The 72,089-nt window shown below is 42.2% G+C and overlaps 1 protein-coding gene across 1 annotated transcript; it reads left to right on the forward strand.

The window, feature by feature from the left end:
• Nucleotides 1–19,717: 19,717 nt before the first annotated feature.
• macc1 (MET transcriptional regulator MACC1) lies at nt 19,718–30,069 on the forward strand. Its single transcript, XM_078428729.1, has 4 exons — nt 19,718–19,820; nt 20,425–22,472; nt 29,568–29,756; nt 29,857–30,069. The coding sequence occupies exons 1-4, from the start codon at nt 19,718–19,720 to the stop codon at nt 30,067–30,069; spliced, it is 2,553 nt and encodes an 850-aa protein (XP_078284855.1).
• The last annotated feature ends 42,020 nt before the right edge of the window (nt 30,070–72,089 follow it).

The following is a 72,089-nucleotide window of genomic DNA, read 5'->3' on the forward strand; positions in this document are numbered from 1 at the left end:
GTTGGTCTTAAAAATATTCAAAGACTCTGCTTCATTTTAGTGTCATGTGGATAGTCCCTTGGTGACCCCCAGTTTTAGATTCTCCCACAACAACAAATATCCTCCCCAGTCACCTGTCTGGTTCCTTCATAAGCTTTTATATTTCAATGAAAATGTACCTCATTTTAAAAAAAAATCTAAAAATCCAACAGATTCAAAGATGCTGCTTGAATGGCTAAATATTTCTTACACTTTCCATTTTCTGTTTTTATCTCGTATTGTCTCTGTTTCTCAAATCCTGTGCTTATGTAAATCTGGCCTGCCATACAGGTCCCACAAGCTTAGTATTAACAACTCATTATACAGACCAAGAAGCTTACTTTACTGGAAACAATTGCCATGAAGCCATTTCCACTCGCTGTTTCTTGCACTCACATTCCTTTTGTTCTGCATATCCTTCCTCTGCCTTCTCTCCAACTGGAAACTAGCTTGTATCTCTCTCATTTCCCATTCATTTGAAGGGGTGCAGACCCATATGTTGTCTATTTCTCTTTCCGCAGATCCCGCCTGACTTGCTGAATATTACAGCATCTCTTTTACTTCAGCAGATCCAAGCTCTCCTGTCCGATCTTTTCTCTTCAGAAGACTAATCAGTTATTAGTGCAATAAATCTATTTCCAATATATTACTTTCCTTAAATAAGGAGACCATTTGGGCATAGTACTCCAGATGCAGAATCATCAATGCCTAAGCTCTTGCCTTCTATATTCAATTCCCATAACAATAAATAATATATTCTGTTAGCTTTCCCAGTTAGGCATACGCAAAATTGGGATCTATGCTTGAGCAGATTAGCCAATGATTGGCACGCCTGGTGCCATCTGTGTACAAAATTCCAAGCAAACAGGAAAATATGAGCAGGCATAGATTACTTGACTTTTTGATCCAGCCCCACCCTGCATATGATTATCAGGCCGAACATCGAAAATGTCTTGATTTTAACTTTCATGACCCATCTCTGGTATCTACTTGAAATTTGGCACAGATTTAGATAAAAAATCATTGAGAAGGAATTCATAACTCGTCAGTGCAAAAAGTTATTTTCTAATGAATTAAGCTAATTAGAAAAAGTCAGCCGCAAGGTCTGTCGATTCGCGAGACCCCGCTCTGGCCTGCTCCGATCCCGGCTTCTCCGCGGCTTTCTTGGAGCTCAGAGACAGAATTCTGAACACGCACTGCAGGGTTTCGCCAGGAATAATTGCAGAGACATTCTGTTTGTGTTGATATGAAAACTAAATTGGACGGAGAACTTCTTAATCTGTGAATTTGCGTTCTTAAATTGGTATCGGTGAATGCACTCCTTATTTAAAACATTCATTCAAGGGATGTGAGCATCACAGGCTGTGCCAGCATTGAATTACTCATCTCCAGATGCTCTTGAGAAGGTGCAGGCGAGCTGCCTTCTTGAATCGCTGCAATCCTTGTGTTGTTCGTGAGTGAGTGAGTTCCAGGACTTTGACCCATCAACAGTGAAGGAACAGCGACGCATTTCCAAGTGGGGATGGTGTCTGGCGAGCAGGGCAACTTCCAGGCGGTGGTGTCCCCATGCTTTGGCTGCCCTAGTCAATTATTTGGTTCAGAGCATCCTGTAAATGGTGCAAACTGCTGCCACTCTGTGTCAGGGTTGGGGTGAGTAGATGAATGTCAATGGGTGTCAATTAAGAGAACCACTGTGTCCTGTTTGGTATCAAGGTTCTTGAGTATTGTTGAAGATTTGCTCATCTGGACAAATGGAGAATATTCCATCACGCTCCTGACGAGCTTTGTCGATGGGGGACATTTTTTGGGGAGTTAAGAGGGGAGTTGCTTGCCTTAGTTTAGTTTACTTTAGAGATACAGTGCGGAAACAGGCTCTTCGGCCCACCAAGTCCATACCGACCAGCGATCGCCGCTCGTCAACATCATCCTACACACACGAGGGACAATTTACCTTTATACCAAGCCAATTAACCTTCAAACCTGTACGTCCTTGTAGTGTGGAAAGGAACCAAAGATCTCGGAGAAAACCTAAGTAGCCACGGGGAGAACGTTCAAGCCCCGTACAGACAGTACCCATAGTCAATAGACAATAGACAATTGACAATAGACAATAGACAATAGGTGCAGGAGTAGGCCATTCGGCCCTTCGAGCCAGCACCGCCATTCAATGTGATCATGGCTGATCACTCTCAATCAGTACCCCGTTCCTGCCTTCTCCCCATACCCCCTGACTCCGCTATCCTTAAGAGCTCTATCTAGCGCTCTCTTGAATGTATTCAGAGAATTGGCCTCCACTGCCTTCTGAGGCAGAGAATTCCACAGATTCACAACTCTCTGACTAAAAAAGTTTTTCCTCATCTCTGTTCTAAATGACCTACCCCTTATTCTTAAACTGTGGCCCCTGGTTCTGGACTCCCCCAACATTGGGAACATGTTTCCTGCCTCTAACATGTCCAACCCCTTAATAATCTTATACGTTTCGATAAGATCCCCTCTCATCCTTCTAAATTCCAGTGTATACAAACCTAGTCGCTCCAGTCTTTCAACATATGACAGTCCTGCCATTCCGGGAATTAACCTAGTAAACCTACGCTGCACGCCCTCAATAGCAAGAATATCCTTCCTCAAATTTGGAGACCAAAACTGCACACAGTACTCCAGGTGCGGTCTCACTAGGGCCCTGTACAACTGCAGAAGGACCTCTTTGCTCCTATACTCAACTCCTCTTGTTATGAAGGCCAACATTCCATTGGCTGTTTTCACTGCCTGCTGTACCTGCCTGCTTCCTTTCAGTGACTGATGCACTAAGACACCCAGATCACGCTGTACGTCCCCTTTTCCTAACTTGACACCATTCAAATAATAACCTGCCTTCCTATTCTTACCACCAAAGTGGATCACCTCACACTTATCCACATTAAACTGCATCTGCCATGCATCCGCCCACTCACACAACCTGTCCAAGTCACCCTGCAACCTCATAGCATCTTCCTCACAGTTCACACTGCCACCTAGCTTTGTATCATCGGCAAATTTGCTAATGGTACTTTTAATCCCTTCATCCAAGTCATTGATGTATATTGTAAATAGCTGCGGTCCCAACACTGAGCCTTGCGGTACCCCACTAGTCACTGCCTGCCATTCTGAAAGGGACCCATTTATCCCCACTCTTTGCTTTCTGTCTGTCAACCAACTTTCTATCCATGTCAGTACCCTACCTCCAATACCATGTGCTCTAATTTTGCCCACCAATCTCCTATGTGGGACCTTGTCGAAGGCTTTCTGAAAGTCGAGGTACACCACATCCACCGGCTTCCCCCTGTCAATTTTCCTAGTTACATCCTGGAAAAAATTCCAGTAGGTTAGTCAAGCACGATTTCCCCTTCGTAAATCCATGCTGACTCGGAACAATCCTGTTACTGCGTTCCAAATGCTCCGCAATTTCGTCTTTTATAATTGACTCCAGCATCTTCCCCACCACTGATGTCAGACTAACTGGTCTATAATTTCCCGTTTTTTCTCTCCCTCCTTTCTTGCAAAGTGGGATAACATTAGCTACCCTCCAATCCACAGGAACTGACACGGAATCTATAGAACATTTGAAAATAATCACTAATGCGTCCACAATTTCTAGAGCCACCTCCTTAAGCACCCTGGGATGCAGACCATCAGGCCCTGGGGATTTATCAGCCTTGAGTCCCATTAGTCTACCCAAAACTTTTTCCTGCCTAATGTGGATTTCCTCCAGTTCCTCTGTCACCCTAGGATCTCTGGCCACCAGAACATCTGGGAGATTGTTTGTATCCTCCTCAGTGAAGACAGATCCAAAGTACCGGTTCAACACATCTGCCATTTCCTTGTTCCCCATAATAAGTTCCCCAGCTTCTGTCTTCAATTTGCCTTGACTATTTTTTTCCTCTTCACATACCTAAAAAAGCTTTTACTATCCTCCTTTATATTATTGGCTAATTTACCCCCATACCTCATCTTTTCTCCTTGTATTGCCTTTTTAGTTATCTTCTGTTGCTCTTTAAAAGAGTCCCAATCCTCTGACTTCCCACTCTTCTTTGCTATGTTATACTTTTTCCCTTTTATTTTTATGCTGTCCTTGACTGCCCTTGTCAGCCACGGGTGCCTCTTATCCCCCTTAGAATCTTTCCTCGTCTTTGGGATAAATTGATCCTGCAACTTCTGCATTATTCCCAGGAATACCTGCCATTGCTGTTCCACAGTCTTCCCTGCTAGGGCCTCCTTCCAGTCAATTTTGGCCAACTCCTGCCTCATGCCTCTGTAATCCCCTTTGCTATACTGTAATACTGACACCTCCGATTTTCCCTTCTCCTTCTCAATTTGTAGAGTAAAACTTATCATATTGTGATCACTGCCTCCTAATGGCTCATTTACCTCGAGTCCCCTTATCAGGTCAGGTTAATTACATAACACTAAATCCAGAATTGCCTTCTCCCTGGTAGGCTCCAGTACAAGCTGTTCTAAGAATCCATCTCGGAGGCACTCCACAAACTCTCTTTCCTGGGGTCCATTACCAACCTGATTTTCCCAGTCTACCTGCATGTTGAAATCTCCCATGACCACCGTAGCATTACATTTGTGACATGCCAATTTTAGCTCCTGATTCAACTTGCACCCTATGTCGAGGCTACTGTTTGGGGGCCTGTAGATTACTCCCATTAGGGTCTTTTTACCCTTACAATTCCTCATCTCTATCCGTACTGATTCTACATCTCCTGATTCTATGTCACTCCTTGCAAGGGAGTGAATATCATTCCTTACCAACAGAGCGACCCCGCCCCCTCTCCCCACCTGCCTGTTTTTCCTGTACGTTGTGTACCCCTGAATATTCAGCTCCCAGTCCTGGTCCTCTTGTAGCCATGTCTCAGTGATTCCCACAACATCATACTTGCCAATGTCTAACTGAGCCTCAAGCTCATCCACTTTATTTCTTATCTTCGCGCATTTAAATACAACACTTTAACTTCGGTATTTACCTCCCCTCTCACACCGGTCACAATTGGCCCTGACCTTACTCTCATATCCCTTCTAGAACTTCCCTTCCCATTCATACGAGAGTCATTTACAGTTTCTCCTGTATTCGCTTCCCCTTTAACTCCATCTCCATATTCCCAATTTGTCAACCCCTCCCCCCCACTACTTAGTTTAAAGCCACGCTTGTAGCACTAGCAAACCTGCCTGCCAGAATGTTGGTCCTCCTGCTGTTAAGGTGTAACCCGTCCCTTTTGTACAGGTCACCCCTACCCCAGAAGAGATCCCAGTGGTCCAGAAATCTAATTCCCTGCTCCCTGCACCAGCCCCTCAGCCATACATTCATATCCCCGATCTCTCTGTTCCTGCCCTCACCAGCACGAGGTACAGGCAGCAGTCCAGAGATAACCACCCTCGACGTCCTACCTCTCAGTCTTCTTCCTAACTCCCTAAACTCACGCTGCAGTATCTCCTTCCTCTTCCTCCCGACGTCGTTTGTGCCCACATGCACAACTACTTCCGGTTGATCACCTTCCCTCGCTAGGATGTTCTGAAGCCGCTCCGTGATGTCTTGAACCCTGGCACCAGGGAGGCAACAAACCATCCTCGACTCCCGCCTGTCGCCACAGAATCTTCTGTCTGTACCTCGGACAATGGATTCACCGACTACTATGGCTCTTCCTGACTGCGGTCTCGCCGGTCGAGTTTCCTTGCCTGGGATAGAACCGCCAACGCGACTGCCGCTCGGACTGGAAGCGTCTTCTGCCCCAACAGTTCCCAATAGGGTGTCGGGATCTCTTGCTGTGCAAGTGCTGTAAGGCAGCAACTCTACTGCTGCGTCACCATGCCACCCTGCTTGCTGCAAGATTACTAGCCCCTAACCTTCTCTTTTGGCCACTGTGTAAATAGCTAATCTAGTTCAGTTTCTGGTTAATGATATTCCCCAGATATCTATATTGCGGATTTGGTTAAGTAAATACCAATGAATGTCAGGAGATGATATTTGGATTTTCTCGTTTGTCATTGTCACAGCCTGGCACTTATGCGGGTGAATCTTACTTGCCGCCTATCAGCCTATTGTTAGACATGGTTCAGGTCTTTCGGCATTTGGATGTAGAATGGCTTCAGTATCTGTGGAGACATAAATGGTGCTGAACATTGTGCAATCATCAGCGCACATCCCTCCTTCTGACCTTACGACTGAAGAAAGGTAATTGATGAAACAGCTGAATGTGGCTGAGCCCTGGACACGAAGCTGAGGAACTCCTGCAGAGATATTCTGTGGCTGAGATAACCTCCAGTCACCACAACCATCTTCCTTTGTGCAATTGTGTAAGAAGGAACTGCAGATGCTGGTTTAAACCAGAGATAGACAAAATACTCTCCGCCATGATCCTAGTGGGCTCCCTGCCTAGGTAGCCTGAAACAAAGTGTGTGATTGGTCAATTGGTGTCTGATTCAATGACAAACGTGCTTTGATTGGACAATTACTACTCGGAAAATTGACAAGATTTTGGAGGTTTTTGTAATCACGTGTTTTTTTGTTTACTGGTTAGCACGCAACAAAAGCTTTTCACTGCACCTCGGTACATGTGACGATAAACTAAACTAAAACTAATTCTTGCTAACCTGTAACGTAGCATTGCCCTGCATTAAACATCATATGTCATGTGCCTGCCACTTCACCTGTAGCCCTTAATGTTCATTACTATACTTCTCACCCTGATTCCATGTTTTATGTGATCTGCATATTTTAGAGAGTCTCATTAGATATGTGACTTCAAACATTGGAAAACAAAGTTTTCATCTTTTCAGGTGCCGACTACATTTTATTGAAATTGGGCCTCTGACTCCTTTAAGCTAAATGGTTTAAATGATATAGAATATTTTGCATACTTCACATTGTCCAGTCTGGGAAATAAAGGGGAAAGCTAAGCAACCGGCTTAAAACACATTGTTATTGATTTAGTTGGCCTTTATTCAGAAACCTGCATTTTTCAAATTCCTGTAATTGTGTGCAGCAGACGTAGTTAATATGTCATTGTGATAAATTCCAACAGAACAAAGGAACTGGGAACCAGATTACTCATGGCACATCTATTCCTGTAATAAGACACAGTATACTTCATACAGAATATACTTTACATGTAATCCAGTCGACCATTTGATTTGTCCTTGCTTACAAGCTATTAACCTTTCTTTGTGTACTGCAAAATCACGTTTGTACATCCACGTATTGAATGGTACTATCTTATCTTTGCAAAAGACAGCCACTAATTTCAATTCTGAGTTGTGTTATGCGAATGGAATGTATAGGATCAACCGAATATGTTTTCAGAAATACTTCTCTGCCAAAGAGAAGACCAATTTGCTTACACAAACAATGGCGAAGATGTAAAACTATGCCGGGAACTGAAAGTCGTTCCATGTGTTAACCATCAAAGGAAGTCAAGGCAAATAACGGATACTGATAAGAACATTGTGCCCAAGGCCATCATGGTGTACAGGTTGGGTTGCACACTTAAGAAATAGACCAAGCAATAATTTTAAGCTGAATTGGGGTGTCATTCGTTCCTTGGTAGAATTTATACTTCAATTAAATGTTGGTGTGGAGAGCAACAACTTAACACAAACAAGCTCTTGTTGGAATGGAAACAAGTATTGTTAAAACGTTGAACATTATAACAGATCCGCTGTTTGAGCAAAGGCATCTATCAATCATCTTTATAGTAATTGCAAGATTATAGACCAGAGGTTACGGTTTTTCTTGAGAATAAATGCCAAATAACATCAGCATAGTTCAGTTATCTCTATGCTGGGCCAGAATAATATTGATAAACTAGACCAAGTGGACCCATTGGGTCCCAACCTCTCCTGCATTGGTGCAGCACACCCTCCTCCCCTTCACTCCTCCCCCTCACCTGTCCCCCTCCCCGCTCCCCTCCCCTCCCCCTCCACCCCTCCTCTCCCCCCCCCCTTCGGCCCAACCGTGGAGCCGTTGCCAGGCGGAAGTGCCCCCGTGGCCATGTGCGGGCAGGGGGGGCAGGGAAAAAGCACTGACCTCTGCCCCATTTCTCCTGCGGGCCTTTCTTTCGTGAAGCCGAAGCGTCACCAACAGCTCGGCTGCAATCTGCGTTGGGGAACGGTGGCGACGGGTTGCCGGGTGGGGAGCGTCTCCTGGGGCCGTGGGTGGGCGAGAGTGGACAGGGAAAAGGCACTGACCTCTGCCCCATTTCTCCTGCTGTGAGCGGCGGGTGATGGCCATCTTGTTAGACACTCTACCGCCGCCTCTGCGGCGCGCTGCACCAGGGGAGGAAGGTCAGGTGCGGGGCAAGCTGGGACGGCGCCCGTCCTCCCGCTGGTCCTCTGCGGGAGGAGGGGGACGCATTTATTAAAGTTTATAAGGTAAATTGTTTTTTAAAAATAACAAAAGTGGGTTTATTCACACCACAGGGGAATGGTGAGTACGGTGGGCCTAAAATGGTGGCGCTATCGTGTACCGTTTTGGCTGTGTAGAGAGCATGGTACACATATAAATACAAACAAGCCGAGAGTTTTAGTAGTATAATATATAGATAGATACTGCTGTTATGTCTCTCCTTGAGTTTTAATGAGAGCAACTTCAATTCTTAATCTTTCACCTGAATGGAAGACCCTACAAATCCACAGTAAATAAGAATTTACTGAGACAATACTAATTCCAAGTTCACTTTCACCTCCTTCCTAAAATGTGCTGTCAGGAATGGTACTGCATGCTTCCACTGAGGACAAAACATTATTGATTTAAACATTTAGCACAGTAACTTTGCCCTTTTTATGTAGTTCCTCATACCTAAGTCAAAAATTAATAATTAAGTGCTTTATCATCTTGCCCCAACAACTTCAAAGATATTTGAATATGCACTGCTGTTCTTCATCTTGCTCAAAATAGTGCCAGGAAAAAATTGAAAATGCTTGAAGCACTCAGGAGGTCAAACAGCATCTGTGGAAAGAGAAATGAGAGTTAGGTTCAAGTTGAAGAATCTTCGTCAGAATTATTATCTGACAAAGTGACTTTGACCTGAAAAGTTAACTCTCTTTCCACAGATATTGCCTCACCTGCTCAGTGTCTCCAGATTTATTGGATTTATTTAATCTTTCCAGCATTTGCAGTTAATTTAACTTTATTTCCAATGCCATGCAATTTCTATTTGCCTTTCCATGTTATTCCTCCCAAACTGCATTTGTAGCACTTTCATCTGCAGTACATTGTGTGTCCCGTGTTCCATTATATATCAAAAAGTGATTAATTTAAACATTAGTTTAAGTCTGAAATATTCAACAATTCTGCACTATATTTATGAAGTCAAAATTTACTGTGAAATACAGGCACTGTGCCAAACTCTCATTATTTCTCTGCACAGCTACACCCAAAGAAATTATTTTCACGCAAATGTGCAAATTCTAAAATTGCGGTCGACTTTTTGCTGAGGTTTGCTGACTGTTCCATTGGATTCCTTATGAAGTATAATCACAGCATACACGCTTGTTGCAAGAGCTTGATATTTATGTCTACTGAACATGTGCTGATTTATATCTGGCACTAGCAGTATTGGAAATATATATAATTTGAATTAATGGTTTATATTTTTGAATGTCAGGGAATGGGGATATGGTTTGGATATTCTGTCAGAGACTTCAGAGATTTTGTGGGCAAGACGTACATGAGACACGTGTTTGATGCCAATGGAAAATTTGAGTCCCCCCACCACTCAGGACTTTGTCACTGGGGATATGGAAGGCATCTGACAGTAAATGAGCCACATTAGTAATTATTCAGTTGTTATTGGTAATTATTAGTATTATTATATTATTATTCGTAGTAATTATTAGTTTGTGGCTTGTCAATGCAGAAAGCTGTGGCCTATAATGTGGTAAAATCCTGTATAGTCTGCAAACTGAATTAATTCTTATGTTCATCTCTGGTTCCCATATGTGATCATTGCAGTGGCAATCTGGCTGCACACTTTTCCCCTGTCAAAACATCATTTGTTTACTTCGACTCTCTATCAATTATCGAGCCACCTTGTACTTTAATGCAAAGTACAATTTTAAGATTCCATAGTGTATGCAGCCAACCACTTGCGAAACCCCTGATGTAGAATGGGAGATTATGATCATGAGAAGAGTTTAGTGAGATAGTGAGAAGACAGTGAAACAGATTGTAGACTTTAGGAGAGCACCCCCACTCACCATTAACAATACCACAGTCACAATACCAGAGTCATTTAATCTTCCTTGGAATCATCACCTCCAAGGACCTCAAATGGGGGGCCACCATCGACTCCACAGTCAAAAAAGCCCAACAGAGGATGTACTGCCTGCGGCAGCTGAGGAAACACAATCTGCCACAGGCAATGATGGTCCAATTCTACGCTGCCATCGTAGAGTCCGTCCTCACCTTCTCCATTGCAAGTGGGGCATCAAGGCATATTCCTTGTGTGTGTACATATTTGGCCCATAAACATTCATTCATTCATTCAAAGCCTGAAAGTGATGGTATTTGTGTATGCTAAAAATGTTCCCATTTATCATCCCAAAGGATGAATTTATAGAAAATTATGATATTTTAATAAGCGAGGTGTTACACTGTTTTTATTATGGCTTCTGAAATTCATGACAAAGTGAAAATGTTAGTAGTTGAGTTTCTTGCAATTTTTCCAACATAAGTATTTTTCGGTATATTGGCACAGATACGATACGATAAAACTTTATCCCAGGAGGGAAATTGTTCTGCCAACAGTTGTAAAAACACAAAATACATGAAACATTAAATTAAAGTGACAAGTGGATAGGATTGGGAATGTGCAAAGATTGGGGGGGGGGGGGGGGGGGGGGAAGAGAGTCAGTCTCAGTCTACCTCATGACAGAAAAGGGAGGAGTTGTACAGTTTGATAGCCACAGGGAAGAAGGATCTCCTGTGGTGTTCTGTCCTGCATCTTGGTGGAACCAGTCTGTTGCTGAAGGTAATCCTCAGGTGGACCAGTGTGTCATGAAGGGGGTGAGCTGTATTGGCCAGGATGCTCTGCAGTTTGAGTAGCATCCTCCCCTTCAAGATCACCTCCCATGAATCCAACTCCACCCCCTGGAATGGAGCCAGCTTTCGTGATGAGTTTATTAATTCTATTGACATCCGCGGCCTTTGCCCTGCTGCTCCAGCACACGCTAGCGAAGAAGATGGCATTGGCTACCACCGATTGGTAGAACATCTGCAGTATCTTACTGCAGATATTGAAGGAGCAGAGCCTTCTCAAAAAGTACAACAGGGCCTCAGCGTTCCTGGACCAGACCAGTTTACTGTCCAGGTATTTGGACTCCCTAGTAAACTGCACATCCACACCATTGATGTAGACAGGGGACAAGGGAGTTCCTCTCCTCCTAAAGTCCACCATTAACCCCTTAGTCTTGTCGGTGTTGAGCTGCAGATGATTCAGCCCACACAACTCAACAAAGTCGTTGACTACACCTCAGTATTCTACACTGGAGATGTATATATTCAGTGAAAATAATCATAGATGTATATAAAATTATGAGAGGCTTAGATAGGGTAGACAGTCAGAATGTTTTTCCTAACCCTAGAAGGTGAAAGAGGAAAAAAGTTTAATGGAGATGTGCAGGACCAGCTGGGACTGCTGGGGTCCCTGGTTGGATGTGAAGGAGGAGGTTATAGGGACAGTTGTTGCATTTCATGCGGTTACAGGGGAAAGTACCTGGAGAGGGTGGTGTTTGGGTGGGAAGAGATAATTGAACCAAGGAGTTGCAGTGGGAGCGGCCTCTGTGTAAGGCAGAAAAGGGTGCACATTGGAAGTGGTGACTGGTGGGATCATGTTGAAGGTGGTGGAAATGTTGGAGAATGATGTGTTGGATGTGGAGGCCGGAGGGATGAAAGGTGAGGACCAAGGGAACTACTCTTGTTCCATTAGACAATAGACAATAGACAATAGGTGCAGGAGTAGGCCATTCAGCCCTTCGAGCCAGCACCGCCATTCAATGCGATCATGGCTGATCACTATCAATCAGTACCCCGTTCCTGCCTTCTCCCCATACCCCCTCACTCCGCTATCCTTAAGAGCTCTATCCAGCTCTCTCTTGAAAGCATCCAACGAACTGGCCTCCACTGCCTTCTGAGGCAGAGAATTCCACACCTTCACCACCCTCTGACTGAAAAAGTTCTTCCTCATCTCCGTTCTAAATGGCCTACCTCTTATTCTCAAACTGTGGCCCCTTGTTCTGGACTCCCCCAACATTGGGAACATGTTATCTGCCTCTAATGTGTCCAATCCCCTAATTATCTTATATGTTTCAATAAGATCCCCCCTCATCCTTCTAAATTCCAGTGTATACAAGCCCAATCGCTCCAGCCTTTCAACATACGACAGTCCCGCCATTCCGGGAATTAATCTAGTGAACCTACGCTGCACGCCCTCCATAGCAAGAATATCCTTCCTCAAATTTGGAGACCAAAACTGCACACAGTACTCCAGGTGCGGTCTCACCAGGGCCCGGTACAACTGTAGAAGGACCTCTTTGCTCCTATACTCAACTCCTCTTGTTACGAAGGCCAACATTCCATTGGCTTTCTTCACTGCCTGCTGAACCTGCATGCTTCCTTTCATTGACTGATGCACTAGGACACCCAGATCTCGTTGAACTCCCCCTCCTCCTAACTTGACACCATTCAGATAATAATCTGCCTTTCTATTCTTACTTCCAAAGTGAATAACCTCACACTTATCTACATTAAACTGCATCTGCCATGTATCCGCCCACTCACACAACCTGTCCAGGTCACCCTGCAGCCTTATTGCATCTTCCTCACAATTCACACTACCCCCCAACTTAGTATCATCTGCAAATTTGCTAATGGTACTTTTAATCCCTTCGTCTAAGTCATTAATGTATATCGTAAATAGCTGGGGTCCCAGCACCGAACCTTGCGGTACCCCACTGGTCACTGCCTGCCATTCCGAAAGAGACCCATTTATCCCCACTCTTTGCTTTCTGTCTGTTAACCAATTTTCTATCCATGTCAGTACCCTACCCCCAATACCATGTGCCCTAATTTTGCCCACTAATCTCCTATGTGGGACCTTGTCGAAGGCTTTCTGAAAGTCGAGGTACACCACATCCACTGACTCTCCCTTGTCAATTTTCCTAGTTACATCCTCAAAAAATTCCAGTAGATTTGTCAAGCATGATTTCCCCTTCGTAAATCCATGCTGACTCGGAACGATCCCGTTACTGCTATCCAAATGTTCAGCAATTTCGTCTTTTATAATTGACTCCAGCATTTTCCCCACCACTGATGTCAGACTAACTGGTCTATAATTACCCGTTTTCTCTCTCCCTCCTTTCTTAAAAAGTGGGATAACATTTGCTATTCTCCAATCCACAGGAACTGATCCTGAATCTATAGAACATTGAAAAATGATCTCCAATGCTTCCACTATTTCTAGAGCCACCTCCTTAAGTACTCTGGGATGCAGACCATCAGGCCCTGGGGATTTATCAGCCTTCAGTCCCATCAGTCTACCCAAAACCATTTCCTGCCTAATGTGGATTTCCTTCAGTTCCTCCATCACCCTAGGTTCTCCAGCCCCTAGAACATTTGGGAGATTGTGTGTATCTTCCTCAGTGAAGACAGATCCAAAGTAACGGTTTAACTCGTCTGCCATTTCTTTGTTCCCCATAATAAATTCCCCTGCTTCTGTCTTCAAGGGACCCACATTTGCCTTGACTATTTTTTTCCTCTTCACGTACCTAAAAAAACTTTTGCTATCCTCCTTTATATTATTGGCTAGTTTACCCTCGTACCTCATCTTTTCTCCTCGTATTGCCTTTTTAGTTAACTTTTGTTGCTCTTTAAAAGAGTCCCAATCCTCTGTCTTCCCACTCTTCTTTGCTATGTTATACTTCCTCTCCTTAATTTTTATGCTGTCCCTGACTTCCCTTGTCAGCCACAGGTGTCTCTTACTCCCCTTAGAGTCTTTCCACCTCTTTGGAATAAATTGATCCTGCAACCTCTGCATTATTCCCAGGAATACCTGCCATTGCTGTTCTACCGTCTTCCCTGCTAGGGCCTCCTTCCAATCAATTTTGGCCAGCTCCCGCCTCATGCCTCTGTAATCCCCTTTGCTATACTGTAATACCGACACTTCCGATTTTCCCTTCTGCCTTTCCATTTGCAGAGTAAAACTTATCATGTTGTGATCACTGCCTCCTAATGGCTCTTTTACCTCTAGTCCCCTTATCAGATCAGGATCATTACACAACACTAAATCCAGAATTGCCTTCTCCCTGGTAGGCTCCAGTACAAGCTGTTCTAAGAATCCATCTCGAAGGCACTCTACAAACTCTCTTTCCTGGGGTCCGTTTCCAACCTGATTTTCCCAGTCTACCTGCATGTTGAAATCTCCCATAACCACCGTAGCATTACATTTTTGACACGCCAATTTTATCTCCTGATTTAACTTGCACCCTAAGTCGAGGCTACTGTTTGGGGGCCTATAGATAACTCCCATTAGGGTCTTTTTACCCTTACAATTTCTCATTTCTATCCATACTGATTCAACATCTCCTGATTCTATGTCACCCCTTGCAAGGGAATGAATATCATTCCTTACCATCAGAGCAACCCCACCCCCTCTGCCCACCTGTCTGTCTTTTCTATACGTTGTGTACCCCTGAATATTCAGTTCCCAGCCCTGGTCCTCTTGTAGCCATGTCTCAGTGATCCCTACAACATCATACTTGCCCATGACTAACTGAGCCTCAAGCTCATCCACTTTATTTTTTATACTACGCGCATTTAAGTACAACACTTTAACTTCTGTATTTACCTCCCCTCTCACATCGTTCACAATTGGCCCTGCCCTTAATTTCTTTTCCGCTCTAGAACTTCTGTTCCCATTCTTCCGAGAGTCTTTTGCAATATCTCCTGTATTCCCTTTTACCTCATCTTCATATTCACAATTTGTTAACCCCTCCCCCCCACTACTTAGTTTAAAGCCACAGGTGTCACACTAGCAAACCTGCCTGCCAGAATGTTTGTCCCCCTGCTGTTAAGATGCAACCCGTCCCTTTTGTACAAGTCACCCCTAGCCCAGAAGAGATCCCAGTGGTCCAGAAATCTAAATCCCTGCTCTCTGCACCAGTCCCTCAGCCATAAATTCATACCCTCTATCTCTCTGTTCCTGGCCTCACCAGCACGAGGTACCGGTAGCAGTCCAGAGATAACTACCTTCGACGTCCTACTTCTCAGCGTTTTTCCCAACTCTCTAAACTCCCGCTGTAGCACCTCCTTCCTCTTCCGCCCGACGTCATTCGTGCCCACGTGCACAACGACTTCAGGTTGATCGCCTTCCCTCGCTAGGATTTTCTGAAGCCGGTCTGTGATGTGTTGAACCCTGGCACCAGGGAGGCAACAGACCATCCTCAAGGGCAAGAGAGAGTGAGAGCAGAACAGATGTATCCCTCACCCATGTCTCCTCTATGGCAATAGGGATAAACCTTGTTAAATACTATCAGTTGTTTCTTTGGATTTTATCTCGGAGTGCCTATTTACAGCAACCTAGTTTTTAAATGTTTTAATGTCTTGCATGCTTGGAGCTTAGAATGTGTTGTAGGACCTGGAAAAGAGAAAAATGTACAGTGAGCGTGAAAACAAGATGGGGACATGCTGAGCATACTATGAGCATTGATTTTTAGATTTAGAGATACAGCGCAGAAACAGGACCTTCGGCCCACCGGGTCCGCGCCGCCCAGCGATCCCCGCACATTAACACGATCCTACTAGGGACAATTTTACATTTTGCCCAGCCAATTAACCTACAAACCTGTACGTCTTTGGAGTGTGGGAGGAAACCGAAGACCTCGGAAAAAACCCACGCAGGTCACGGGGAGAACGTACAAACTCCGTACAGTACAGCACCCATAGTCAGGATCGAACCTGAGTCGACGGCGCTGCATTCGCTGTAAAGCAGCAACTTTACCGCTGCGCCACCGTGCCACCCTGAGGATTGAGGAACATGAATGTTTTAAAATCCTGGGTACAATGTGTAAGACAAGTGGAGTTTGAAACAATTGTTATGATGGATAGACCAGAACATTTACAGAGAATAGGAGTGCTGGAGATTTAATTTGAAATGGTGGAATTCAGAAGGCAGATCAGAATCGGAAATGAATATGAACAGGATGGTAGGAAGATACAGTGGCAGACTGGGAGATTCTGAATAAAGGCTTCAGAGATAGTAAACCAAAGGATGTTAAGAAGTCATCATTGTAACATTTAAAAGGAAAATGTGCTGGCACGTCTCAGTGAGAAGCACAAAGTGGGCTTAGGTGCTTGGCAATAAATCTTGCTTTTCTGATCTAAAAAATTAGTAATCTGATTTTAATTTCTCAAATACCACCGTTCTCTAATGTGGGGTGCTTCTTGTCCTCATCCCCTTTGCAATAAATATTGATTTTGTTTATCTCATCGTTCATCTGTGTTATTGTGCCCTGACTAGAACCAAACATAGCAAATAAATGCAATATGGGCAATCATTGTAAACCTGCACCATACATTTGCATTATGTTGAAATGGTTTCTGTGTATTTATTTTTGTGAGCAGCAAGTTGTGCAGGAAAATAACTGCAGATGCTGGTACAAATCGAAGGTACCACAAAATGCTGGCGAAACTCAGCAGGTCAGGCAGCATCTTGGAGAGAAGGAATGGGTGACGTTTCGGGTCGAGACCCTTCTTCAGACTGATGTGAGCAGCATACCTGTTACTTGTGAGGTTCCTGTGACCACTTGTAAAATTTTAATCTACATGTTTATTGAGACTTTGTCTTCCACATTGAGATTTATTAATGTCAAGTTAAATTCAATATTTTCATTCAAATTGACTGGACCACAAAGCTCAAGGCAAGTCAGCAGGTACCAGAGTAAAATATTGTAATGCAGGAAATCTAAAATAAAATATAAATGCTAGAAATACTCAGAAATCACCTGTAAAAACCCCCCCAGAGAACCTAGTTAGTTCCACTTTGTCTGCTATTTGTCAGAAATAACAAGTTTAAGTAAGCATGTTACTTCAGCTTTCAAATATTATTGGAGGTGGTAGATAATATTATCCATTCCTTTATTAATCTGGCTGCAAATTAAGGGGTCACCTATGACATTAATGCTTTGAACATAGCACAAGACCTTTTTTCGATGTTCAGCATACACACCAATATTGCAAGTTTCCTCACAGATCACAGAATTTTTATGGTATTCAATTCCATGCAATAATTTGGACTTCCTGCTGGAGTGACCGCAGGCAGTGAGAATGGGCCTGCACCTGTCCTCCACTATACCCTGAGTACCGGCACACCACAGCGCTGTGTTCTGAGCCCCATGTTCTACTCCCTATTCACACACGACTGTGTTCCTGCATTCGACACCAACACCATTGTCAAGTTTGAAGACGACACAACGGTGATCGGGCTGATCACCAACAGTGATGAAACAAAATACAGAGCGGAGGTGCTCTGATAACAACCTGTCCCTAAATACCACCAAGACCAAGGAGCTGATCATCAACTTCCGTCGGTCACACAACGGGGAATACGCCCCGATCTTTATCAACGGGGACAGTGTGGAGAGAGTGTCCAGCTTCAAGTTTCTGGGCACTCACATTTCGGAGGACCTAACATGGTCCAATAATACTGCTGCACTGGTCAAGAAGGCACAGCAGCGACTGAAAAAGTCTGGTCTACCCCAACAGCTGCTGACGACCTTCTACCGCTGCACCATAGAGAGCATCCTAACACATGGCATCCCTGTGTGGTACCCCAGCTGCACGGAGGCAGAGAGGAAAGCTCTTCAGCGGGTTGTCCATAGAGCTCAGAGGACCATCGGAACACAGCTACCAGCTTTGGAGACAACACACGATGCCTCAGAAAAGCCACCAGCATCCACAAAGACCCACCTTACTCACCGTCATCCCTTTGGTGCTAATGGAAGATTTTTAAAGTTATTCACATTTTAAAGTTTAAATCTATCTCCTAGTGAGGGGGGTGGAGGGAGGGAGGGGGTAGGAGGGAGGATAAGGGGGGGTTGAGGGGGATGGAGTGGGGGGGAAGGGAGAGGGGGAGGGAGGAGGTGAGAGGGGGGGGGGGGTAGGAGAGGGTTCTGCACCAATGCAGGAGAGGTTTGGGCCCAACGGGTCCACTTGGTCTAGTGCTTTACTAAAGTCCATGCAGCCAACATCCACAGGCCTCACCAATAATCTTTGTCATTTCCTCGCAAAACTCAATCAAGTCTGTGAAACAGGACTCCCCTCCCCCTCCCCAACCAGAAAGTAATGCTGACTATCCCTAAAATGTCAATGTTTTTCCGAATGTCAGTAAACCCTAATCCTAAGAATTTTTTCCAATAATTTCCCAATAAATGATGTAAGGATCCCTGGTATAGAATTTTGCTGGACTCTTCCTGTTGCCTTTTTTAAACAAAGGAACACCATTGGTTATTCTCCAGTCTTCAGGGAACTAGTCTGTGGTGAGAGAGGATGCAAAGATCTTCGTTAAGCCCCCAGCAATCTCCTCGCTTGTCTCCCTTTGTCTCCTGGGAGAGATCCCATCAGGACTGAAGACTGGCCGAGCTTAATGTTTTTCCAAGAGACCCAAGGGATACTTTCAGGCAATGAATTCCTTGCTTTTCATATGAATAGGATTTTTTTGGATGCCAGTAAATACAATTGAGTTCAGTCATTGGCAAAAGTGCTCACATAATCATAGATCCAGGGCCTGAAGTTCAGTCTGCTGCATGTACATTTAGTTTTTTATATACTATGTGAAATACACTATCCTTACTAGGGTTCTTCATTGTTTCTAAATCCAAGATTCAGCATTACTTTATTTTATGGATACTTACAAGGAACAAGTGAATCAGATGCAATACTTGCTTTATTAAGGAATTACTAATTTGGAATAAACATAAACAAAGGATTATATATATTAAAATATTTTTAATTTTTCCTTTTATATTTTTCCTCTGACACGCTTTTATTAAATGATCAAACGGGTAAGCCCCAAATTTAATTTCAGTCCAAGCCTACGATGAGTGTAAAGGCCAGAAAACTGATGCCTAATCTTTTTTTTGTTCATTCATTCACAATTATCTTGGTTTGCTCAACAACAGATGGGTTGGGTCAGGTCATGTGATGTTTTAGCTTCTAGTAAAAATACTGGTCTTGATTGTAGAATACTGAAGCTATGCCATATTATTCCAGCTTCTGTTTGCTTAAGTAATTCAGTACCTACTCAACTGATAATGAATATTTGGATGAACTGCAGCATGCAGTTTAACTGAACCAGTTTAACTGATCTCAAACTGCAGTCCTTGCATTGCATAAGTATGGGTTTTGCAATCGTGGTTGTGCGATGGAATTTCACTACACTGCATAAGTGACAATAAAGAACCATTGAACCATTGAATTTCTAACAGTTTTCTTGGAAAGTGGCAACAGAATTTATCTTTGTAAGTTGTATGTTTGTATATCAGATTGCTCCTTCTAATAGATGGGAAATGCTTGTGAGGAATATGTAATATTTGGCTACGTGTCCATTTTTGCCCATTACAATGAAAAATAATGTTTACCATTTTAACTTTGTTTGCAGAACCAATCAAAATGGCTGTCAAAACACATTCTCCCAGACATGCACGCAGCAGGTCAGAAGGAACACTGATTGACCTGGATGAAAACCCATCAAATACTCACGTATTTTTAAAAGGTACTGAAAATGATACACTGTAGAAAACCCATCAAATACTCACGTATTTTTAAAAGGTACTGAAAATGATACATTGTAAAATAATTTCTTGAGCCTATTCTGGTTTATTAGGTAGATTCATTTACTGTTGCTAGAATGTTTAGCTGCAGAAATTTAAATTCCTGCTTTTTTTTCCAAGGTGCAATATGTACCAATCTTGGATTGGGTAGACTAGGTGTTTTTATGTCTCTTTTTCACTACACCCACAAATTTGGCAAAATGCTGATATTTTCTCCCCCACCAGTTGAAAGCTGTTGTCAGCAAACCTGCAGTCAGCATCTGCAACTCTTATCTGTGTCTTTGTTAATCTATTTGAAGACCAGGGCTCTATTTTGATTGGCACAAAACAATTTGTGATCTATTCACCCTGTTAGGCCAGGACTGTGAAAGCTTCAACATCCTGGATATAAATCATTGTAAACAGTCATTAGTGTTCATAATTATTAGTGTTCAGTATTATTACTCTTGATTGTCTTGTTTGTGTTCCACTTTTTCTTTTGGCATTTAAGTACCCATTCATATTTTTCACTCTTCTGCATTTTATTTCTGTCCTTATCCTCTATAGATAACAACAGTTATGGACTAGAGCCTGATCTACTGCAAGAATGGGATAAGCTAATATTTGACCCTCCTAACCATGCTGTTTCTCAGAGCACAAACCCATTTTGGAATGGTCTGTCAGGATCTAACCCATTTTTGGATGACATTACCAAAGAAAGTGAATGTAAAATAGTAAACCCGTCGCCTACATTAAATGAGAATCCACTATTACTGTTTGAAAATCAGTATGCAGAGTCCATTGGCTCCTCAGCTGATGGATTGGACATTGACCACCTAATCTATATTGGAAGACCATTTGCAAAGCAGCATGGAAGGTGGAAAAGTGCATCGGATATTTTGGATTTTTCAAACAAAGAAGTTGTTCCTCAGAATAATCGTCCAGTGAGCCAATTTATGGCTCCAAACTTGGAATCTTTTCAAAATGACAGAGAAGCTTACAAAACGGCATGGTTAAACCACAGACAATTAACTAGATCGTGCCTTGATTTGGATAATGTAAGTCAAAATCCTGGATGGGGGCAGACCCAGGCTGTTGAAACGCATATCGTCTGTAAGATGGACCATAAAGGGGGATCGCTTCATTTGCCTGAATCGGACGTAAGTGTCCATATACCTGAAGGTCATGTTCAACCTGGTGAAATCCAGGAGGTGGCTATTAAGTCATTGATTGAACCACCTCAGGTGCTTAATAATGATCTTTGTACTACTATTGGTCCACTTCTGGAGCTAAAACTGAGCAATTTCAACACCAAAGATTTTATCTCTTTGGAGATGAAAGTCACAGCTGAGGTGAAAACTGATCCTATGAGTCAAGTTATGACTGAAACTCTATGCTTCTGTAGTGATGCTAAAGAGGGCCCTTTTGAGAAGGTGCATAATATCTATATATACAAAAATGTTATGCAAGTAAAACTGGAAAATCTGAGTCCTTGTATGTATGTTGTTCCAGCAATTGAAGCAAAAGCTCTTCAGCCTCCAGCAATGACAGTCTGGGATTATCTGAACAAGTCGATTACTATTGGAATTTACGGCCCCAAACACATTCATCCAGTTTTTACCGCAGTTTGCGCAATCTTTTGTCACAATGAAATCCCGCAGAGATTTACAGATGTGAAGAAAAACAATAGAAATTTGCCACCGGTTGTTCTTCAACTTTGGGGAAAGCATCAATTTATTTTAGAGAGGCCACAAGATCTTCAATTTTTAATTGTTCCCGCTGACACAAAGTATGAAATACAGGAAAGTGATCAGAACAAGCAAATTAACAAATCCTTGTTAACAATGGGTAGGACATTTCGACAACCGTTTTCATTGACTATGTCTAAATCTGGAGAAATTCATTCATTTCAACTTGGGATTCAGGTTAAAGGTGCCAACCAGGATGTAATAACACAATTCAGTGTCCAGACACCCATGCCAACAGCTAAGTCAAATGTGAAAAGACGATATCAAAAACGCAAGGAATCGCTAACACCTATCTCTTCGAATGAAACATCATCTGTGAAGTATCGCATATTTAAGGAGAGAGAGATTAATATTATCAAGTATGGAGTGGCACTGAAACCTGTGCTCAGACAACCAAAGATTGAATACTTATTAGAATATTTTAAAGGGGACACTATTGCACTTCTAGGATTGGACAAAGTCAAAGTAATAGGTCAAACAAGGACTAAAGAATGGTATGTTGGTTTCTTGCGTGGAAAGGTTGGTTTGGTGCATTGCAAAAATGTGAAGGTGATTTCTAAGGAGCAAGTCATGGACTTTACAGATGTGAAAGTTACAACCAAGATGCTACTTGATCAAGTTACCATTCCTATTAAGAAATTGACGTACATGTATTCATCTGTCCGTGCAATCGTGACAGATAATATTTCCAGTTGGAAGCCATTTGCTGAAGTGGTTGGATACAGTGATCTCCCACTGGATAAAATCACCAGATCTCCAGCTGAGAGTGAATCGGAAAGAGTTGCATGTATACTGGAGAAACTAAAAGAAGATTGCCATGCTACCGGTAACAAGATAAAGAGAAAATTTCTTCATGAAATTATTGTGGTAAGTAGTTTTAATAAGGCTGTCATATCATTGCAGCGCACGGTATGTTTGATGCAATTTTAAGAAGTTAGTTTTCAGGCTCCTGTACCTTCTTCCCGATGGCAGGGATGAAATGAGTGTGGCCAGGGTGGTGTGGGTCTCTGATAATGATGGCTGCCTTCTTGAGGCAACGACTCCTGTAAATCCTTCAATGGTGGGGAGGTCAGAACCCATGATGGATGGGTGGTGTTAACCATGTTCAGGGCAGACATGGGCTGCAGGGCCTGTTCTGTGTTTTACTGTTCTATGAGGGACTTGGGAGAGGATGAGCAAGTTGGGCTATTTGTTTTTACGGACATTGAGTCAAATGAACTCCCCCAATGCTGCGAGGTTTCAGGAGTTCTGTGAATAGTCACCCAATGATCGAGGTCTCTAATCTTTATTGTCATTTGCATTCTTGCACATTGTGTTCTTTGCATTCTTGCCCTTTATGTTCATGCTATTCAGAACTACCAGTTCACAATGTCGTAAAATTACTTAGTGACAACAATCGTTGAAATGAATAACCTTGGAACATGAGATTGCAGATGCAAATGAATAACCTTGTTCAGTTATTTATCATGTCACCAGGTTTTCGCTAGACTTTGTTTTATCAACAAGATTCTTCCAGTTCCGCATCCTTGCACTATTGATAACTGTTTACAAAATATATTCATAAGGTTTGCTTATGACAGTCATAAAGTGCTAGGAATGAAAATTGTTCATTCATAGACCCATAGAAACATGCTTTCAGTTCAACTTGTCCATGTCTACCATTATGCCCCATCTAAGCCGGTCCCAATTGCCTGTGTTTGGTGCACATCAGCCTGAACCTTTCCCAACCATATCCCTGTTCAATTGAATTTAAAATGTTGTTATTGTACCTGCTTCAATTACTTCCTCTGGCAGCTCCTTCCATACATTCACTACCTTCTGTGAGGAAAAAAGGTGCCCTCAGATTCTTTTTACATCTTTCCCCTCTCACCTACCTATGTCCTCTAGTTCTTGATTCCCCTACTTTGGGGGAAAAGACTGCATTCATCCTATTTATTTCCGTCATTATTTTATACATCTCTATAAGATCATCCCTCAGTCTCTTGCACTCCAAGGAATAAAGTCCCAGCCTACCCAACTTCCCTATAGCTCAGAATCACAGATTCTGGCAACAAACCTGTAAATCTCCTCTGCATATCTTTTCTATAGCAGGGCGACCAAAACTGAACACAATACTCCAAATGTAGCCTTGCCAACATCCTGTACAACTGTAACATAACATCCCAATTTGTATACTCATTTCCCTGGTGAAGGCCATTGTGCCAAAAGGCTTCTTCGCCACCCCATTTACCCGTGACACCACTTTCAGGGAACTATGTGCTTGTTCTCCTAGGTCCCTCTGCTCCACAACACTCCCCAGGCCCGACCATTCACCGTGAAGTTCCTGCCCCAATTTGATTTTCAAAATTCCAACACCTTTCACTTAACTGAATTTAATTTCATTTGCCATTCATTGGTCCACTTGCTCAGCTGATGAAGGCCCAACTATAATTTTTGATTTTCACTGAGTACAATACCATTTATTTTAGTGTCATCTGCAGGCTTGCTAATTATGCCTTGTGCATTCTCATCCGAATTGTTGATATAGATGATTAACAACATTGCCCCCAGCACTAACACTTGAGGAACACCACTAATCACAGGCCTCCAGACCATTAAAAAAAAAAAAACCTCCCACCACTGTTGTCTGCTTCCTACCTCAAAGCCGACTCTGTTTGCATTTAGCTCGCTCGCGATCCCATGCAATCTAACCTTTCAGAGCAGCTTCCCAAGCAGAACTTTATCAGAGTATACAAGTAGTGCTTTCTAATTTTGCCCAGTGTTGGAAGCAGAAAAGGGCAGAACTCTATTTGGCTTAGGACATGGCCTTTGCATAATCTGAATAAATCTTTTTTGCATTTTAAACAAACATCTTTTTAGCTGTTGTGAAAATACCATCTGACGATAAATAAGGGACAATATTATGCTGTGGGCTTAAAATTGAGTGAAGAATTTGTCTTGGTTCTGGATGATGTGATTAATTTGCTATGCCCTTATTAATGTTTTGGGCAAAGCATTTTGATTCACATGTCTTTTATAGGTGTTCATCAAGCAGTAGAAATTTTCATACCACTTTGGAAACTTCAGAATGGAAGCTAAGTTCCAAATTGCATTCCTTTTAATGGAATACTTGTCACAGTGATTTTCCAAGTTTTAGGAATTCAACAGCATCTGAGCATAATGATTTTACCTGTAGTAACAAAACTTGTTAGTTTGGGTTTCAACATGTTTGTATAAAGAGAGAATTTCTTGAAGGTATTTCAAGAGCAGCAATAAGATAATGGATGCATTCCAATGAAATCCTACTGCACTTTCCAAAGACTGAGTTGACTTGTACTTCTCAACTACACTAAAAACAATTTGGAAATTCTTGAATGCTCTTGAAGTGTTCCAAACCATTGCATCAGAACAAAAGTAATTTAAAAAAATAAAAAATAAAGGCAACTTTATAAACACTGGTTATATCACACTTTCAATATTGTATACAGTTCTGGTCACCACATTATAGGAAGGATATGTGTCGGAATGAACTGCAGATGCTGGTTTACACCGAAGGTAGACATGAAATTCTGGAGAAGCTCAGCGGGTCAGACAGCATCTCTGGAGAAAAGGAATATGTGACGTTTTGGCTCGAGGCCCTACTTCAGACTGAAGTTGGGTCTCGACCCAAAACGTCACCTATGTCTTTTCTCCAGAGATGCTGCCTGACCTGCTGAATTACTCCAGCATTTTGTGTCTGTGTATAGGAAGGATATGATTGTGTTGGAGAGAGTACTGAGGAGATTTACTGGCATGTTGCCTAGTTTTGATAACTTTGAGGAGAGATTGACTAGGCTGTGTTTGTTGTTCCTGGAACAACAGAGGCTGATGGGTGACCTGATATATTGGTATAAATTATGAGGCATGAATTAGATCTCAAAAACAAGTGGTCATAGTTTTAAGGTGAGATGGGAGAGATTTAGAGGGATTTTGGGGAGGGCAGTTTTTACAGTGGTCGATATCTAGGACTTGTTTCCAGAGGAGGTGATGGGTTCATATACTATCACTGCATTTAAGAACAGACTTAGTGTGGTCAAAAAGGTTGCCATGGATGTGGCGGGTTGAAGGGCACATTTCCACGCTGTACAATTCTAGGACTGTTAAGAATAACTTTCCAAGAACAATATTTTTATTTGCAGTTTTTCGCACATGTAACATAAAACAATTACCCCCTTAAGCTTTGTGCCACAAGGGCCATGGTAGATTTCTTTTTTTTAAAGTTGAGGTGAAGTGTGGAAGAACATTTATGGATTAGTCATACAGTGCCCTCCATAATGTTTGTGACAAAGACCCATCATTTATTTATTTTTCCTCTGTACTCCACAATTTGAGATTTGTAATAGAAAAAATCACATGTGGTTAAAGTGCACATTGTCAGATTTTATTAAAACGGTATTTTTATACATTTTGGTTTCACCGTGTAGAAATTACAGCTGTGTTTATACATAGTCCCCCCATTTCAGCATACCATAATGTTTGAGACACATGGATTCACAGATGTTTGTAATTACTCAGGCTTTCAGCACCTAGTCTTTCCATCACCTTTGGAAACTTTTATTACTGTTTATCAACATGAGGACCAAAGTTATGTCAATGAAAGTCAAAGATGCCATTATGAGACTGAGAAACAAGAATAAAACTGTTAGAGACATCATCCAAACCTTAGGCTCACCAAAATCAACTGTTTGGAACATCATTAAGAAAGAGAGCACTGGTGAGCTTACTAATCGCAAAGGGACTGGCAGGCCAAGGAAGACCTCCACAGCTGATGACAAAAGAATTCTCTCTATAATAAAGAAAAATCCCTAAACACCTGTCCAACAGACCAGAAACACGCTTCAGGAGTCAGGTGTGGATTTGTCAATGACCCCTGTCCGCAGAAGACTTCATGAACAGAAATACAGAAGCTACACTGTAAGATGCAAACCACTGGTTAGCTGCAAAAATAGGATGGCCAGATTACAGTTTGCCACTTAAAAGAGCAACCATAGTTCTGTAAAACGGTCTTGTGGACAGATGAGACGAAGATTAACTTATATCAGAGTGATGGCAAGAGCAAGGTATGGAGGAGAGAAGGAACTGCCCAAGACCCAAAGCATACCACCTCATCTGTGAAACACAGTGATGGGGGGTGTTATGGCCTGGGCATGTATAGCTGATGAAGGTACTAGCTCACTTATCTTTATTGATGATACAACTGCTGATGGTGGTAGCATAATGAATTCTGATGTGTATAGACACATCTTATCTGCTCAAATTCAAACAAATGCCTCAAAACTCATTGGCCTGCTCATACTCTTAATCTGATCCCCACCATCCATCCAAATCACCATCCATCTTTAAGACCCTGCAATTAATCTGGCCCTCAAAATAATTCCATCCCTCTGGTTCCTTCCCAAACATCCAAATATTCTCCCTCTCCTGGGGCAGCAGCACCTCTGGACTGATATCTGCCCAAGAAGAGGTCAGGTCCATTTCCCCGACTATCAGTTTGAAGAAGGGGCTCGGCCCAAAACATCACCTATTCCTTTTCTCCAGAGATGCTGTCTGAACAGCTGAGTTACTCCAGATTTTTGTGTTTATCCGTTTACCCGTATTTCTCCGTTTATTTGGCAAAGTGAAAAATGCGGAAACCTTGCAAAGAGTGCAGAAAATGGACTTTAAAAACACGGAAATCCACAGAAAGCAGAAAATTCACATGCGTGAAGAATAAGGGGTGCCATTTAGAACGGAGATGAGGAAAATCTTTTTCACTCAGAGTTGTAAATCTGTGGAATTCTCTGCCTCAGAAGGCAGTGGAGGCTAATTCTCTGGATGATTTCAAGATAGAAATCTTAATGATAGCGGAGTCAGGGGGTATGGGGAGAGGGCAGGAACGGGGTACTGATTGTGAATGATCAGCCATGATCACATTGAATAGCGGTGCTGGCTCGAAGGGCCGAATGGCCTACTTCTGCACCTATTGTCTATTGACCACAGTTGTCTCCACTCTTCAGAAATCATAATTTTCATAGAAATAAATTCTATGGTCATTAATTATAATTTGTTTTCTATAAATGGTGACTGGCTAGAATATTTCCACTATTATAAATAGTTCATGTCATCTTTATACATTTTATATAATATTTTCATTAGGCTGTATTAGATAACATTGATGTCAATTATTTCTACATTAAATGCTAGACAAGTTTGCTGAGGAATTCTAACATCATAAATGAGAGTGACTGCGTATCAGAGTTGTGTAAGAAAATAACTGCCGATGCTGGTACAAATCGAAGGTATTTATTCACAAAATGCTGGAGTAACTCAGCAGGTCAGGCAGCATCTCAGGAGAAAAGGAATGGGTGACGTTTCGGGTCGAGACCCTTCTTCAGACTGATGTCGGGGGGCGGGACAAAGGAAGGATATAGGTGGAGACAGGAAGATAGAGGGAGAACTGGGAAGGAGGAGGGGAAGAGAGGAACAGAGGAACTATCTAAAGTTGGAGAAGTCAATGTTCATACCACTGGGCTGCAAGCTGCCCAAGCGAAATATGAGGTGGTGTTCCTCCAATTTCCAGTGGGCCTCACTATGGCACTGGAGGAGGTCCATGACAGAAAGGTCAGACTGGGAGTGGGAGGGGGAGTTGAAGTGCTCAGCCACCGGGAGATCAGGTTGGTTAAGGCAGACTGAGTGAAACAATCGCCGAGCCTGCGTTTGGTATCGCCGATGTAAAGAAGTTGACATCTAGAGCAACGGATGCAATAGATGAGGTTGGAGGAGGTGCAGGTGAATCTCTTGTCTAACCTGGAAAGACTGTTTGGGGCCTTGGATGGAGTTGAAGGGGGAGGTAAAGGTACAGGTGTTGTATCTCCTGCGGTTGCAGGGGAAAGTGCCCGGGGATGGGGTGGTTTGGGTAGGAAGGGACGAGTGGACCAGGGAGTTACGGAGGGAGCGGTCTTTGCGGAACGCAGAAAGGGGAGGGGATGGGAAGATGTGGCCAGTGGTGGGGTCCCGTTGTAGGTGACGGAAATGTTGTCAGATGATTTGTTGGATACGCTGGCTGGTGGGGTGGAAGGTGAGAACGAGGGGGATTCTGTCCTTGTTACGAATGGGGGGAGGGAGAGCAAGAGCGGAGCTGCGGGATGTAGAAGAGACCCTAGTGAGAGCCTCATCAGAGTTAGTGAGCACAGAAACAGGCCCATCAGCTCACCATGACCATAGTACACATGTATATTAGTCCAGTCGATCTATATTTAGTCCACACCCTACTTTACCACCTCCACCTCAGGCAATGCTCCAAATCCCAACCCCTAAAAATAGTCCCTTTCCGATTCCCTCTAAATCTCAACCTCTCACTTTTTACTTACGCCTTTTTTTTAATATACAAAGGAAAATATTTCTTGCCATTTGTCCTACATATCTCCCTCATAATTTTGCATACCTCTCTGCTCCAGGAAAACAAACCCATCCTATCCAATCTCTCCCTATAATTGAAGAAAATATTCTGATGAATATTTAAATAAGTGACCAGTCCCTCTTCCATTAAACTGGAAACATTTGAGTTGTGATTGAGAATGTTGCCATCGGGCCAGAATATACACTTTTGTATTAAAATTACTCCTAAAAGCTACGTTATTGACCTTTTTCAAATACTTTAAAATAGTAAAGCATTGAGTGAAGGCGCATGCTGCAAAAATACAAAATACACATTATTCATATGCAAATAAATATTGCAAACCTTTTATCTTTCACATCCTTTAAGCATCTGTTTGGAGCTTAATAAACTGGAATATTTTTGATTAGGATGTGAAAATAGTTATTGATGTTGCTGAGATGTTTTCAGCAGAATGCAATCATCCTTATAAGCAATATTTTTTGATCTTGAATTATTAGAGATGTATTAGATGAGCAGACCTAAGCTTAGTTATGCTAACATATTTGGCTGGATACTTTGTTTTATAGGGACTGCTGAAGCTGGATTGCCAAGGAATAGTGGTTCGAATTGTTCAGGATGTGGTTATGCTCTCAACCGCCGTGGAGCTCAGCGTTCGTTGGAGAGAGCTGGCAGAAAAACTCGCCAAACTACCAAAGCAGCAAATAGATGCATACGAAGCACCTCACAGAACCAGAAGTGGAGAAATTGGTCATGAGGTAGGATGCTAGTTTCACAAATCTACAGAGCAGATTGGGCAATTGTTTGGGATTCTTTTGTCAAAGTTTTTAATTCACAATGTAATTGTTCTTTCTGCAGATTATGTGGAAACCTGCATATGACTTTCTTTACACGTGGAGCATCCAATTTGGAGATGGATACCGGGATGTACTACAAGAACTGCAAAATGCACTGGATAAAATGAAAAATCCAATTACACGGCATTGGAGACATCTAACTGGGGTGCTTATTTTGGTGAACTGTATGGACATATTAAGGGCTGCAGCATTTCCAAGAAATGAAGAGGAATGATTTATTTATTCAAACCACTTGAAAGTTTTAAAAAATCAGCTAATATCCTGTGTGTGGGGTGGATAGAGGGGTTAGTGGAAGCGGAGTTTTCACATAATACAAATACTTGTATGATAAATATAATAGGTTGAGATTTAATTGATCTGAAAATTTGATCAGCAATTTTAAAAAAAGATCATATTTTCTCAACTATTTCCAGATCGATTCATACAACGTGACTTTTATTAAAGTCCTGCACACTATATATGGATGGGATTTCGTTTCTAAGACAGGGTGATTGCAACAATTCACCTCAATCAGATTTGTTTTTGAATTTTTACTTGATGTTACTGACATGTTGGCTTATTTACTTGGATTTATGTATGTAGATTTTTTCTTGTTTTTTCCTTTTTTGAAAATTATACCCCACCAAAATCTGAAGCTGTAGTGAACCATTTCACTCAAACATTTTTATGATAATGCTCTTGCATATTCTCCACTATATCAGGATGCTTTCTACCAAGACACCAAATATGCTCGTTGCAAACTCAAACCAGAGAGCAATAGGTTTGAAATGGCCTCCACAAAAATAAAGTCAATTTCAAATGTAGCTTTGGAGGAAATTTGGGGAACTTTGACTTTGTTTATAAGCTGTTTTCACTTTCTTGACTTGTATTTTTGCACATTTCTAACTAAAAGGGCTGTCTACCATTAAGCAATGCAACTGCCTACCATAAGAAACTGACGTGTAAGGGAATAGCTTTGATTCTTATCAAAATAATTGTGAGATGATATATTACTTTCATGTTCTGTGCTCGCCTTTATTTTAGTTAACTAGACACTAATTTTTGCTTATTTTCTGTATGTACGTTGGGATTGAATCGTATACTTTTTGTGTTTAAGTACAATGCATCATATTATGGGGGGAAAAAACAAATGCCAGGAATATCTGTTTTCTGAAATGTAAATACCTATGGAAGCAAAATAAATCACAAGAAAATTCTGTAGTGTTGGGTATAGCAGTACTTACCTGGGTTTTAAAATAAACATTTTTTCTTGCAAGTACTGTAGAACCGTTTTATAGGGGAAATTGTAACATTAACTGTTTATCAATAAAAGTGTTCAAGATGATATTCATCTGTAATTTAATTCCACAGATTAAACGGCAGCTGACATTCTCCTGACTCCTCTCCAAAACCTCTGACAACTGTACTAATCAAGAGTCTATCAATTTCCACCTTAAAAATATCCACTGCCTTCAGTGGCAATAAATTCCACAGATTCACCACCCTCTGGCCATGGCCCCATACAACTTGAGTGAGATGTCTCTCTAATCTTGTATTCAAATTTTCTTGCAGTTAATATCAATGTCCCTTCCTTTCTAATTGATTGCTGTAAATGCCTATCAATTTTTACTGATTAATGCGCAAAGGTACTTTTTAATCAGTATTCGCCAAGGCGAAGTGTGTGGAGGACAGTGAGATATTGCTATCTAGAGCAAGGAGGTGTTACATCTCTTGATCCAACATTAAGGTGGATAGATCCCCAGGGCTTGATGGGATCTATCTCAGGTTATTGAAAGAGTCAAGCGGGGAGATTGCTGGGACCTCGGACAGAGACCTTTATATCCTCTGTAGCCACAGGCAAGATTTCAGAGAATTAGAGAATATCCAATGTTGTTCCTTTGTTTAAGTCAAGTCAAATTTATTTATAAAAGCACATTAAAAACAACCCACATTGACCAAAGTGCTGTATATCAGAGCAGGTACTAAAAACACAGTAAGAAACACACATCACAGCACACAAGCACAAAAAAAAAACAGTTCAAAGGGAGCAGCACAAAACAAAAGGGAAGCCGGGACAAACCAGGAAATTATGGGCTAGCGAGTCTTACACCACTGAGATGCTATAGAGATGTAGTCTGAAAAAGGGTCTCGACCCGAAACATTACCCATTCCTTTTCACCTGAGATGCTGCCTGTCCCACTGAGTTACTCCAGCATTTTGTGTCTATCTTTGCTATAAAGATTTCATTTAAATTAATTAATTTAAAATCGTTGAAAACATTAGTGACGCAGTGGTGCTGGTTTCTGACAGGCGCGGTGATGGAGGCACCACACATCTCTGTCCTCCATACAGTTAGCAAGCTCCTCTTTTGTCTCTACATATGCGTCTTCCATCAACGTCTTCAGCATCGTCTTGTTTGGTCGTCCAGGGTTCCGTCTTCCATGGGTGGGTTCCCACAGCAGATAGGATCTACTTACATAGAGATATGATCTACTTACATCTGTTGACGATAGTCACATGACTTTTTTTGTGATGGAGGTCATGTGTTACAAGCTTGATTGAGTTTTTTGAGCAGGTTACACACATGATTGATGAGAGTAGAACAATGGAAATTATCTACATGGACTTAATTAAAGCTTTCAACACGGCTGACTGATTCTAAAGATGAAAGAACATGGGATCCATGGAGACATGGAAGATTAGATTCATAATTTAGGAGTTTAGAAGGATGAGAGCGAATCTTATAGAGGCATACAAAATTATAAAAGGACTGGACAAGCTAGATGCAGGAAAAATGTTCCCAATGTTGGGGGAGTCCAGAACCAGGGACACAGTCTTAGAATAAGGGGAGGCTATTTAAAACTGAGGTGAGAAGAAATCTTTTTCACCCAGAGGGTTGTGAATTTGTGGAATTCTCTGCCACAGAGGGCAGTGGAGGCCAAATCACTGCATGAATTTAAGAGAGAGTTAGATACTCTGGGGGCCAGTGGAATCAAGGGATTATGGGGAGAAGTTGGGCTCAGGTTACTGATTGTGAATGATCAGCCATGATCACAATGAATGGTGGCGCTGGCTCAAAAGGCCGAATGGCCTCCTCCTGCACCTATTTTCTATGTTTCTATAATTGGCTTGGAAATAGAAAACAAAAAGTAGTGGTGGAGGGTGTTATTCTCATGGAAGTCTGACCAGTGGTATTCGGTAGAGATTAGTGCTGGGTCCTCTGTATAAAATGATTCAGATGAAACTCTCGGTGGGCTGAGTAGTACATATACAAATGACATAATAATTGTTAGAATTGTGAATAGGTGAGGAAAATTCAAAGCTGCCATTTCTCCAGTTGGAAAAGTGGAGAGCAAAATGGCAGATGGTGTTTAATGTGGGGAAGTGGGAGGCATGAGAAGAGATTGCCGTGACTATGACCGATTTTTTTAAACATTTTCACTGGCAACAAGTGAAGTGCCCAGTGACAAGAGGTGGGCAAATGTTGTCCACTTTTTCACGAAGTGCAGGTGGGTAAAGCCTGTCAATTATAGACCATCAGTAACGAGGGAAATTATTGTTGTTATTTTAATCAAGTGATTTCACCACAAAACGGTGATTGGATTAACTGAACATGTTTTTCCATTACCTTTGTCAATATAAATCATGGAATTTAACTTCTCACTTGTAATTAGGATGCCTTCCCTAAATCAAAATCAAATATTGACTACAGCAAGTCCTGCATTTGAAATTCATGTATATCAACTCACAGGTCCCTTTATATTTTACACTTTCTTCGTCATGAAATATAGTGATGTTGATTAAATGTGCTTTTTACAATTAAAAAAAAATCTTTGTAAAAGTTCATATCACTAATGTAGCAAATTAAGAACCATGTCAAATGCCATAAATTACTGTTTATCCAATGGGTCATCCCCACAGTGACTCTGCACTGTGTTAACTTGATTGAGTGCAATGTTTCTTCTGACCTAAAGACTAAATCCATTATGGAAGTGACAGCTGCGAGTATGTCCAATGAACTGGGCTGATCTATTCAGCCTCAACAGATCTGTTTCAGACTTGATCCCTGGGGTGGTGTTAATTTTCTGGAATTTCCTGTTATGTGAAGAATGCACCTGGATCAACATATTTATAGTCACCCTGATATTTTAATTTCAATTTATACTTGTGCTTTACTTTTGGACCACACAAGTCGGAGAGTTTATGCTACTGATAAACAAGAGAATGCCTAACATTGAAGAATAGAACAATTTAACAGTTAGTGGACTGACGCAAAATTTATTTTCTGGGAATTTTCTGGAACATCCCATCTCTTGAACAAACAAATTGGTCAGATTTCCTTATTCATGGAAAGCTTGTTTATTCTTTTTTTTCCAATGGACAATTCATCGCATCAGGCTACATGGGAAAACAATCTTCAAAGGCTCCAGGTATTAGAGAACTCTACATTCCAATATGTGGACAGCAAGTTATATCATTGTCTGACAGCTGAGGTCTGATTCACATCGTTGCATGATTCAGTAAAGTTATCAGTAACATCGATTGTTTTATGTAGTTTTTAATTCACAGATTGAAAATTACAAAAACTTGGAAAGATGTTTGGTGCGGCTGGTTAAGCTGCTGCCTCACCACACCAGTTAACTGGGTTTGCTGGGGGGTTTTTGTAGACAAATAAGTGCTGGTATGCACCTGTAATAAACATATAGTATGTGGCATGAGGATAGGAACAAATTACTATTTAACTTTTTAGAGATGCCGCTACACCGTACTGCACCATACAGCATGCCGTACAAAGAAAGGAACTGTTAGTATGAGTTTGCATGTTCTCCCTCCAAGTGCATGAACTTCCCAGTTTTCCTCCCATATCCCAAACAATTGCTATTTTAATTGGCCACTAAGTAATCCCTAGTGTGTGGGTGATAGATGGATTGTGTGGAGTATTGGGAGGAATGTGTTGAGAATAAAATGGGGTTAGTATAAAGAAGTCTGAAGAAGGGTCTCGACCCGAAACCTCACCCATTCCTTCTCTTCGGAGATGCTCCCTGTCCCATTGAGTTACTCCAGCAGTTTGTGTCTATAGTGTAAATTAATGTTTAATAGTTGATGTGTATTGGGTGTGAACTCGAGGCTTCTTTATTGCTCTTTGTGTTACTTAGCTCACAAGCTCAGCACACACGGAAAGAGGGATAAGAGCGCTTCCATGGCTGGCCCTTGTGGGATCTTCACTGGCCATTGTTTTACATCACACAACACTCAGGGCAAGGCGCTTTTGATGGCTCCTGTCTAGCAGCAAAAAAATAAAAGACCTTGCTGTAAAGAGGGCAGGAGAGCAACGGTGGCAATCTCAATGGTTTATCGTCACATGTACAAAACATAGTGAAATTCTTTATCAAGTTGCCAGATTTGGTGCCATTTCTAAAGTTCTAAGTCCCATCTGAGTGTTTGGTCTTAAGGAACGGGACCTGATCCAGGGGATCCCTAGGCTTCTGCAGGACTGCCAACCATAGCCTTTGTCTGGATCGTCCAACAAACAGTTGTACCTCTCCTCACGTATCTAATCTACCTTTGTGCCCCGGGGATGTCTCGGGCAGCAGACCCTGAGGACGCAGAAGGTATGACCCCGGATTACTTTCCTACCAGCCTTGCACCTCGTGACTGTTGGCGGAGGCTCCCTGCTCTTTGGTTCTCCAGTCTTTTAGGGGACGAGCAGGGGGTGAGCTCAACAGCTTTCCCCCTACAAGTGGCGGCCAGCTGCGGTTTTCTGCATCCTGCCATGCAGCCCACCAGGTTCTGCGAGCTAAGCCTGTTGTTGGTTGTGGCCGCGGCTCACCGGGATCCTTCTGCCACGAGGCTCACCGGGATCAATCGACATTGATCTTGTGGAAAGAGATGCACCCTCATATAACAATGCTTCAGTCCCTTCACCGGGCCCACAAATTAAGGAAAGATTCAAATTCTGCTCCCTATCCAGTCATTGCTTCTGTCAAAATCGTAAACAGCTGCTGGTCTATGAGTGTGGCATTCTTACTTTTGGGACATTTTGTACCAGCATAGGAACTAAGGCAAGAACTTAATTTCCTGCTCTTCGTGTGGCCATTAATAATTGCAATTGTCTCCTGTTTGCTTATTTTTATTTGCTTACAACAGTAGTGAAAGGCTTGGATAGAGTGGATGTTTCCACTAGTGGGAGAGTCTAGGACTAGAGGTCATAGCCTCAGAATTAAAGGATGTTCTTTTAGGAAGGAGATGAGAAATTTATTTTGTCAGAGGGAGGTGAATCTGTGGAATTCTTTGTGACAGCAGGCTGTGGAGGCCATGTCAGTGGATATTTTTAAGGCAGAGTTGGATAGATTCTTGATTAGTGCATGTGTCGGTTATGGGGAGAAGGCAGGAGAATTAGGTTAGGAGGGAGCGATAGATCAGCCGTGCACTGATATAACAATGGTGGAGTAGACGTGATGGGCCAAATGGCCTAATTTAACTCCTATCCCTTATGACTGAGATGTACCATTTCAGAATATATAGCATTGGTGATTTGACAGTAAATATTTTGCTAAATTTCAAAACAAACTACCAACGTATGGCAATTTCACCACACACATAAATATATTCCACGGAATTAATTCCTTTTACTTCGCAAATATTCAACCAAGCAAATTTAGGAATTAATTGTAAATGTAAAGAAACATTTGCAAGGAAGTCTACATGGTGGCAGCACGGTGGCACAGTGGTAGAGTTGCTGCCTTACAGACTCTGATTCGATCCTGACTACGGGCGCCGTCTGTACGGAGTTTGCACGTTCTCCCCGTGACCTGTGTGGGTTTTCTCCAAGATCTTCGGTTTCCTCCCGCACTCCAAAGACGTACAGGTATGTAGGTTAATTGGCTGGGCAAATGTAAAAAATTGTCCCTAGTGGGTGTAGGATAGAGTTAGTGTGCGGGGATCGCTGGGCTGCGCGGACCCGGTGGGCCGAAGGGCCTGTTTCTGCGCTGTACCTCTAAATCTAAATCTACAAACAAAATGTTTGTTTTACCTCTTATGGGAGTTAGCTGGAAAACTAAGTCTATGCTAATCTGCAAATAGAACATTCTCAACTCAGTATTTTTCAAGACTGGTCCAAGAACAAATGCAGGTGAATAGGACATTTGTTTGTTTCATAATCCCAAGTTCTCGGCAGACTGGACTAGCACATGCAGAACACAATTGAACTGTGACATGGTTCACATTGATAAATGCCCTTAATCAAGGACTGGAGCCAGCAGAAACATCAGCAGGAATGTAGCAATCACAAACTATATACTTTTGTTTTCTGATATTTATATTCTTCACATTTTTTGTTACTTTCAAAGCAAATCATTATATTCAATAGGTTTTTAAAATCCTTCTTTACTTCAATTACATGGGGCCAGATAGTACCTCAGCATTTTCAAGTCATTTAAACCCAAGTACTTGATATGTGGCACTGGAAAGGAATTCCTGCCTTTAGTCCCTTTCAGTCACACACAATCTGCCTGTCATAGAAGCAGTTGAAATCCCCTGTGAAACTTACCTTTCTTAATCCAGTCATCTTCAGTTCTGTCATTACTATTTTCTTTTCAGCTGGCAAGGTGGATACCTGCTAGATGGTGTCAGGATCCTATTCTAATTATACAGATCAAGCCTCAGTGTGTAGAATCCTTAGAATGCACAGTACAAGATCATTTGGCCTCATTCGGCCTTGTATTCAAACCATATTGATTCTGCTTTTCATTAAAACCACCCCCGTCATCTTGGTAAGGCTTTCAGAAATATTGATGGTCCTTTGGAAAAATTTCTCACTCATTCGTAACTTTCAAACAATTCTTCATGTCCAATTTGTTATTGTGGCTATATCACCATCAATGTATACTGAATAGACCCTCCCAATATTTATCTGCCTATTCTGAATAAAATATATTTTTAAATTTAGGTGTTGTTGGTAACAATGTTATGTGGAACTTACTCACCCTTATTCAACTCACCAACGCCTTTTGTGATTCATCAGGACCATTCCGCTCCAACATGTTTCCAACATGCACTGGATAGACTGAGGATGTTTTCACTGGAATCACTGTCTCAGGATACAGAGCAAGATATTTAGACCTGAGATGAGGAGATACTTCTTCACTCAGCGATGGTGAATCTGGGACTTACTGCCCCTGAGAACTATAGAGACCAAGTCACTGAATAAATTAGAAAGGAACTAGATACATTTCTAGATGCAAAAGACATCAAGGGGTATAATGAGAAAGTGAGAAAATAGTATTGGGACAGATGACCAGCTGTGATCATGTTGAACGATAGAGCAAACGTAAAGGATCAAGTGAATGGACTATTCCTTCGCCTATTTTCTACTTTCTATGCTTCTTTCGACCAAAGAGCTGAGATTGGTGAGAGTAACGACATTTGACTGAATGCGGCTAAATGGTGCCCTGACAAAACTGTAGTCAACGAGTAACAACCATTCCAGTGGTTGGAGTCTTAGGTCCCACAAGGTAAGGTAGTTGTGGCCGTTAGAGGTCAATCATTACAGGCCAGGACATCATTATCATAGGTTTTAACATCTTCAGTTGTTTTGTTCATTAATTTCCTCCTATCATAACATCAAAAAAGAGGGTGTTCACCAAAGATTATACAATATCAAATCCTTTTGCAGCATATCAGCAAATGATTCAGCCCATGCCTGCATTCTGCAACAGCAAGGCAACATTAAGGTATGGGCTGATAAGTGGTAAATAACCTTTGCACTACAAAAATGCCAGACAATAAAATAATGATAATCTCCAGCAAGAGATAGTCCATCTATTGATGTTCGATATTGATTGGCATTACCATTACAGAGATCCCTACCATTAATAACCAAGTATTCACCTTTGACCAGAGAATCAAATAGATAGCTGTATAAACATTGTGGCTATAAATTAAGTCAGAGGTTGAGTATTTTATGGTGAGACATCCAAAGGCATTTCCATTACAACTTCAAGGTAAAATTCAGCACAAAACCCATGAACTCTAGCACCAACATCGATCGAACAGAGGGACACGGGAACACCAACAGCACCTGTATGTTTTCCACTGAATCATAGACATTCCAAATTTGGATATATCACTCTTCTTTCTTTTATTATTGTGTCTAAATCCTGGAACTCTCAACGCAACAGGATTGTGGCTGTAACTTCACCAGAGGGAATGGAGCAATTTGACAATGTTAGCATCTTCTTAAGGGACAAAAGAAAAAAAAGTTGAATGGAAATGCCACTTTTGATGTATTCACTGGGTTAAATGGACTGAGATCATTTTATTTGTGTTACGTAGTGAATTCAGGTCAATAGGGCTACACTCTTGCTTGTATTCAGTGCCACTTTTTCTGATGTCCGGAGAACCTCTCTCTGTGCCACATCTTCAAATAAGGCTTGCTTTGGTAAATCATGGAACCCACTCGTCCCTGTGTTATGTCATCTTTCGGAGAAGCTACAACTGGGCTCCGGAATGAATTACACCACCATGCGCTTTCTGTTTATGATAAAATTTGACCTTGTATTTAACAGGTCACAGAACACGGACATCAATGGCAAAGGCCACATTTATTGCCCTTCCTGTGAACTGAGGGGGCAGTTAAAACATCAGCCACATTGATGGAGCTAGGTTACACAAGATAAGGATGGCAGCTTATCTTTGGAAGACATTGTTAAATTTGAGGTGTTTTTTTATGTTTGCCCTCCAGTTTCATGTTTACCAACCCAAGTACAAGTTTTATTTTAAATTCTAGATTTAATTACTTGAACTTGAATGTCTTGGTTGTTTTTTAGGGAATTGAATTCACCTCTCCAGACCATCGCCCAACTGCTGGTCTAACAGTTTAACCACTGTGTTACAGTGCCCTGGGCAATGTAATTAGTGGAGGAAGGAGCTAGTTTGCTTCTTGCAACTAGCTTTGTGTTTGCCAGAGTTCTGCCGCTTCTCACTTTCAGCCACAGGACTGGGTAGCAGCAATGTGGAAAGGAGAAGTGAGTGAGGTTTTTTCCCCCTCTCAGTGCAGGGCTAATAAACCTCATGAGAGTCTTTTCTCAAGTACATTGTAATCCTGTGCAATTATTGCTAAACATTTATGAAATTGGGCCCAGCAGTTTTGCACAACAAATGGTTGCCCTGAATTTTTGTGTGGATTGCAATTGTACTCAAATATCCCACTGGTCATTTTCAATTGTTTTTTAAATAGGCCATTAAAACCTTCAAGTAATAAAATTGCAGAATGCCAGAAAGAAAGGTGAAATATTGAACTAAATTGTTCACTTTACTACCTAATGTTTTAGAAACGTAGAACCATAGAAAATAGGTGCAGGAGGAGACCATTTGGCCCTTCGAGCCAGCACCGCCATTCGTTGTGATCATGGCTGATCGTCCCCAATCAATAACCCGTGCCTGCTTTCTCCCCATATCCCTTGATTCCACTAGCCCTTAGAGCTCTATCTAACTCTCTCTTAAATCCATCCAGTGATTTGGCTTCCACTGCCCATTGTGGCAGAGAATTCCACAAATTCACAACTCTCTGGGTGAAAAAGTTTTTTCTCACCTCAGTTTTAAATGGCCTCCCCTTTATTTTAAGACTGTGGCCCCTGATTCTGGACTCGCCCAACATTGGGAACATTTTTCCTGCATCTAGCTTGTCCAGTCCTTTTATAATTTTATATGTTTCGATAAGATCCCCTCTCATCCTTCTAAACTCCAGTGAATACAAGCCTAGTCTTTTCAATCTTTCCTCATATGTCAGTCCCGCCATCCCAGGGATCAATCTCGTGAACCTACGCTGCACTGCCTCAATTACAAGGATGTCCTTCCTCAAATTAGGAGACCAAAACTGTACACAATACTCCAGATGTGGTTTTACCAGGGCCCTATACAACTGCAGAAGAACCTCTTTACTCCTATACTGAAATCCTCTTGTTATGAAGGCCAACATTCCATTAGCTTTCTTCACTGCCTGCTGTACCTGCACGCCAACTTTCAGTGACTGGTGTACAAGGACACCCAGGTCTCGCTGCACCTTACCTAACCTAACCTAACCACCCTTACCTAACCTAACTCCATTGAGATAATAATCTGCCTCATTGTTTCTGCCGCCAAAGTGGATAATCTCACATTTATCTATATTATACTGCATCTGCCACGCATTTGCCCACTCACTCAACCTGTCCAGGTCACCCTGCAACCTCCTAACATCCTCTTCACAGTTTACACTGCCACCCAGCTTTGTGTCATCTGCAAACTTGCTAGTGTTGCTTCTAATTCCCTCTTCCAAATCATTAATATATATGGTAAACAGTTGCGGCCCCAACATCGAGCCTTGCGGCACTCCACTCGCCGCTGCCTGCCATTCTGAAAAGGACCTGTTTACTCCTACTCTTTGCTTCCTGTCTGCCAACCAAATTTCTATCCATGTCAACACCCTACCCCCAATACCATGGGCTCTAATTTTAGTCACCAATCTCCCGTGCGGGACCTTATCAAAGACTTTCTGAAAGTCTAGATACACTACATCCACTGGCTCCCCTTCATCCATTTTACTTGGCACGTCCTCAAAAAATTCCAGGATTAGTCAAGCATGATTTCCCTTTCATAAATCCATGCTAACCTGGACTTATCCTTTTACTGCTATCCAAATGCACCGTTATTACCTCTTTAATAATTACTCCGGCATCTTTCCCACCACCGAAGTCAAGCTAATTGGCCTGTAATTCCCCATTTTCTCTCTCGCTCCTTTCTTGAAAAGTGGGATAACTTTAGCTATCCTCCAATCCACAGGAACTGATCCTGAATCAATTGAACATTGGAAAATTATCACCAATGCGTCCACTATTTCAAGAGCCACCTCCCTGAGGACCCTGAGATGCAGACCATCAGGCCCAGGGGATTTATCATCCTTCAGTCCCATCAGTCTACCCAATACTATTTCTCGCCTAATGAAAATTTCTTTCAGTTCCTCTACCCCCCTAGATCCTCTGTCCTCCAGTACATCTGGGAGATTGTTTGTGTCTTCCTTAGTGACGACAGATCCGAAGTACCTGTTCAAGTCTTCTGCCATTTCCTTGTTACCCATAATAATTTCCCCCTTCTGCCTTCAAGGGACCCACATTTGACTTTGCTACTCTTTTTCTCTTAAAATATCTAAAGATATTGCTTTTGAAATTTACTCAAAATTTTAGGGGGATTTGATATTGCTGGTTTTATGGTTGCTAATAATTATTTAGTCTTGAAGTGTCAACCATAACAATCTGCTATCCTGACATGACAGTAATGAGCTCTGAAGAAATCTCATATAGCCTGGTAAATAAAATGTATTCTAAATATTATTGTTGTAATAAAACAGAATGCATATGCCATTAGAAGCAATCTATTGGGACTGTGATGTAGTAAACGAATCCCACTGACATTTACATACTGTCAAATCAGTAATCAGGGAATGTGGCTTGTCAACTGGAAAAACATTTGACTTGTTCAAGCAAACAAAGCAACACATTAAATCACTGAGGACAGGCTTAACAAGATAAATCTATTGCCTTTCTTTCCGTTGAGTTTCAACATACTAATATCAGCAGACCCGAGACCCTCCCTCCATTGATATATCACCCTTGTGGAACAGTTAAGATGAACAGGGCATCATAATTGCTTTATAGGTCTTATGATCCAGAGGCTTGGACGAAGAGTCTGCAGCACAGGCTTAAGCCCCCATTATGGAACTTTAACATTTCAAGTTCTGTTTAAAATATTTAGGAATAGAAAGACAATATTGTATAAATGCAACCATGAAGCTACCTCCCAAATCCTCCCTGCTCCAGCTTCTCATCTAGCATGCTCCCCCTGCCTACCCTGAACAACTTTTCTGTCACTCACTCTGCCCCATCAACCAGTTCCCCTGTTACAAATTCTCATCGCCCAGACCTCCTTACTCCCTGTACTTCCCCCATTCCCTTCTCGTCACCATCCCTTCCTCTGGTTCAACATTTCACTCCCCACCTTTCTTTCTTATCGGAATATGCAATTTCACCCTTTTGAGTTCTCCACATCACCTCCAGCCCTCCCTCCCCCACCTGACTCACCTGCCAATCTGGATTCACCTGTCACATGCTGCAGGGTAGCACTGGAGAGAGATTGATAAATACATTGCCAAGAATGGAAAAACTTCAGTAACAAGGAGAAACTGGCTAGGCTGGAGTTTTGGAGACACCTGAAAATTCAAATCTTCAACAAAAGACAAAGTACTGGAGGATCTCAGTGGTCAGTCAGCATCAGTAGAGTGAATAGAGTGAATGGACAAGTGACATTTTGTGTTAGTACCCTTCAAAGAAAATTGATTGAAGATCAGAATTATATTAGGGAGTCAAGTTGAAAGATTCGATCCATTTGAATACTGAATTCAGTTTTGTTATTTTCATGTGTGGGAAGAAACTGCAGATGCTGATTTAAACCGAAGATAGACACAAAATGCTGAAGTGACTCAGCAGGACAGAACTTTGGAGAAAAGGAATGGGTGATGTTTGGGGTGAAGACCATTCTTCAGACTGATTATTTTCATTCTCCAAATTACATGTTTGTGAGTACTTAATAAATATATATTCCTATGTATTATTGTCTGGATTATAAACAATAAATATATAAATATATGATCTGAAGACTTCAAAAACATTAATTCTGAGGAAAAAACAGAATACATAATATGTTTTAATGCGTCCTTTAAAGGTGTTGTGGGTGGCTGATTCTTCCTGTTACCGGGTATTGCTGCTGTCAGTCAACACCCTGGATATGCTGCCATCATTAAGGACCCGTAACCCCAATTCATGCATGTTGTTTGCCCATTCATTAAACCAATGGAAGTGCTCTTGATCAGGCAGGCCTTGCTTCAAGCTTATATTTAACAATTCACACAACATGTTGAAATCTTCTAAAGTCTTTTTTTTTTTTTCTTCGCTGAATCTTTGGAAAGTACAAGAGGCTCATCTCAATGATTTTGCACTGGAAGTAAAGCAAGCTTTTATTTTTGCAGTCATGAGGTGGTGTGAAGGTATGAATGTGAAAAATAATTCCCTCGGTTTGGGGGGGTCTGCAACAAATCTGTTAATTTACAGATGTCACTAACTGTCTGAGGAGCAAGGTATTGGCAGTGCTGTTACATCACATAGGGGCCTGGAAATCATTGCCAGGGTGGTGGTGGAGGCAGATACGTTAGTGGCATTTAAAAGGCTGTTGGATAGGCATATGGAAGTGCAGAGAAGAGAAGGCGTGTTCCATGTGCAGGCAGATGTGATGAGTTCAGCTGGGCATTACATTTGGCACAAATATTGTGGGCCAAAGGCCCATTACTGTGCTATAAAAATGAAAATAAAACAATAATATAGTAAAGGAAAATAAAGTCCTTTATCAACATTATTTTCAATTTCAAGATGTAAAAACAAGGAAATGCAGATGTGTTGGTTTGCACAAAACGACACAAAGTGCTGCAGTAGCCCAAGCGGTCAGGCAGCATCTCTGGAGAGCATGGACAGGCAACATTTAGTGTTGGGGCTGTGCAAGATTCCAGCATCTGCAGTTCCTTGTGTCTCCAAACTCAAGAATCTGTTTATTTTGAAAAGGCCAGTTAATAAGTTCAAATGGCACATTTGTTAACCATATGTTATGTTTATTCTATTTTCCTTTACCCTACTTTGCCACAAACGGAAAGCTTTATACAAGAACATTGATATCCTGGAAAAGTATTGGGATAGTCATGGGAGTAGTTTGAGTGCTCTAATGACATTACTGTTATTAATGTGGGCAACCTGACAATGAATAAAAGCAGCTTTTCAACTGCTGTTGTTATCTGATTCCCTCTCAGCTGTTGTCCTTTCATACATGATTTCAGCTAAGGTCATGGAAAGCACTTTCTACTGAACCACCCCTCTGTGAATGAAGGCCAATATTATTGTGCTTCTGGTTTGATTATTTAAAAAATTTTAATAATATATAAAGTTCAACTTTATTTTAATCTCCTATATATATGCTGCATCGTTAATGCGTCCTCTGTAAAATGTTTAAACCATCAGTTAAAAGCGTGTTTTTTTTAATCGGTTGCTTTGCAGGCTGTGAGAATTTGGCTGCTGAGACAGCCTGCCTGCCTGCCATGTGGTTATCACTCAACACTGACCAGCTGCTGGCTGATGATAACTGATGTGGCAAAACAGAAATTCTCTCCACAAAGATGCTGGATTGCTTAATCGTTGTTCCTTAGAGGTCAGCAGCGTGTCGTTTCTGGGCAACCTGGGCCAGTGTGACAGATCTGCTGTGGACCCTGAGACTGCCAGCTGCCTGTCCCTGGACCACGGTTCACCCCAGTTTGGTCGCAGTTGAGTTCTGCTAGGAGACTGACTCCCAGTTCATTTGCATGATCCAGAAGTGTGTTGTGCAGCGCAGGGCCTCGCTTAGAGGCTGACTGCACTCACAGAATGACCTTGACATGCATTGCAACCCTGCACACCAGCTGTCAATTTAAATTTAATGTTTGCTGCATTCATATATATTCAAGGATGCTCAAAAATTAAAAAGTAAAATTAAATGAAAACATGTACAGATGAAAATACTAAAAATAACTTGGATACATTAAAATTAACTGAATTAAATAAAAAAATTATTTAATTTATTTTCTTATCTCTTTTATTCTCTATTTTATTATCTCTTTATCTCTCAGCAGTCCTTTCTTGCCTTTAATTGGAATGGGGCTGCTATTCTTGCGCCTGTTAACTTGGTAAAGAATGGCACCTTCAGCAACAGACTGGTTCCACCAAGATGCAGCACAGAATGCCACAGGAGATCCCTTTTCCCTGCAGATATCAAACTGTACAACTCCTGCCCCCGTCTGTCGTGGGGTAGACTGACTCCCCTTCCTTTGCACATCCCGAATCCTGAACTTTCCACTCGTCACTTTGATTTTGTGTTTCATGTATCTTGTTTGTCTTTTATGACTGTTGGCAGACCAATTTCCCTCCTGGGATGAATAAAGTTCTATCGTATCGTATCACATTGTATCGAATGTGTGGGCAGATTTCCCAGCTGGGGAACCAGTAACAGCAATGCAGACAATGAAGTTGCCAGTATAATCAGGCAGCTGCAATGGACTTTGTGGAGACTTCGACGATTAAACACAAAATTCTAGAAGTCGTGTGGAATCAAACCAGTAGACTTGCCCCTTTACTGCAACATTTTTTTTACCCATATCCCCACATTTATCCTCACAATACACTGACTTGTGCGGAAATGCAGTCCTGAAGACTCAGAATTTTTTTTGTACCTAACTGAGACAGACACCTCACACTAGGTTAAGCCCAAGTAGTGAGAGTAAAAGTGTATTCGCCCGTGACGGAATAACAGCTCAGTTTAATCATTATTCTGACCAAAACTCTGTACAATAGCAAGAATAAATAATCAGTAGAGAGTTTCCATCTCTTGCACCAATGGTAAATCCTGCATTTTCTATTTTATTTCAATTTCCACCAAATTTGTTTTTGTTTTAGCATCTCACTATTCCCACAGCTGGGTTTGCATACTTTGGTATTTCTGATCTGCGAGCTTGAAATGTGTTTATTTATATATTCATCACTGGAATCTGGATGAATGACAAACCTCAGTGGCATTTAGGAATCGCCACACTGTGGAGTCTCGAATCAAATGGTAGCCTGGGTAAGGCGGGCTGATTTCTACTGTGAGGAACAGCAGTATTTATTCTCAACAATTCAGTTATTTTACAGATACCACCTCTGAGATTGGCTTTGCAAATATTCTATATTCATTTTACTGTAGATAGTTTCACTTACATCTATTACTAAAGCGTTCAACACTGTTTGTTGTGACAGCCTATGGAAGATCATGGCAAAGGTTGTTTACCCAAACAAGTCCATCAAATTTATCTGATAGCTCCATGACTGTATGATGGCCAGAGAATTAATGGCACAGAATCTTCATATCCATTCCTGGTCACCAATTGTGAAACAAGCCCGTGTCCTTGCCCCCATTCTGTTTAGTATGATCTTTACAATGCAGTCAGATGCCCACCCTGATAACGAAGATGGAGTTAACCTTAGATGCGGGACTGACATTAATCTTTTTTAACCAAAGGAGTCCCTCAGCTGAAACCAAAGCGTGGGAAAAGACTTTAAAGGATTTGCTCTTTACTGATGTCTGTGCATTAAATACAAGCTCAGAAGCAGATATGCAGGAGAGCTTGGACAATTTGCCGGTCCCAGTGACAACTTCAGCTTCACAATTAGCACAAGGCAAACAGAGGTTATGCACCATACCTGCACCAAACACCGCAAACATTTTACGCACACACAAATAGGAACAATAAGCGTGGGACCATCCTAGATGGTGCATCCACATAGAAAAATAATGCTTGCTTATATGAGGAAGTTGGAATAGAGGGAGCAAGTAAACCTTAGTAGAGAAAGCAAAGAGGAAAAGAGAATCTTGAAAATCAACACTGATACTGCAGCAACCCTACACACCTTTCACCCGTGTGAAAGATTTGAGGCCAGTTTGGCATAATCAACCCAGAACTCTGAAAAATGTGTTAAAAGTTTGCAAATACCACAAGTATAAATACTAAAGATAATATGATGCAAACTTTTATATGTAAAATTATGGCTCAAATAGACATGAAAATCATAGTCATACAGCATGGAAACAGGCCTTTTGGCCCAATTTGTCCATTGTGACCAAGAAACCCTATCTAAACTAGTCCCATTTACCTGCTTTTGGCCCCCTAAATCTTTCCTATCATGTATGTGTCCAAGTACCTGATCTGTGCTTGTATAAACAGTCTCCTTAGGATTTCTACCTAATTGAAAGCCTATGTGAAAAGTTCAGCACAATCCCTGGGTTCATTATGGAATGCCAGTGTAGAATTTTTAGTTAGTGTTGATTTACCCACAGCATTTCTGTGGGCAGGTTTCTGACTGCATTATTTGAATTTAATTTGTAGGAAAGAACTGCAGATGCTGGTGTAAATCGAAGGTAGACACAAAATGCTGGAGTAACTCAGCGGGTCAGGCAGCATCTCTGGAGAGAAGGAATGGGTGACGTTTTGGGTCGAGACCCTTCTTCAGACTCTGAGTCACCCATTCCTTCTCTCCAGAGACACTGCATATCCCGCTGAGTTTCTCCAGCATTTTGTGTCTACTTTATTTGAATTTAAGTTCCCCGACTGTTACGATGGGGGTTGAACTCATGTCTCTGAACAACTGGTTTAGAATTCTTGTTGCTAGTCCAATAATTTAATTACAATGCCACCATATTACTTTATTGCATGACTATTCAGTGTTTGTTTAATCCAGAAATATTGCCAAAGTTCAGACATTAATTTTATTGAATAGTAATGTGAGTCAATGTCATGAACATAAGGTGTGATCACATTACAACCATTTTTCTAACACAATTAATTCAATGGAGAACTTTTAAATTCCATAAAACCAAATACATAAAATAGGGTACTTGGTAATTGGCATTATTGAAGATTGTTCACAATGTCATAATACATTTTGGCTGTAATTAGTTTAAAATATTGACATTAAATACAGAGATAAACTTTTCAGTGAAGTTCAAAGGTGTGTTGCCGCAAAATGTAAAATAATAATTTTGTTCAATATTGAAATAATTTTCTCTTGTTTAGTGTCATAATTACATTACTAGAATAGTAATACATTGGATGAGGGGAGGGTGTAATTTTGACACCAATGCAGCCACTTGTGAAAAACTCTTCCCGATCCATCCAGTAGTTTGGGCTTCCATTATCTCCATTACTAGCCATAAATGCACAATTCCTGCAATTTATAATAGTTTAAGAAATCTATATCATCATTTTCGTTTAGGCTTTGATGCTTGGCAGATTTGTACAACTTTTCAGATAGTATAGATGTTTGCAAAATCACACAAAACCTGATTTATTTTGATGTTTCCTCCACTACTGAGTGTTAAAATGATAAGAAGCAAAATGAATGTTGGAGCAACTATTGCCCATCATCTTCAGAATTCTGCTCAGGAAAGCAAATGTTATATTATTTGAAGATATGTTGTTCAATTCATATTCACACAGTTTGTCCAAGTGATAACTGTGGATAATTACTCTTCATTTTCTTGTGCTTATTGAAAATTTATTTCCAAAACCTATCGATTAACTTTCATGATGAACAAATGAATCAATCAACTCAAATATCCTTGCAATGTTGCTATGCTGATTGTGATCCTGAAATTTGAATAACACCGTTTAACAAAGATTTACCTGCGAACACAGTATAATGTGTTTGAACAAATACCATTGCAAATCAGAATAATGGACCTCTGACCCTTTCATCTCTACCCTTTACAACCAAGCTGTTAGCATCATGTAACAGCACTCTAGTCATGATGAGATATTTGTTACTTTCAGAGGTATACCATATCAAATATTTAACACAGCAGAATCAATTTTATACGCCGAGATAACATATTATTTTCAACCCATGTCTGCAGTGAGATGAAAGCACCAAATCCTGCTAGCATAATTAAGGTGATACATTAAATAATGAAGAATTGTTTTTAATTTCTGATTAATTATGTCCAAGAAAATCTTATGGCTTTGTTTTAGAAAATATTTTCTCATTCATTTCTCTGTTGGATGCTGTTGGAATTAATACAAATGGGTGCCCACTGATCAGTTTGAATGCAGTGGGCCGAATGGCCTTTTTCCATGCTGTATGACTCAGTAACCTCTGCCGCAGTATAAATGGGAAACATTTTGATCTCAGCATGCAGCCAAGCTTCCAGTCATAGCATCGCTACTTAGTTAAGCTTTGATAATTTGTATTGATGAACCTCATAATGAATTGCAGCCACTCCTAAGCAATATAATCGTCAATGGTCAAGAAACAAGAGTGTTTTATTGCCATATGCTCCAGATAGAACAATGAAATTCTTATGCAGCAGCTCAACAGAATATGTAAACATAGTACACTGTAAGCAATATAATAAACAAGAAAAAAAGTTCAGTGCGTGTATCATATCATATCATCATATCATATATATACAGCCGGAAACAGGCCTTTTCGGCCCACCAAGTCCGTGCCGCCCAGCGATCCCCATACATTAACACTATCCTACACCCACTAGGGACAATTTTTACATTTACCCAGCCAATTAACCTACATACCTGTACGTCTTTGGAGTGTGGGAGGAAACCGAAGATCTCGGAGAAAACCCACACATACACATGTGTATATATATATTTTTTTATTTTTTTATTTAAAAAAATAAATATATATATATATATATATTCACACACCTAACGGCTGTGGCTCTCTGGCAGTCTGTCTGTATTTTTTCCTTTTTTTTGTTTGTGTGTCGGTGTTGGGTTGGTTTTTGTTTCTGTTTTTGGCTGTGTATGTGTGGGGGGGGGGGGAAACCTTTCTTTTATTAGGTCTCTTCCCCGGGGCGCAGCTCGGCCGCGGGGCCTTCCATCGCCCGTGGGGCCTTCCATCGCCCGGCGTGGCTCGGCCGCTGGACTTAGCATCGCCGGCGCGGCTCGGCCGCGGGACCTAACAGTGCACGGCGCGGCTCGGCCGCGGGGCCTTCCATCGCCCGGTACGGCCGCGGGACGTCTCAGCGCTCGGTGCGGCTCGGCCGCGGGGCCTTCCATCGCCCGGCGCGGCTCGGCCGCTGGACTTAACATCGCCGGAGCGGCTCGACCGCGGGACGTTTTAGTGCCCGGTGCGGCTCGGCCGCGGGGCCTTCCATCCCCTTGCGGACGCTGTGCGTGTCGGTCGCCTCGTTAGGGGTCGAGCTGCCTGTCCGTGGGCGTGGGGGGAGGAGAGTGGAAGTTTTGTTGCCTTCCATCACAGTGAGGGGGTGTTTGGACTCACTGTGATGGATGTTTGTCTTGGGGTCGTGTGTCCTGTGTACTTTTTTTCTTTTTTTTGTTGTGTTTTGTGACTGCCGTAATTTTGTTCGGTACTTGTACCGAATGACAATAAAGTTCTGTACTGTACTGATACGCACACATATGTACACATAAAAAACAAACAAAAAATAATAGTGCAATAATAACAATAATAGTCGATGTAGTTCAGAGCTTATTGGAGGTTGTAGTGTTTAATAGCTTGATGGCTGCAGGGAAGAAGCTGTTCCTGAACCTGGACATTACAGTTTTCAGGCTCCTGTACCTTTTTTTCTGATGGCAGGGGTGAAATGAGTGTGTGACAGAGTGGTGTGGGTCTCTGATGATGCTATGTGCAAACCTTGTTACCTGTAACTAAACTTAAGTGGAGACTTAAGCAAGTGCAGGAAATCAATTATTACTCAACTCAGTCCACATTGATAACAATTGTAATAAGAACTAATCTGAAAAATGCACAAAACACATTTAACACAAAGATTATTTTGTTTGGAAGGAAAACAGCAACCGACCTCCGGTCGGGGAGCGGTCGGGGGGGAAGAGACGAAACGCTGATGTGTCCATGGTGGTTTTACTAGAGTCCGTTATAAACAACTTTCTAGAGTATAATGCAACGTATTTAGGAGCCTGTCATAATTGAATAGCGAGAATGTGAAAAACCTAAGTATACATGTCTATGAGACTTCAACTTGCACCACATTTGTGAGGATTTGGTGGACCATATGAAGGTTAGGCAAAGCAACTGGAATTTTATTGTTCATATCCTGAATCGTCATGATCTTCAGGAGAGCAGTATATTATTGATATTCCATTTATAATAAATTCTAAGATCAGTTATTAGAAGAATGTGCTTATATATTACGGCCCTAATGTTTTGCAAAGTATCATGTTTTACTAGAATTCACAACAAGAGTTCCAGAGGAATTTGTGGTTTAATGTTTCCAAATTATCAAGTATCTCCATGCAATTGCCATGCCTTTTAACACGTGTTTGCATGACTTTTTACAGAAGCACAAGGCCAAGAAGTAGATTCTTGCTAATTATTGCATCAGAGAAAATAATGCCAATCTTAGTTGGAATATTGAGATTTATTCTTATCTTCAAAAATTCCACATTAGTAATCAAGAACTAACAAAAAAAACTTGCTTTTAGATAATGTGATTAATAGTAAAACCTAAAAGGCTATTATCCAATATGCCTAATTATCTCTGTTGCAGTATAAAATAAGAATGGTTGATTAACGTTACAACGTTACACTTCACATTGTGTATTAATGATTTGGACGAGAGGATTGAAGGCTTTGTGGCCAAGTTTGCAGATGATACGAAAATAATGGAGGGACAGGTAGTGTAGAGAAAGCAGGGACTCTGCAGAAGGACTTGGACAGGTTTTGAGAGTGGGCAGAGAAGTGGCTGATGGAATTATAGTGTAGCAAAGTGTGGAGTCATGCACTTTGGTAGTAGGAATAAAGGCGTAGACTATTTTCTAAATGGGGAGATAATCCAGAAATCAGAGGTGCAAAGTGACTTGGGAGTGCTGGTGCTGGATTCCCAAAAAGTTAATCTGCAAGTCGAATCGGTAGTAAAGAAAGCAAATGCAATGCTCGCATTTATTTTGAGAGGGCTTTATACAAAAACAGGGATGTAATCCTGAGGCTATAAGGCGCTGTTCAGGCCGCATTTGGAATATTGTGAGCAATTTTGGGCGCCATATCTGAGGAATGATGTGCTGGCTCTGGAGAGGGTCCAGAAGAGGTTTACAAGAATGATCCCAGGAAAGAGTAGGTTAACATATGATGAACATTTGATGGCACTGGGCCTGTACTCGCTGGAGTTTAGAAGAATGAGGGGGGACCTCATTTAAACCTGCAAAATAGTGAAAGGCTTGGATAGAGTGGATGTGAACACTATTTCCACTAGTGTGAGAGTTGAGGACTAGAGGTCATAGCCTCAGAATTAAAGGACGTTCTTTTAGAAAGGAAATGAGGAGGAATTTCTTTAGCCAGAGGGTGGTGAATCTGTGTAATTCTTTGTCACAGATGGCTGTGGAGGCTGTCAGTTGATATTTTTAAGGCAGAGATAGATAGATTTGTGATTAGTATGGGTGTCAGAGGTTAGGGGGAGAATGGGGTTAGGAGGGAGGGATAGATCAGCATGATCAGCATAACATCGTGGAGTTTGCGGTCTCCTGGTTAGGGATCGACTTCAGGAGCTCCATGCCACAGGAGCTTCGACCGCCCCGATTGTGGGAGCTTCAATCGCCCCGATGCGTGAGCTTTGATCGCCGGCTGCGAGAGCTTTGATCGCCCAGACTGTGGACGGTTCGACTGTCCCGTCCGCGGGAAAATAAGGAGGAAAGAAGGTAAGCCTTAATTCCTTCCATCACAGTGAGGAATGTAGAGGAGCCACTGTGGTGGATGTTTATGTTAACTTTTGTGTAGTTGTGTGTCTTGTTGCTTTTTTGGTATGACTGTATGCAAATCAAATTCCTTATATGTTTTTACACACTTGGGTAATAAATTAATTACAATACAATGATTGCGGCAGAGTAGACGTGATGGGCCGAATGGCCTAACTGCTCCTATCACCCATGATCTTATGATTTTGATTGTAATGCCTCTGAGGATATTGGTGCAATTTATCTGTAGTCATAACGTGACAATAATTTACTGCTTAACATAATGTTTGCATAATAATGTTATAGACTTCAGGGAACATCATCCATTTTCGGCATAGTGCGTTCAATAAAGTGAGTCTACTGGCAATACTTTTCTCTGTTTTTGCTGTGTAGATGGTAAATCTGTGTGAATGTCATCATAAATCAGCCATATTGAGAGGGTTTGAAAGTCAAGGGAAGCAATATCCTAAAGGCAAATATGTTTCTAAATTTAGGACTCGACTAAAAAATGTAAAAATCTGCATTTTATAATTTTTGGCATTGTTGAACCAACTGCCTCCAGCACACGGCATTTACTATTTTTGGTGCAAATGAGTCGGTGTTAATTCAATGAGAATGCCAAAGGAAAAAGGCTTAATAGACTCAAAACATGCGAAATAAGCGTAGGATGAAACCGCTAATGCTGGTTTAAACCAAAGATAGACCCAAAATGCTGGTAAACTCAACAGTTCAGGCAACAATAAAGGAGAAAAGGAATAGATGACATTTTGGGTCGAGACCTTTCTTCAGACTGAGAGTCAGGGGAGAGGGAAACTGGAGGTATGCAGGGCCGTCTTAACGCATGGGCCTGATGGGCACTTGCCCGGGAGCCCACGAGCATAGGGGCCCCATGCTGATCTGTGTATGTTAAGTGACTTGCAATAAATAAATACTACTTTAAAAATGTAGGTTCAATAAGTGCTTTTTTCGCAAGCGATCTGTAAGTGCTTTTCGCAACAATGTAGCACCCTAAGTCCATCGCTAAGTGCTTTTCGGTAAGTGCTTTTCGCCGGCACGACAGGGGGGAGCTGGTAGGGAAAGGGGGGTGGGGGAGAGTAACGGTGGGGGCCCCAGTACACTGCTTTGCCCGGGGGCCCATAATGCTGTAAAAACAGCCCTGGAGGTATGAGGAGGTATGAAGAACAATAGAAGGACAGGTCTCGACCTGAAACGCCATCTATTCTTTTTCTCCAGAGATGCTGCCTGACCCGTTGAGTTACTCCAGCATTTTGTGTCTATCTTCCATGCAAAGTATGTAATGGCTATTCATTTTAAAATATGAATGTGAGCTGGTTCAGTTAAAAAGTGACCATTGAACCATCATTGCGATTCAAGCAACCTTATCCAATGCTCCTTGACAACTGAAGCACACAAGAGAGCAGAGTAACTCCTATCATCACTAAATAGAAACAAGTTAGTAATTAATTTAAAAAAAACATCTTCTGAAAAAGATTTTTTTCCACTTTCGTTGTGCTTTTCTACAGCTACCAAGTGAATTATAAACATTAGGTGACATTTGAGGTCGGGTCCATATCCATGTTCTCCAGAGATGGTGCCTGACCCGCTGAGTTATTCCAACATTTTTTCTGTAAATCAACATCTGCATTTCCTTGTATCCCCAAACTATAACCATTATTTAACATCATTTTAATGGAGACAACTCCCAATCTAAAATAATCAACTGTTGCTGTAAACAATAAGCAGAAAAGCCGAGCAAAATGAGAGGCAAATTTAAGTTGTGTTGGTTATCTTGCTTTTAACTCCCACATTTCTATATTCTCAATGATTAAATTAGCTTTGAATGCATTATGACACATTTCATAAAAGAAAATAGTTAGAGATGTATGAATTTTACAGATGGGATTTCAAATAAAAGTTGTGTGCACTGACTATTTTGCATTTCCTCCATTTGTATCCAATTTAGAAAGTAATACATTAAGCCCTTGGTTTTACAGACCTCTTTATAATGGATTTTGTTTACAGCGTACTGACCTACTGACCTTCACCATCAGGCTAGGCTGCCAACGTCACCCTTATCCTGTGCTGCCTCTCCGGCTGGTCTCACCACTGCTATCATTAGCACTGCTGCTGCCACCACTACTGCCACCGCTTCGACTGCTCCCAGACCGCATCTGCTGCCATCACCTCCACCACTATCACCACTGTCACCGCCATCCCAGCCACTCCTGCCACCCCGACTGCTACCAGGCTGCCACCGCCACAACCACCATCACCACCACCGTCACACACCACCGCTACATACCAATGTCACTGCCGCCACACTGACTGCTACCAGGCCACCACCGCCATCACATCACTGCCACCACATTCACCACCACCGCCACCACCACAGTCACCACCACCACCGTCACCACCACCACCACCACCACCACCACAGTCACCACCGTCACCACCACCACCACCGTCACCACCACCACCACCGTCACCACCACCACTGTCACCACCACCGTCACCACCGGCACCACCGTCACCACCACCACCACCGTCACCACCACCACCGTCACCACCACCGTCACCACCACCACCGTCACCACCACCGTCACCACCACCACCGCCACCACCGCCACCACCGTCACCACCACCGTCACCACCACCGTCACCACCACCGTCACCACCGTCACCACCGTCACCACCACCACCGTCACCACCGTCACCACCGTCGTCACCACCACCACCGTCACCACCACCGTCACCACCACCGTCACCACCACCGTCACCACCACCATCACCGTCACCACCACCGTCACCACCACCACCGTCACCACCACCACCGTCACCACCACCATCACCGTCAACACCACCACCACCGTCACCACCACTACCGTCACCACCACCGTCACCACCACCACCACCACCACTACTGTCACCACCACCACTGTCACCACCACCACCACTGTCACCACCACCGTCACCACCACCGTCACCACTACCGCCGTCACCACCACCATCACCATCACCAACACCACCGTCACCACCACCATCGTCACCACCACCATCACCGTCACCACCACCGTCACCACCACCGTCACCACCACCGTCACCACCGTCACCACCACTGTCACCACCACCGTCACCACCACCACCACCACCACCGTCACCACCACCGTCACCACCACCACCGTCACCACCACCATCACCGTCACCAACACCACCGTCACCACCACCATCGTCACCACCACCATCACCGTCACCACCACCGTCACCACCGTCACCACCGTCACCACCACCATCGTCACCACCACCACCACCGTCACCACCACCGTCACCACCACCGTCACCACCACCACCACCGTCACCATCACCACCACCGTCACCATCACCACCGTCACCACCACCGTCACCATCACCACCGTCACCACCACCGTCACCACCACCACCACCACCACCACCACCGTCACCACCACCACCGTCACCACCACCATCACCGTCAACATCACCACCACCGTCACCACCACTACCGTCACCACCACCATCACCACCACCACCACCACCACCGTCACCACCACCACCACCACCACCACCACAGTCACCACCGTCACCACCACCACCACCGTCACCACCACCACCACCACCACCACAGTCACCACCGTCACCACCACCGTCACCACCGTCACCACCACCACCACCGTCACCACCACCACCGTCACCACCACCGTCACCACCACCACCGTCACCACCACCGTCACCACCACCACCGCCACCACCGCCACCACCGCCACCACCGTCACCACCACCGTCACCACCGTCACCACCGTCACCACCACCACCACCGTCACCACCACCACCGTCACCACCACCACCGTCACCACCGTCACCACCACCGTCACCACCACCGTCACCACCAGCGTCACCACCACCGTCACCACCACCGTCACCATCACCACCGTCACCACCACCGTCACCACCACCGTCACCACCACCATCACCGTCACCACCACCGTCACCACCACCACCGTCACCACCACCACCACCACCGTCACCACCACCATCACCGTCAACACCACCACCACCGTCACCACCACTACCGTCACCACCACCGTCACCACCACCACCACCACCACTACTGTCACCACCACCACCACCACCGTCACCACCACCACCACTGTCACCACCACCGTCACCACCACCGTCACCACCACCACCGTCACCACCACCATCACCGTCACCACCACCATCACCATCACCAACACCACCGTCACCACCACCATCGTCACCACCACCATCACCGTCACCACCACCGTCACCACCACCGTCACCACCACCGTCACCACCACCACCACCGTCACCACCACCGTCACCACCACCACCACCACCGTCACCACCACCGTCACCACCACCACCGTCACCAACACCACCGTCACCACCATCATCGTCACCACCACCATCACCGTCACCACCACCGTCACCACCACCAACACCACCGTCACCACCACCATCGTCACCACCACCACCACCGTCACCACCACCGTCACCACCACCGTCACCACCACCACCACCATCACCACCGTCACCAAGAGTCAACAAGAGAAACAGACATTTTCTTGAGGCCCTCACATTAGAATCTTCCAAATGCAAAGCACATCTAGTTTCTCTACTCTTAAGATTAAAGATACCAGCAGGTGATTCAATACAATTTCAATATCCACAATGATGTTGTTTACTTCAATGTATTGATAAAAGGTTCCATTGAATTACACATTTACAAAGTAGATGACAAGACACATCTGCGTGTTCCAACATCTTTGCTGTTTCAAAGTATATCATATGGATGGACTAAAAGATTCTGTGGATAGAGATTCCAGACAGCCAAAATTAGTGTTGTGAGGGCTGATCTGCTTGGATACAAAAATATCTCACTTATAGATGGGCAGATAAATATTAACCCTTAAACTTGTCTATTAACTCCACCTTCACTTGATCATTGTTGTTTTTTACATATCATCATTCATTTGTTCTTTAACCCTTGCTTTCCCTCTCTCTCCAACCCTCCACCATCCTAGTTCTCTGACTAGTTTCACTGTCCTGATTAAATTTTACTGATTGTATGCCTCGTTGTCATTTTCCCCTCAGCTAACAATGATCCATTTTACATTTTCCTTGAACAGCATCCCCTTTGATCTCTCGTTTTCACACCTTACCCTTCCATATCTTTGTCTCCTTATCCCCTGACTCTCAGTCTGAAGAAGGGTCTTGACCCAGAACGTCACCCATTCCTTCTCTCCAGAGGTGCTACCTGCCCCGCTGAGTTACTCCAGCATTTTGTGTCCATCTACAGTTTTTTGTTCTTAATCAACTTCACTCATCATATTCTCCACCATGGCCCAAGCATCTGACCATCATCTCAACCCAAGCCCAAACCCTTCCTGCCAATCTCAGATATCCATTCACAAAACTTGCACCATTGCAAATCTCCAGAACTGGACTTGGCTCCAACACTGGACTTATTGTTTGCTCCACCATTATGTAATGTGCTGAGGAAGAGTCTTGAGTGAGCAATGCCTTAGAAACATTAATAAGTAAACCACAAACCATCTGCTAATATGCCTAAATTAGTTTCTGGGACAATGCATGTTGACCGTTAAGTATTATTTCATACATATGAAATAACTGTTTTTGAGATTTATATAATGAGCAATTGATCCTGTGACCAGTAAAAATTACCAGAAACTTTGTGAAGGGTTTCATGATGAAAATTGTAGAGATAAAAGACAATCATTGCACTTCACTGAGTGTTAAACCAGTGTAGCCAGCTAACACCTTTGGCATTTGTTCTTTCATTTTTGAGTGTTGTGAATTGCAGGGGTGTCACCATATCTAAACACAGTAGATTTTAACCAATGTTTCTCATTACAGCAAATTATGGACATATGTACTGAAAAGAAGTAGATCACCTCAAGTCTGCCCTACCATCTGCTAAGACCATGGCTATTCTGACTGTAACCTCAACTCCACGTCCTGTCCACATGCCTTAAAAATATTTAAAGACTTAGCTTCCATCATTCTTTGAGGAGAGTTCAAAATAGTCATGAGCCTTTGATGGCGATCTCTGCATCAGATGGCTGACTCTTTATTTTTAAACAGAGACCCTCAGTTCTAGATTCTCTCATGAAACGAAGTATCCTCTCCTTATCCATCCTGCCAAGATTCATTAGGATTTAATTTGATTCAATCAAATTTCTTCTCATTCATCAAGAGTCCAGATGATGCACACCTTGCCTGTCCAACTTGACTTCGTAAGGCAAATCACCTATTCCTTGCATTAGTGTAGCAATTACTGAACTGCTTCTAGTCCATTAATATTGTTCCTTAATTGAGACAAAATCTGTACAAAGTATTCCAAATGCGGCCTAGTTAATGTCCGAGACAATTGAATCACAGCATTCCCACTTTTAATTTCAATTCACTTAGCAATAATCAATACCATTCTACCTACCTCATAAATATTTATTACAACCTTGAGAGCCAAACAATCACCAAATCTAACATTATACCCTAATATTTCTCTCTCTCTCTCCTTCTCTCTCTCTCTGTTGTTTTAAAATAATATCAATGATGAGAGTTTTTTTTTAACCTGATTATACTTGTTGATTGCAGTTCAGCCATTCAATTGAGAGGAGTGGTGAGTGTGCAGCACTCTACCAAGTTTTTCAACAGTATATCATCAAAAGATAACATGAGATGGCTGGCAGACAAAGTGAGCATCAATGCGGAATCCTGCAAAGAGAATATGAACCGAAAGTTTCTAGTCAGTTTTTTCATCATGGTAAAAACTAGTTTGGGTTTAATAAGAAGTGCTGGCTTAAAAACATTGGCTGCAGTATGCACTTTAAATGGCTGTCACACTCTACCAACATTTTTCAAACAAGCTGTGTCTTGACTTTTCAGAGACTGAGTCCACACATCAACGTTCATGAATATTGCAACCCCACCTCTTTAAACTGCTGCTGTAAAATTACATGTTTAGCCTTTGTTTTCAATGAAAGCAGATTTATGTTAAGGAGACAAAAAGACTGCAAATACTGGAATCTGGAGCGTAAAAAAAAATTTGTTGAAGTAATTGAAGTGGGTCAAGTTGTCACGAGTATTTGGACACATGCCAAACTTCCTTAGTCTTCTACGGAAGTTGAGGAATCATTCTGTTTTCTTGCCCAGAGTGTCTATGTTATTGGACAAGGACAGATTGTTGCTGATATATACACATAGGAATTTGAAGCTACTCTATTGAAATATGAAGATGCAATTTGATCTCCAGCAATTGAAAGGTCTGTATATTAGGACTGGCATTGGTGCCTGTGGGGGTAATGAATAACGTCACAGATGTAAAGGCAGTGGGGGGAGGGGGGAGGGGGGAGGACGGGTACACAATATATTTCCCAATAACATTGAAGGAAGCTGATCGGCCCACAGCAATCCCCAGTTTATTTCCCCATAACCTACTCTCTTACACGTTCATTAACACCCCGCTATTCTCCTACCAGTTATCTGTACTAGAGGTATTTATGGTGGCCAATTGACCAAGCATCCAACACATCTTTGGGAAGTGGGAGGAACCAAGCGCACACAAGGGAAGCAGGAAGTCGCAGGAAGATTATCCAAACTCCACACAGGTAATGTTGAAGGTCAGGATTGAACCTGGTTCCATGAAGCTGTGAGGCAGCTGCGTTATCTGCTACACCACAGTGGTTTGTTGATTGTGGCTCCAAAGGATGGTACATACCTTATAGAGATCCCATTCCACCAGTGGGTCATTGAAACAATATTGTCCCAGGAATTATACAAAATGATGGAGTAACTCATCAGGTCAGCCAGCATCTCTGGAGAAAATGGATAGGTAATGTTTCGAGTCGGGAGTGCCTGTGAGCATTGCTAATGGGACAGTTAGTCCATATTCCTCCACAAATTGGTCCTACATTACCAGGAGTGGTGGTGGAGGCAGATAAGATAGTGGCTTTTAGATAGGCACATGGATATGCAGGGACTGGAGCTTATGGATCATGTGCAGGCAGAGGGGATTAGTTTAGCTCGGTATCATGTTCAGCACAGACATTATGGGCCGAAGGGCCCATTCATGTGCTGCACCTTTCTGTGTTTTATTGCTTCAAAAAGAAAGCAATGCGAATAATATCTGTTGTGAGAATAAAGTTGAAATTGTTATTGTTTTTCGCTCCAGGTTAAGTCAATTTTAGAATGCAGAACACTGAAAAGAAACAGTTTTGAGCAAATTGAATACCTATTCAATCAGCATGTAGTGCTTTCAGCACAAAGTTAAATAAATCAAGTGACAATGTAAATCACTGGCTTGATCTAACTATTGACCTAAGTCATTCCATTTATTTCCTGGTCTTTCTAATCCTGTCCAGGAACTCAGTTTAGAAGTTTTCTATCAATGCGGCAACTTTCTCATGAAAACGACACATCATCAAGTCATGCCTTATCCTGGCTCCCAACAGAACAGCCAACTGCTTAAAATCTATGTTGTTGTAACAATGGAGATTATGTTCTGGAAATCTCTCTGACATCTGTTTTATAACAAACAGTTGACGGATTGTTGACTACTCTGGCCTGAAACCAACTTGCTCTTCTGGCAATAAGACATCCAAAGATTCTTTCTTTCTCAACACAGTGAAAACATATCTGGATATTCTCACACTGGCGATTGCAGCTTTCTGTTGCCACCTTTTCCTGAAGAATGCAGTAATTATCCCTTTTCCCTAGTCATCGTGTAATTTGTAAAACAGGTTTCCCATTGTGTTTCCAAATTATTACTCATCTGCCTGCAACAAATTTGAAGTCATATTATCAATGCCAGCACCCTTGTTCCCTTTTAAACAATAAATCATAATCTGACTTCCATAAAATTTAAAATTATATCTCTTCCATTTGTACAGGGTTCAACTTTCTTCAGTGTCAACTCTTTGCCCAAGCATGATCTTTAAAATATTCCCTACATGATTGTTCATTCAATTTTTCACTCTCGAACATCTGACCAATTTGGTTCTTTAATGTAACCATTTTAAATTGTAAGATTTATCGCCAAAATATTTTGTTGTGTATCACATTAATTTTGTGCACTACATATCAGAATCTTATCTGAAACAAGCTGGATGCAGGAAAAATGTTCCCAAAGTTGGGGGAGTCCAGAATCAGGGGCCACAGTCTTAGAATAAAGGGGAGGCCATTTAAAACTGAGGTGAGAAGGAACTTTTTCACCCAGAGAGTTGTGAATTTGTGGAATTCTCTGCCACAGAGAGCAGTGGAGGCCAAATCACTGGATGGATTTAAGAGAGAGTTAGATAAAAGTGTCGGGGCTAGTGGAATCAAGGGATATGGGGAGAAGGCAGGCACGGGTAACTGATTGTGGATGATCAGCCATGATCACAATAAATGGCAGTGCTGGCTCAAAGGGCCGAATGGCCTCCTCCTGCACCTATTTTCTATGTTTCTATGTTTCTCTGATCATTAAATCCAGTCAGATATGTTGTACTGTGTGTTGTGCTTTGGTAAATTAGCGTGTCGTCTTTCTTGTGTATGACATGTGTATGCATGGCGAGTACTTGGATTGGCATCACCTGCATAATGTATTTGACAAATGGTGAGGGCCTTATCTCCATCAGCAACCCCTAAATTGTATTACTTGAAGGAGCTATCCCTACCAAGGTTACTATCAGGGAATCAGCCATGAAAATTTTCCAAATTATTGCTTTCTCTTCAGACACATGGTGCTGGCACCCAAATGTCGACACACCTAACCATCTTACAATCCCCCAACCTCCAACCCCATTCTGCGATTAGTCTCCATTCTCTGTCAATATTCTCCATTCTCTGTCAATATTCTCCATTGTTCTTTGGATACCTCAGCCACTAGTCTTTTGCTGATGTCCCTGATCTTTCTCTAACCTCGAGATTTCTATCCCATCCTTTCCCTGATCATCTCCTAGGCCCCTTTCCAATTTCTTTCTTGGTCTCCGATTATCTCCCCAGCTTGAATCACATGCCCAGGATCATTCACTTGCACAGCCCAATCTTCTCTTCAGCCTTTCCAGTCTTCCCCTGAATTAAAGATCTAACAGATTTTTTTTCCACACAAAGAGAAGCTGGTATCAGAGTCCCAGAGTACTCAAAGAGGTTGCCCTGGTAATCGTGAATGCATTGTTGATCATTTTCCAATGAAACTCCACTTCTGAAGAAAGGAGGGAAAGAGAAAACGATGAGTTAGCCTTACATCGGTGGTGGGGAAGATGCTGGAGTCGATTATTAAAAATGTAATAGCGGCACATTTGGATAGCAGTAACAGAATCAGTCCAAGTCAGCATGGTTTTACGAAGGGGATATTTTGCTTGACAAATCTTCTGGAATATTTTGAGGATGTAAAAAGTAAAATGGACAAGGGAGCGCCAGTGGATGTAGTGTACCTAGACTTTCAGAAAGCCTTTGATAAGGTCCCACACAGGAAAATTAGTGGGCAAAATTAGACCACATGGTATTAGGGATAGGGTATTGACATGGATAGAAAATTGGTTGGCAGACAGGAAACAAAGAGTAGGGTCCCTTTCAGAATGGCAAGCAGTGACTAGTGGGGTGCCGCAAGGCTTGGTGCTAGGACTGCAGCTATTTTCAATATACATTAATGATTTAGATGAAGGAATTAAAAGTACCATTAGCAAATTTGCAGATGACACAAAGCTGGGTGGCAAAGGAATTTATGAGGATGCAGGGTGACTTGGACAGGTTGGGTGAGTGGGTAGATGCATGGCAGTATAATGTGGATAAATGTGAGGTTATCCACTTTGGTGGCAAGAATGGGAAGGCAGATTATTATTTGAAAGTAAGCATGCAGGTCCAGCAGGCAGTGAAGAAAGGCAATGGCATATTGGCCTTCATAACGAGAGGAGTTGAGTATAGGAAAAAAGAGGTCCTTCTGCAGTTGCACAGGGCCCTGGTGAGACCACACCTGGAGTATTGTGTGCAGTTTTGGTCTCCTAATTTGAGGAAGGACATTCCTGCTATTGAGAGAGTACAGCGTAGGTTCACAAGGTTAATTCCCGGGATGGCGGGAGTGTCATTGGATGAAAGAATGGAGCGACTGGGCTTGTATTCACTGGAATTTAGAAGGATGAGAGGGGATCAAATAGAAACATATAAAATTATTAAGGGATTGGACACGCTAGATGCAGAAAACTTGTTCCCGATGTTGGGGAAGTCCAGACCCAGGGGGTCACAGTTTAAGAATAAGTGATAGGCTATTTAGAACTGAGATGAGGACAAACTTTTTCACACAGAGAGTTGTGAATTTGTGGAATTCTCTGCCACAGAAGGCAGTGGAGACCGATTCACTGGATATATTCAAAAGAGAGTTAGATAGAGCTCTTAGGGCTAAAGGAATCAAGGGATATGGGGAAAAGGCGGGAACGGGATACTGATTGTGGATGATCAGCCATGTTCACATTGAATGGCAGTGCTGGCTCGAAGAGCCAAATGGCCTTCTCCTGCACCTATTGTCTATGTATTTATATATCTTTGTATCATACATTGTGTTTATTGGACCTTTGAATCCTCATTCACAACAGGTGCAGGATCTGCATGCATATTATGAAAATCGTTGGGTATTAATTGTGAGGTTGCAAGATGGATTCAACAATGGCTGAATGGGAGATACCAGAGGGTAATGGTTGACAATTGTATGTCAGGTTGGAGGCCAGTGTCTAGTGGAGTACCCCAAGGATCTGTGTTGGGTCCAATGTTGTTTGTCATTTACATTAATGATCTGGATGATGGTGTGGCAAATTGGATTAGTAAATATGCAGATGATACTAAGATAGGTGGTGTAGTTAATAATCAAGTAGAGTTTCAAAGTCTACAGAGAGACTTGGGCCTTTTGGAAGGGTGGGCTGAAAGATGGCAGATGGAGTTTAATGCTGATAAGTGTGAGGTGCTGCATTTTGGTAGGACAAATCAAAATAGGACGTACAGGGTAAATGGTAGGGAATTGAGGAATGCAGTGGAACAGAGGGATCTGGGAATAACTGTGCATTGTTCCCTGAAGGTGGAATCTCATGTGGATAGGGTGGTGAAGAAGGCGTTTGGTATGCTTGCCTTTATAAATCAGAGCATCGAGTATAGAAGTTGGGATGTAATGTTAAAATTGTACAGGGCATTGGTGAGGCCGAATCTGGAGTATGGTGTGCAGTTCTGGTCGCCAAATTATAGGAAGGATGTCGACAAAATGGAGAGGGTACAGAGGAGATTTACTAGAATGTTGCCTGGGTTTCAGCACTTAAGCTACAGAGAGAGGTTGAGCAGGTTGGGTCTTTATTCTTTGGAGCGTAGAAGGTTGAGGGGGGACTTGATAGAGGTTTTTAAAATTTTGAGAGGGACGGACAGAGTTGACGTGGGTAGGCTTTTCTCTTTGAGAGTGGGGAAGATTCCAACAAGGGGACATAGCTTCAGAATTGAGGGACAAAAGTTTAGGGGTAACATGAGGGGTAACCTCTTTACTCAGAGGGTGGTGGCTGTATGGAATGGGCTTCCGGTGGAAGTGGTGGAGGCAGGCTCGATTTTATTATTTAAGAGTAAATTGGATAGGTATATGGATGAGAGGGGATTGGAGGGTTATGGTCTGAGTGCAGGTAGATGAGACTAGGTCAGGGAGAGTGGTCGGCGTGGACTGGTAGGGCCGAACGGGCCTGTTTCCGTGCTGTAGTTGTTATATGGTTATATGGTTATATGGTTATATGAATGTGTACGGAGAAATTTCTAGGTCACTGATTTCTTCTGGTAGAAACATAGAAACATAGAAAATAGGTGCAGGAGGAGGCCATTCGTCCCTTCGAGCCAGCACCGCCATTCATTGTGATCATGGCTGATGATAAATTTGATATTCCACAAAGGCAGAAATGTGTTGTATGATTCACCTATGTCCTGATCCAGTCAACACAATTTAATATTGGAGGAAGACAGAAAACAGGAAATTGCAGTCCAGTTAGCTTAACATTATCATGTGGAAAATATTGGAAGCTATTATTAAAGATTTTACAGAAGGGCATTTAGAAAAACACAAAGGTAAGCAGGCAACGTCAATGTAATTTTTGAAAGAGAAATTATGTTTGATCAATTTGTTGAAAGGGGAAAAGATAGGGCGGCACAGTGGTGCAGCGATAGCATTGCTGCCTTACAGCGCCAGAGACCCGGGATCAATCCTAACTACGGGTGCTGTCCCTATGGAGTTTGTGCGTTCTCCCTGTAACCATGTGGTTTTTCTCCGGGGGGCTACAGTTTTCCCCCACATCACAAAAACGTGCAGGTTTGCAGGTTAATTGGCTTCTGTAAATTGCCCCTCGTGTGTAGGATAGAACAAGTGTCGGGGTGAACTCGGTGTGCTGAAGGGCCTGTTTCTACGCTGTATCTCTAAACTAAACTGAATAATATGTGCTGTGGATAAAGGGAAATTAGTGGATATGGTAAGATTTCTAGAAAGCATTAAAAATGCCACATCAAAGGTTATTGCAGAAAATAAAAGTTAAAGTTTTTGGAGGTAATTCATCGGCATGGTTGGCAAGATTATTGAGTGAATTGTCACAGGGACAAGTAATGAAATTTAAACTTTTTATCGTGTACGTCCATAGCGTGAATGACCGCATCAAAGGTATGGTTACAAAATATGCTGAAGACACAAAGGTTTTTCAGAAAGTCAATTGTAAAGAGGACATATAGAGGTTGGAAAAGAATAATCGATAGGTTAAATAAGTGGACAATGATACATAATGTAACAAAAAGTAGAATTGTACTGTTTGGCAGAATTTTTTTAAATGAAATATGGTGAAAGATTGCAAATCTCTGATGCAGAGGCATGTGAGTGTCTTAATACATCATTTGCAAACGATTAGTATGCAAGTGTAACAAGTAATTAGGAAAACTGATAAAATATTACTGTTTATTGTAAAAGGAACTGAATGCGGAATTGGGCAGGAAGCAGATAATGCCTCAGTTACAGACTAATATCTGGTTCAGGAGGTTGTCTTATGAAGAAAAGGTTGGATAGGTCAAACTCATTTATAATGGAGTTCAACCTGTTCAGTGCCATCCCCGAATGTACTCGGGTCATGGCCAATAGTGTAAAACAAAAACTTGGCTGTGAACAGGTTAAAGGACTCAGAAAGAACTTGATCAATACACCAGCAATCATGGGGGATATTGACAGGATGGATGTAAAGGGGATTACTCCTCTTGCGGGAGAATCTGGAACATTAAAAATGCACCGTCACCCATTTAGAGACAGGGATGAGGCCAAATATTTTTCTCTCAGATTGTTATGCTTCTTTAGAACTCTTGTACTTAGGCAAAGGCAGAAAGGTTCTTGATAAGCAAGTGGGTAAACGATTATTACAGGTAGATGGGAAGGCAGAGCTGATGCTACATTCATAGTCATTAGTTTACTGAATATGGAGCCAACTCAAGAGTCTGAGTGCCCAACTCCTGCTCCTATTTCTTATGCATGTATGGGGAAAATCCATGTTGTGTATAATAGTTGGCAGGAATTCAGGAAATCAAGCTAATTTGTGAGACATAGAAATGTATTATAACATGCGCCATGAGCTGCTTGCACCGACCGCTTCACAATACAATATTAGAGATCTTCATGCAGCAAAATGAGAAGATTTCCCCTTTCTCCTAAGGTGGGGAAGGAGGTACAGTGACATACTCAGAAAGCACAGTGAATGAAGGTCGGTTTGTAGAGGTTAATGCCAGGGCTGATCTGTGCAGGACATTTATCATTACCCACTCCTTAAATTTTTCAAACAAAGCTTACATTTTCTAATCAAAGTTGATCGCTGAGGATGCCTATCATTTTCCTTCTGGCGACAATCCAGATATCCAACTAGAGTGAACATTTCTGTCAAGTCAGTCTCTTTGCATTGATTCTCTCTCTGCCCCAGAGGAAACAATCATGAATGGTGCTGGATAGAAGGTAAGATAAATATTTAAAGATCAAGTAAAAACATTGATAGCATCAGTGCAAAGTTAAATCTAGTCTGCTTTTGCAGGGTTGGTCATTTCATTCACATTTGTGGTTGACTTTATGTCTTTTGCCACAATGCTGACATTTAGTCATCATTATTTTAGAGTGGGCACTATTGAAACTTTCTGCATATCTTCAATCTTTGGAGGAGGAGGAAAAATAGAGTGTTGTAAGTGGAAAGTTGACTGAAATGAATCACGTTCCGATATTGCTGAACCACGACATTCAAGCAGTGGACTTTTTACCTACGTGGTGAGAACTTACGGAGACCAACTTACCAAATGGTTGTTATTTAGACAAATGTAGAGCACACTCACTCCACCTCTTCATGGTCCACTCATCCATTCCCTTCGATTCCTTCTCATCCCCTGGCACTTTCCCCTTCAACAGAACATGGTGTAATACCTCTTCCTACACATCCTCCCACACCACCATCCAGGGACTAAACAGCCCTTCCAGGTGAGGCAGGAATTCAAAGGCACCTCTTCCATTTTCAATTAGGGTACTCGGTGCACTTGATGTGGCCTCCACTACATCAGTGAGACTAGACTGGGCGATCATATTGTGGAATACTGCATCATTTCTGCATGGATAATATTGACCTTCCGATGGCATGCCACTTCATCTCCTCTTCCCATCGACACACTCATCTGTCTGTTTTCTATATTTTCCACTGTCACAACGAGGCCAAACAACACCTCAAATTCCACATGGGTGAGCCCCCATTCTGCATTCCTTTCCAGGTTGATGGTTGATAGGTGAAAATGGCTAATGCCCCCCAGCCCCTTCACACTCCCTGATCTTACTCAACTTCCCATCACTCCCTCCCCTCACTTGGTTCCACCTATCACCTACCAGTCCCTGCCTCACCTCTTTATACTGACTATATTCCCTCTGCACTCTCAGTCCTGGTGCAATGTCAAGACCTGAACATTTGCTTCCACAGGTGCTGTTTGACCCAGCTTGTTCCTCCAGCATTTTTTTTTTTTTCCTCCAGATTCCAGCATCTACAGTCTTTCTTGTATCTCCAGGTTTATCGTCCAGTTCCATGAGTGGAACAGCACTGACCACAAAAGCCACAGCTACGCATTTCCTTCATGGCTGGAATACAATGCATAGTCAGTGAAAATGTCAGTAGTTGCATCCAGCTGATTAGCTAATGTGCAAGCTCAACATGGAAATTAGCAAAAGCTGGCCAACAAAGCTAACTCAGCCCTAAAAATTATTGGCAGCTCGATCATGCCTTTGATCTGTAGAGACAAGTATGTGCAAGGATTCTGGAATTTGGCTGTCGGAGAAATAACATCCAATTGTTCATTGTGTAAAGAGGAAAAATAAAGGAGTATGAAATACCGAAGGAAGAAATCCAAACATCGAAGACACGCAAGTGGTTATCTGTTAATCTGTAAAGTTTTGAATATTCACATTGAATTGATACACTTTGGGTTATGTTATACACCCAAAATTTATCAATGGATACATAGATCAATGGATCGAAAAGCAGGGTGACTTTCTTTAACAAACTAAATGAAGGATCACAACTGAAATGTTAGTTCAGTTGTCCCTCCCTTATTCAGGATTCAGGATTCAGGATATCTTTATTTATCATCCAAAAAACAAGTCTTTTGGACAAGATTTCGTCACCCACCGTCCAACGATAAGGGCAATAAAATAAGCAAATTACACAACTCCAACCAACACAAAACACAAAAAAAAAAGAAACATCCATCACAGTGAGTCTCCTCCCGTCCCCTCCTCACTGTGATGGAAGGCCAGAATGTCTTTTCTCTTCCCCTCCCGCGGTCAGGCTGGTGTACTTGCCACGTTCCAGGCCGCGCCGGATGGTGAAAGGTCCGTTGTTCCATTTATAAAGGTTTTCCACCTACCCTAAATGCAGTTGCAAAATCATTGTACGTCATCTGTTTCTCTTTCACCCGGCCTTTTAGAAAGATATTCTCTTACATTTTTATAAATTAAATTAGAATTCTTCCATTTCTGCAACAAAATCAACCTGGTATTCAGCAACTTAAATGCTGTTCTATTTCCTTTATTCAGGTTGACTGGCTTCTCTTTTCCTTCCCCTCTAGTTAATGGTGGCACTTTCTTTTACTTTAGTTTAGTTTATTATTATCACATCTATAGGCATGATATAGTATCACATGTATAAGGTACAGTGAAGAGCTTTTGTTTGCATGCTATCCAGACAAATAAAAGACTATACATGATTACAATTAAGCTGTCCACAATACACAGATATAGAATAAAGGGAGCAGCATTTAGTGCAAGATAATGTCTGATAAATTCAGATTAAAGATCTGCTGTTGAGTCAGTGCCGTGCTCAATCCTAGCTTCCTCTTCCTTGTGACTTGTATTTGTGCATCTCTCTCTTTACTATATCCATTTCAAGGCTTGCATCTCTGTCTCAGGAGCTTTTTTTTTGTCATTCCCACATTGCCATCCTTTGCTGCCTTTGATTACCACCCATTCCCATCTCTATTTGCTGCCTAACCTTCACTCTCTCTTTGATTGCCATTTATATCCTGCACAGGATCAGAATCCGAAATAAAAACAAAAAATGCTGGAAATGCTCAGCAGGTCAGGCAGCCTCGAAGGAAAGAAACTGTTTCAGGTTGATGAGTTTTTCATGAGACCTCAATATAAAGCCTGATTCTAACGAGAACTAATAATCACAGATAATGGCAAAATATTTTGAGACAAAATCAAGCTTTGACAGTAACCTATCATGTCTTTTTCAGTTGTTGACTAATTTTTAATGTTTTTTTCTTCATGTCCAATGTTGTCAGCTTCCTTTTTATCTCTACTAATCACCTCTGCTTCTCTTCACTCAATGGAAATATCTCATGCTTTGAGACAAGCGTTTGGATTGACAGCACAAATACTGTTGCTGCCTGAAAAAAAAATGTGAAAAGATAAAATCACCCTTCCGCTCCTCTGCAGCTGCTGGTTTGTGCTGGATTTAATTCAAAAATTGCATTCTCAAAAGGGGTTCAAGAGCGTTTAGTTGTCATATGCACGAGATATGAACCAGAACAATGAAATTCTTACTCGCTGCAGCTTTACAGGGACATTAGATGCAACATCAAGCAATAAATATACAATAAATCATCATTTATTTTATGTAAACTAGACAATGATAGTGCAAAAATCAAAGCATGTACAGTAAAATATGTTTATTTTCTACATCAAGACATAAAAATACAAGGAATAGGAATAGGAGGAGAATATTATTTCCCGAGCTTCTTCGACCAAGTCGCGAGATAGTGGCTTCTTTCTCCCTTAACACCATTTTTGCTGTCTTGTTTCCTTGTTTTTTAACTCTTCCAAAATCCAGAAATCTATTTATCACAGTTTTAACAATTCCAGGTTATGTTCAAATTATAGAGTATTACAGCACGGAAACAGGCCCTTTCCCCTTCCAAATTTAAGAACAGGAGCCAAGGCCTATGCTGTTTCCTTTGATCACAATATCTCCATTACATGTAAGACAGGTAAAACAGTATTATGAACCTATGGCGAGTCCGAAACTTGCTAGTTGTAGACGAAGTTTATTGCAGCCGCAATACACGAATACAGAAGCAAAACAACAAGTTACAGGACAACCAATATAAACTTACTGTCTTCCTTGAAGACTTCGCCGAACTGGCTAAATCGGGCGCCAAACGCGCACCTGACATCGCTGGCCAATCAGCGATGTCGTTTGCTGGACCAATCCTCATGGTCGCGTTCCCACGTGACCTCGCTGGCCAATCCGAGGGTTCGACGACCTGGACCATTCTCTATGGTCGCTACATGA

The sequence above is a fragment of the Rhinoraja longicauda genome, chromosome 2 (genome assembly GCF_053455715.1).
Source record: "Rhinoraja longicauda isolate Sanriku21f chromosome 2, sRhiLon1.1, whole genome shotgun sequence".
In the NCBI taxonomy this organism is placed as follows: Eukaryota; Metazoa; Chordata; class Chondrichthyes; order Rajiformes; family Arhynchobatidae; genus Rhinoraja; species Rhinoraja longicauda.

Bases quoted from the DNA above. Each gene is read 5' to 3' on its own strand.
- macc1 (XM_078428729.1), top strand. From the start codon at position 19,718: ATGGCTGTCAAAACACATTCTCCCAGACATGCACGCAGCAGGTCAGAA. The intron at 22,473-29,567 runs GTAAGTAGTTTT...TTTGTTTTATAG, and splicing joins TTCTTCATGAAATTATTGTG to GGACTGCTGAAGCTGGATTG. The intron at 29,757-29,856 runs GTAGGATGCTAG...TTCTTTCTGCAG, and splicing joins GTGGAGAAATTGGTCATGAG to ATTATGTGGAAACCTGCATA.